Source organism: Salvia miltiorrhiza, chromosome 2 (assembly GCF_028751815.1).
Source record: "Salvia miltiorrhiza cultivar Shanhuang (shh) chromosome 2, IMPLAD_Smil_shh, whole genome shotgun sequence".
NCBI lineage: Eukaryota > Viridiplantae > Streptophyta > Magnoliopsida > Lamiales > Lamiaceae > Salvia > Salvia miltiorrhiza.
The window spans coordinates 15,198,999-15,271,087 of NC_080388.1; the positions used below are offsets into that span (position 1 = coordinate 15,198,999).

Below are 72,089 nucleotides of genomic sequence, written 5' to 3' on the forward strand. Positions count from 1 at the left end.
AGTTGGTGCATACTAAGGTGGTGATTCAATTGGCTGATGGGTCATATGTTCATCCTGAGGGTCTTCTAGAGAATGTTCTTGTAAAGGTGCATGATTTTGTTTATCCTGCTGACTTTTATGTGGTGAAGATGAGTGGTATGCAATCGAAAGAGTCAGCTGGTGTTCTGTTAGGCCGTCCTTTCTTAAGGACCACTAGGGCACTCATTGATGTTTATAGTTGTACTATTTGTTTGGATTATCATGGAGAGAAGTTCACTTTCAATATTGATGATACCATGAAAAATCCTCTTGCTGTTAAAACTGTTTGTGCCACTAACATTACTGACCCTTCTGTCCAAGAACATCTTGAGACTAAATCTGTGCAGGACAAGTTGGAACCGACCTTGATCAAAAGAGCAACTGGTCTTGATGCTCGTGGGATGAACAATGAAGAAGTCAAAGAATCTACCAAGTCTCTCCATGCTCACTCGAAATTGGCAGATTCTGGAAATACGTTCTGTTTGCCCAAACAGATCAAATTTCTTCATGCTGACTCAAAACTCACAGGTTCTGGACATACGGTTCGTTTGCCCAGACGGAAGCCATGCTATAGAACTCTGCATTTTAATGTGGAACCACCCGACTTAAAAGATAAGTGTGAGGAGAAGCTCCGCTTGGAAGCCTATAATACCAACATGGGGTATGCAGATCTAATAGCGATAGCTTATCACAAGCATCGATTCTGGAGAACATTTGAAGTCGGTGAAAAGGTACGATTCATGCTTGGAAGGCAATGAATAGGTCCTTTTGAGATACAGTCTGTTTGGCCAGGCGAACCAGTGGAGATTAAGAGTTTGGCTACGGCAAAGACGTTTGTAGTCAACTATCACAAGTTGGAGCCATATTGCGATGCATCTCATATGACAACAGTGGAAGAAATTCCATTGTCACGTCAGACGAGATTCTGATTGCATCAATAGTCTAGCCAAAGACTTTAAATAATGGCGCTTATCGGGAGGCAACCCGATTTTCTTTCCCTTTTATTTTCCCGTTTTGCTTTATCTTCCTTTATTTTTGTTTCGTTAAGTTTTTCTTTCAGTTTCTTAGTTTCCCTTCCTTAATTTAAATTTTTGTTATGTTTCAGTTTTTTTTTTAAAAAAAAAGATCGATGGGAACGTGGCAGCCCTACAGGAGAGCATTGCGAACTTGAGCGCCACCATTCAGCACGAGCTACGGCGGCAGCGCACACGGTGACTTCCTTCCTTGTCTTGCTTTGTTTCGTGTGTTTGTGTTGTTTTTACCTTTGTTCTCTTTTCGTTGTGTGTCTTGTTTGTTCCTTTGCTTATATTTTGTTTTGTTTGCTTGAGGGCAAGCAAAATCTAAGTGTGAGGGGGGCGTCTTTGAGTTTGTGTTCTGTTGAGCCTGTTTTGTGTGTCTTGAGAATCGAGTGTGAGTTGCATGGTTCGATTTGGCAGTAGGTCATGTTACTAGTGTTTTTATGATTACTTGGCTGTTGTTTTTAGTTGTTTAGTGTCTTCTTTCTGTTTAGTTTTCGTGTGCTTGTTAGTTTGTTCTTTTATTTTGGAGTCTTTTGTGTCGTGTTGAGGGAGGAAGTTGTCTCTAGTGGCTAGTTTTCACCATTAAATTCTTTTTTCACGACATACTTGAGGACAAGTATGATCTAAGTGTGAGGGGATTTGATGTGTGTATTTTAGTTACCTAGTTTAGTATGTGTTTGCTATGGTTTTATATGCTTTTACATGATTTGTGGTATTTTGGATGTAGGAATTAAGCGGAAATTGGAGATGGATCTTGTGGATGGAAGAAGTCGAAGAAATCGAATTTTGCATGGATTTGGTGAAGGTGGTGGACTATTTTGAAGATGTTTGGAGATTGGGCTTGGAATTAATTATTTTATATTTAATTAAGCCCAAACTCTTATTTTAATTATTTTGATAGCTTATTTTTCAAAAGGGCCAGAAGCCCGTGTCCAAGGGGGAGGCGGTCACCTTAGGGATTTTAATCCCATATATATATATGCGCTTAAGTTAGGATAGGGCCGCATAGTTAGTATTATTATTAGGTCATCTTCTTATTTTTATTATCATTGATTTAGCCGCACTTTTAGACTCTTAGGAATTATGTTTGACTTTGATTAGAATTAGGAGATATATACCTTTGCTTTTATTTTATTAGTACAGACGTGATTTTTTCCTTTAAGAATTCCATGCATGCAGTTTAGTTTTATTGTTTATTCCTAGTTTTTGAAGTGTGGAGAAGATTGCGGCTGGATTACTCGACCAGTAGCACGGTTTCTTTCAATTTCGATTGGTGATCAGTTTTAATTCTAGCTATTTATATTTTCGTTCCAATTTTATTTCTTGCAATTTCGATTTGTTTATTTTTGTGTTCGATGTTTGTTATGTTTTCTTTTATTTCTTTAGTTATTGTTAATTTAATTATGAGTAGCTAAGCTTTTAATTCGGCGAGAATAATGAAACTCTAATTTAATAATCTGTGAGACCTAATTGGTTTTAAAATTGATTCCTATTAATTTTGATTAATTCCTAGGTTTAAAGATAATTCCAATTTTATTTAAGCTTGATCAACTTAGGTTTAATTGGATTATAGTCAATTAGCACCTTCAATCCGTAATTGTTGGAATAGGGCTGATTAGTGGCAAAACTACCATGTTTGTAGTAGGAATTAATTGGTATATTAATTATTACTAGCATATCTAGGATAATTGGTATAAATTGGGTTCCTTTACCTTAATGCTATTAGAATATTAAATTTAAGACTGGCGTATCCAGCTAGGTTATATTTTAATAAGGGAATAGACAAGACTAGCGTATCTAGCTGTCTATCGACACAGTAAGTAGGAATTGGGGTATGTCAGTGCGTATCACGGTATCCTCTAACTAATTGGTTAATAGGGATTAATTAATTATTGCGTCAAGGATCAGAGATTAAATTAGTGTGGATTTATTTGAGCTGAATTACCTTTTAATTGATTTAATTCAAGAATTATTTATTTGATTTAATTGCTTTTCTTAGTTTATTAATATTTTCTCCAAAGTTAAGGCGTGGTGGCATCACCGTTTTTATAGATTTAGGGATTTGAATGATTTTAACTGCTCTCTGTGGGATCGACCCTGCTTGCCATTGTATTAATTTATTTTGGTAATTCCGCAGGAATTATTTTGGTGGTTGGCGACGTCCACCAGGCTGCAAAGAAATAAAGTCAAAACCCAAATCTACAATTTACAAAATTCCAAATTCAGAATGAAGAACTCCTAAATACGAGTATAAACTATTTATAAATTCAAAGAAATTCAAGAACTCCTAAATACGAGTATAAACTATTTATAAATTCAAAGAAATTCAAGAACTCCTAAATACGAGTATAAATTATTTATAAATTCAAAGAAATTCAAGAACTCCTAAATACAAGTATAAACTATTTATAAATTCAAAGAAATTCAAGAACGCCTAAATGCGAGTATAAACTATTTATAAAATTCAAAGAAATTCAAGAACTCCTAAATACGAGTATAAACTATTTATAAATTCAAAGAAATTCAAGAACTCCTAAATACGAGTATAAACTATTTATAAATTCAAAAAAATTCAAGAACACCTAAATGCGAGTATAAACTATTTATAAAATACAAATCAAGAACTCCTCGATAAGAGTTTAAACTATCAAAATAAATTTCGAGACTCGTCTATTACCAAAGGCATTTCGTCCACAAACAAGTCTCGATGGGGCAATTTGTAGACAATTAAATTTGTCGTCGAATTAAATCATGCCACGTGTAAATTCATGAATTAAATATTCAATTATATTTTCTATTTTATTAAAAGGGATTTTATTCCTAAATTAAATAGATATATAATTAATATTTAGTATAAATGAATTGATGGGCTCATGGACACTTAAAGCCCTAAGGTCCATGCATGGAGGCCCAAATAAAAAAGCCCATGAGGCCCATCTCTAAAGTCTATAAATAGAAGAGTTGGGTGCTCATAAATGACATCTTGGAGGAGTGAAAGGTTGAAGAGCACAAGAATTCTCTCTAGTGTCACAAGTGGAAGAGGTGGACGATTCAAGTATTCATCAAGCATTCAAGCATTCTTCAAATCTTCAAGAATTCAAGAATTCAAGATCTTCAAAACTTTAAGAGTTCAAGAATTTAAGATCTTCAAAGCTTCAAGTAATCAAGCCTTCAAATCTTCAAGTGATCAAGATCTTCAAATTTTCAAGTGATCAAACCTTCAAATCTTTAAAAAATTAAGCATTCAAATCTTCAAAATCGAAAGCTTCAAGGTGTTCTTACAAATTCTAAGGACGTTCTTCTCCAAATCAAATCAATTCCGACGTTCAAATCTAAAATCATGGGTTGAAGCCCTTTGGATTTATCGTCATCAAATCAAATATTTCAAGAACCTTCGAGATTGTTCGAGAATCAAATGGAAGAGAAGAATCAGAGGAACAGCTAGAGATTGCAACCCGCAAAACTCTATCAAATTCTATCAAATTATCTTTGTTACGCGCTTTTGTATTTTCTTAAATTGAAATACAAAATTTGTTGTTACAAATTTTGGCACGCCCAGTGGGACCTCTCTACCTCTCATCTCTACTCTTCACCAAAATCTTGAACGATGCCTACTCAATCAAATACAGCTGCTCCAGCTTCATCCAAAGCTTCTTCGGCGAGCGTCGGTATGATTACGCGGAGCAAAGCGAAATCGATGCAAGGAGTGTCCAAGCCGATCTTCCATCTTCCATCTATCCATGAAGAAGATGACAACTCTGAAAGAAGCTTCACATTCCCCATCGAAAATTATCAACTCCATGCAAGTGTCATGATGACAAACACTTCCACCATGGAGGAACAACTCTTGAACTTGACAAAGATGGTTGAATCTCGAACCAAGCACATCCAAGAGCAAGACGCCCAGATTGCAAAGCTCAAGGGAGAAAAGGGATAAAAAGGAGATTCAAGCCATGCCAACAACGATAGAGAAGGCGAAGAAAGCGAAGAAGATGAAGAAGTCTCTAAAGACAAGCCAAAGAGTGATGGAAAAAAGCCTTCAGGAAATGATACTCCCTTCTCGTCTAGTGGCCTCATTCCTATCGACCAACTCAAAGAGTTCATCGAAGCAACAATGAAGAATAACTCCGGTGGAAGCTTGACGAAGCCGTCGTTTGAGCTTCGCGCAAATAAAATATCCTGTGCCCACAACTAGACTAGCTAGTGGTAAGTCCAGAGTCGAATCCACAGGGAACTGAGCAGTAACTCCTCCTGCAAGGGTGTCACTAAAAAGGGTTTGTATTCTGACGGGTTCTGACCACAACGTGCTTATGGGCAGAACAGGGTTTCCAACTAAAACTGAAATGACAAAGGTAAACGAATCAAATAACAAAATAATCCTGACTTGGGTTCGAATCACTAAACATGAACTAGGCACTCGATCATTGGTGCAAAGATAAATTACTATACTTGCATACCAGTGGTTATAGGCATAAGAATTGTTGCGCCCCTATTGTCACTCGTCTCGCACGCAAAAACCCCTCGCCCAATCTATCCTTTCAGTTTATGATCCCTTAGAAGGTTTAGTTAATGGAAATCAACTACCCCGGGCAACATCCACGCTCTCTGCGATGGCCTATCGCTAGTTGTGCTTTGCCCAGAATGCTTTAAGATTTAGATAGACCCACTTGACTCTTACGTAGATATTTCACCGCAGTCACGGCTCCAACACTCGTTGTACTATTTTAGAGGTCGATGGTGTCTCGCCTTTTGCCCAAAGTTTACTTGTGGCTAAAACTCCCTAGTTAACTAGTGATCAATTAATTAACCAAGTTGTTACAACCTTATTGGAATCAAACCTAGTGTATCAGGAATATGCTCATACAGTTGTTATGCCCAAATTAGACCTCTCGAGTTAAGTGTTCATGCTTAGATCATCTCGCCCAAATCAGAATATAAAACTTAGCCAAACATAAAATAAATAACAAAGGCAAAAGACATAAAGGAAAACATAAAGTAAAAACTGAAATAGAAACTTACTTAAGGCAAAAGGATACTTACGGCCAAAAGTGCCGCAGAAAACATGAACAGAAAACTAAACTACTATGCCCATAAGGGGCGACTACTCCTACCTAACTATGGAAAGTAAAATTGCAGCAATGGTCTCTCAAAATTCGTGCCTCCCCCCCACACTCTTCCTGAATAGTTCACAGCTATGTGGTATTTATAGGCATGAGTTAGGGCTACGCAAGCTGGGCCCAAAAGGAGTGGGCTGGAATTAGGGCTCCTTCTGCCAGAGATTGCCTCCAGATCTGGAAGCTGATTCTTTCCTTATCCAAACCTCAAGGGATAAGGTTTTTGGATTTCTTTCCTTATCTACATCCTCTGCACTCTTCTTGTCTGCCCCGTCTGTACCTTCTGCCCACGATCATCTTCTGGCGCAACTGGGTCCCATGCGGTGCTTATGGGCAAAACGCTATTTTGACTTGAGCAACTCCAAACTTCATCTAAAGCTTTTGTAACCTGCCGCTTCAAGCTCCGATTGGCTTTGTATCTGTGCTCATACTTCTTCCCCAAACCGAAGTCGCATTATGCCCAGAACCTTCTTCCGATGCAACTGAATCCCGCGCGGTACTTATGGGCAAAGGGTTGGTTTGCCCAACATCATGCTTCTCGGACTTTTGGTCTTCAAAACAAGCTTTTGAGTGTCCCAAACTCCTCTGCTTCAAACTCATGCATCTTTCGCGGAATGCAGCAACATTATGCCTTAAAAGCACCTTCTGCCCAAAGAATGGGCCTGCCCTGGAACTACGCCCTCCTAGGCGACTGACTCTAGCAAAACAAAGGAAAAAGACTCTATCTAGACCTAAAACAGACACGAAAAATGAGCACAAACATGGGCTCATCAAAGCTCCAAGTCATCATTGACTTACTCCAAGCCATATACTCGGCGAATTGACAGCATGAAGATGCCTCTTGGCTATCAACCACCAAAATTTCAACAATTTAACGGCAAGGGAAATCCAAGACAACATGTGGCTCACTTCATTGAGACATGCAACAACGCTGGTACTTATGGAGATCACCTAGCCAAGCAGTTTGTTCGCTCATTGAAAGGTAATGCTTTTGACTGGTACACCGACTTGGAGCCAAACTCAATTGACAGTTGGGAGCAACTGGAGCATGAATTCCTCAACCGTTTCTACAGCACTAGAAGAACTGTCAGCATGGTGGAGCTCACAAGTTTGCGCCAATTAAAGAAGAGCCAGTTATTGACTACATTAACCGATGGAGAAACCTCTGCCTCAACTGCAAGGATCGGTTGGCTGAATCATCTGCCATTGAAATGTGTATCCAGGGAATGCATTGGGGATTGCAATATATTTTGCGAGGAATCCAGCCAAAAACATTCGAGGAACTGGCCACTAGAGCTCATGATATGGAGTTGAGCATGATGGCAAGCGGGATCGAAGGACCACCAATCCAGGAGTCTCGCAAGTTCAAGCCAAAATTCAAGAAAGGAGGAAAGCCAGCTGACAAAGGACCAATGAAGGAGTCTATGGCAGTGAAAGCAACTTCCGTGAAATTTCTAAAGAAATAAGCTAGTCAAGAAGGCAACCAGAACACTCCACGGGACAATCAGAACTCTTCCCGAGACGTGGGGCAAAGAAGACCTACCTTGAAAGAAATGCAACAAAAGCAATACCCTTTCTTAGACTCTGATGTCTCCAGGATATTTGATGATTTGCTCAAAGAGAGACTTATCGAGCTACCTGAAATGAAGCAACCAAATGAAGCAGAGAGGATAGACGATCGAAATTACTACAAATATCATCGTCTGGTTGGGCACCCCATACATGATTGCTTCATCTTCAAAGATAGGGTCATGCGGTTAGCTCGAGAAGGGAAAATATCTCTTGAAGAAGGCGCTGCTGCTGTAAATATGGTCTCCACCGACTTGAATGACATAACAGAAGGTATTGAAGCTCTGTATGATACATCCAACCAAGTAGATGAAGAACCTGAGCTAAATATGGATGAAGACGATGATGCATTGGCAATCACATTCCCCAATGAAGATTTGCAGCTTGGATTTGAACCTCATAACAGGCTATTGTTCGTGAGTTGTTATACACAGGAGCAGAAGGTCAATCGAATTCTCATCGATGGAGGCTCGGCGGTCAACATTTTGCCACTAAGGACTTTGAAGCAATTGGGAATCCAAGTAGATAAGTTGTCAAACAGTCGATTGATGATCCAAGGTTTCAACTATGAAGGGCAAAGAGCTCTTGGAACTATAAGGCTGCGATTGCTGATGCAGGACATGGATTCAACGACGTTGCTTCATGTTATCGATGCTAAGACGTCCTACAATATTAGAAGTCTACTGCAAATAAAGAGTTTCTACTATTCTAAACGAGAAAATGTGAATACGCTAAGCAATTTGTTTTAGGAGCATACCATACACAAAGTTAAAAGAAGGCATGCCATGCGTAATTTAAAAGAAAAAGGTTGAAAGGGAATTTTACCTCGAACGTGCTCAACCCCTCTGCTACCCAAAGCTCGACCTCTCCCCTTCGCCGGAACTACTGGACAGCACACCTCGCCGTCGACACTCGGTAAAATCAGCAGGGATTCAACAGCTACATCAGTAAGACAAATGGTACATCAAATAATAGAACACCATGAGTATCCAATGGCACGAGCTCAAGGAAAAAAAAATAGAAATGGCATAAAGAAACGAACCTTGACGAAGCACAGCCTCTCCATTGTCGATATGGCTCTTTCATCGTTGGAAAAATGTGTGGATGCCGACAACCTTTTCTCGTCCTCACTCCTCACAGCAGCAGCTATCGGAAGCTAAACGCAGTATACCCACTGCACTAGGCAAAATGGCCTTCAACCATTCAGTGATAAAAAAAGGGGCAAAGAAAGAAGTAAAACATGGAGTCAAAAGCTTAAAAGTGAGTGTAGCAAGTATGCTCAAATATACCATATTTTTGCTGTTGAAACTCATTCCCCTTTGTCGAACTCCTCACCGCGCCTCCGGCGGTTTTTGGTTCTCGCCGTCGACGTGAGAATGGTTTCTTCCGTTACAAGGACGAAACGACTTTGCTTCTGGAACTTCGTCGAATATCTTGATCAACTCTACGACGTCATTTTCTTGTCTTGAGAGAGAAAGTAAAGTGACATAATTATATCTCTAAATATATGGAGAAGATGCCCTACTGCAAAGCTATAGCTATTGAAAGAAAGCTCCTAGAGGAGGTTGCTGTTGAAGACGAAAAGAGAAAGTCATTCTAACTATGAAGGCAGCCGAAGAAGGAACACTACGTTTGTTTTGAGATACATATGCCTAAGAATTGTCTCTATTTATAGATGAGAAAGGGGGGAGCACTAGAAACCCTAGGACACTAAACCCTAGCCGCTAGGGTGCGTGAAAGAAAAACAAAAAAAGATACAATAAAACAAACTCGCTAGCTGTCTGCTGTAACCCCAAACATGCTGCTCCAGATACGATGCAAACCTTGAAATTCCTAAAAGAGCAAAGGTTGTTGCAAAAAGTAATTGATGGTATAAGAAATGGCTCGAAATGGAAAGCAGAGCATTAAATGAAAGGTGTCAAGTAGGCAAATGGCTTCCATTTAATAAACTCCATGGTACATGCAGAAAAAGAGACTCAAAATGTCAGATATTATGGGGCTCAAATTGCATTTATCAAATTAAGAAGGCATATGATTACTAGAATGAATATGGCTTGATCCTTCTTGTGGTGTCGCCACGTGTAAAAAGGATTTGATTAGTTTTGTGAATGGTGTCAGCAAGCTTGGAAAGAAATTTAAGTGGGCATGCATGGCAAGTGTTTGAGAATTATTGTTGTGCTCACGTAGATGCAAGGTTGGAAGAAAAGAAATTGGGTTACACAAAGTAAATAACTTGAGTTAAGCAAAGCTGGCGAATTGGACTTATGGCCAAAGATGGTCGCTTTACTTACATATGCTCAAATCTATATTATATATAAAAAGGGAGTTCAACCGTAATAATTTATCGCCACAATTTAAAGTTTAGTTATTAAAGAGAGATTTCAGCTATAATTTAGGAGATTAGTTATTAAAGAGAGATTTCAGATATTTACGTTCATTTGTAGTTTTCTAATTTATTTTCTTCATTTTTTTTCCTCTTTCTTTCTATATATATAGTTTTTTTTCAAACATCTTATAATTTGGCTAATAATAAAATATACAATATATATGTATATATCAAATTAAAGATCGTGACAAAAACTTTAATTTGATATATCATAGGATAAAAATAGATTTAAGATGAGAAAGTTGTTAGAGTCAATGTTGACTCCGATAATGTTGGGACCAATGTTGATAACATACGTGTTTTCAATGTTGGGTGGAATGTTGATAACATTCATGGTGTCAACATTTCTGGGATTCAACCAACATTCCGGAGTCTGCCTTGACTCCATACTTTGACTCTCCATTGGTAATTGTATATATTTAATCTTTACCTTCCTTTCACGTTTTCTTATTCTTTGGTTGTGAAATAATTGTCTTATGTTTGTTGACCACGTTTCTAATAAGTGGATTGGCGGTTATGCATGGTTCAAAGTAGTGGGAAGGTTGTTGCTATTTTTCAGGAACCATGATCTCGTAGCCAACATCCCAAGGCTGGTCGACTAGCAGTTATTGAAGACGGATTGCAGCAGTTATAGGAAGGTTCTGGAAGTGGGAAGTGGATGAAACCAACCACGACATGAAGGCCTATAAATGCAGCAAGAAGCTTCAATCATCCTCACGTTTTGGAAGTGCATTATCTGCGACTTAACATTCACTCACAGCCAATTCGTCATTTTCCTGTTGCAAACGTGTCACCGGTTCTTCAAGGATTGCTTTGACGAAGTAGACTTAGGCAGCCAATCTGTAAAGTCTATCTTTGTATCGACGGGACGTCGAGGGCAAGAGTTGAAGTGCAAGGCCATTGGAGCGTAGCAGGTTGTTTGCTTTGTCCGATTAACTTTTGTTATTCGGCTGTTTTGGGTTCTGTGTTGTATCAACATTGTAGTACTGAAAGTAGATAGGTTGGTTTATCTTAGGCAGCCATTCTGTAAAGATAGATCTCCAAGAAGATCCAAATCTGTACTTTGTATTGTTGATTCAACATAGTGAATTTAGCCTTGAGGCACTCACGGATTATTTATAATCCGTGAAAAAAGTATTCCTGTGTGTTATTACTTTCCGCTGCATGTTGGTTATAATGTTATTAACATTCTGTTGATAACATTGCATCCAACATTACTCTTTTATTTACACAGTTTTACTTTGTTGGTAGTTTGGGGCACTAAACTCTTTCAAAAGTTATCAAAGTAAATTGAAAAATTTTAAATTTACATACCATTACACTTGGTATAAATTAAAAATTTACATTTTTAAATTCAAGATTTTATTGAGTAATTGATGTGAATTATTATATTTTATTTTAAAACATATTTTGTATTTGTTTATGTTTTAATATTTTTTATTTAAATTTATCGTTTAACTTCAATGTATGTCGTGCATCGCACGAATGGGCGTATACTAGTCACCAAAAAAAAAAAGGAAATCACGTGGTTCTAAGTTATATACATTTGGGCCATCTTTTCTTTAAACATATATAGGATGGGCTGCAAAGAAATAAAGTCAAAACCCAAATCTACAATTTACAAAATTCCAAATTCAAAATGAAGAACTCCTAAATACGAGTATAAACTATTTATAAATTCAAAGAAATTCAAGAACTCCTAAATACGAGTATAAACTATTTATAAATTCAAAGAAATTCAAGAACTCCTAAATACGAGTATAAACTATTTATAAATTCAAAAAAATTCAAGAACGCCTAAATGCGAGTATAAACTATTTATAAAATACAAATCAAGAACTCCTCCATAAGAGTTTAAACTATCAAAATAAATTTCGAGACTCGTCTATTACCAAAGGCATTTCGTCCACAAACAAGTCTCGATGGGGCAATTTGTAGACAATTAAATTTGTCGTCGAATTAAATCATGCCACGTGTAAATTCATGAATTAAGTATTCAATTATATTTTCTATTTTATTAAAAGGGATTTTATTCCTAAATTAAATAGATATATAATTAATATTTAGTATAAATGAATTGATGGGCTCATGGACACTTAAAGCCCTAAGGTCCATGCATGGAGGCCCAAAGCCCATAAAAGCCCATGAGGCCCATCTCTAAAGTTTATAAATAGAAGAGTTGGGTGCTCATAAATGACATCTTGGAGGAGTGAAAGGTTGAAGAGCACAAGAATTCTCTCTAGTGTCACAAGTGGAAGAGGTGGAGGATTCAAAAATTTGTTGTTACAGGCAGGCGTCCGATATTACCGGGTTTCGCCGGAGAACGTGGCTGATGAAGCACGGCCACCCCGAGCTCGCTGGGAAATTTACTCTTTAGAGAAAGAGGCCCAGATCTGGGATTCCTTTTCCCTTCTTGGAGAGGGTCAGGCGGAGGGGAACGGTGGCAGAAATATCTGATTTCGCCGGATTTCTGAGCCGTGGCGGCGGATCGTTTCTGCTGTGCTGCGTTGAGCACCAATGGGAGGTCTGAAAACTAGATCGGAAAACCATTTTGTGAATAGATTTCTTTTCGGTTTTGGAGTGGCTTGACGATGAGCAGCACGCGGCCGGCGTTGCCGGATTCTCGCCGGAGAATTTTGTGAGAAGAGAGAGATTAGCTCAAGATGGTCGATGGTGAATCTGGTTTTTCTACTGATTTTTATTTTTTCCTTTTGAATTGATTGGGGATTTTTTGGAGAGGGGAGAGAAATGTGGCGTTCGAAAATTGCAGGTGGTAGGTACTCTAGAGATGGTGACGATTTTCGCCGGAAATTCTCTGCCGAAACTGATACTATGACACAGAGGGTCACTTTTCTGAATTTCTTCGAAAGATGGGTCCCCGATTCAACAATGGGGATCCCGCTTGTGAGTTCGTCTGAGATTTTTATTATCTCGAAGAACATAGATCCAAAATAGCATTTTTCGAAGATGGACAAAATTTTTGCGAAAGAAAATTGAAATTGAGAAGAATTCGGCCTCCTCGCCGGAAACTAGAAACACCAAGAACATGAATGACTTTTTTTTCGAAAAATTGGAGAAAAACCTAAAATCGAAACTCACGCCTTAGCTCCAATTTCCCACAGACGGCGTCAGTTGATATAACATCTTATCAACACCTAATCTAAAACAATAAAACAACACAATATTGGTCATCAAGACCTACGTCCACGGGAGTTCTTCGATTTTCACTATACTTCGAGAGAGTTACATGTTACAAGTGTAGCGCTAGAATGAATAGAATCCCCTAACTCTAATGATAGACCTTCTATTTATAGACATGAGAGTGAGCCCTATTGCCCCAAGCCCATTTATTAAGATAGTTGGGCCTAAAGCGCCTTAATGCCTTAGTAAATTTATCTTTAACTTTGAACTTGAGCCTTCAGCGCCGGGAGCTTTGTTATATTGTGACTGCGCAAGTGCTTCGAGTTCTTTTTATTATCCCCAGTCTTTAGTTAAACCTGCACTGGTTAGTTTATTTAATAATAATAATAACAATAATTAGGTAAAATGTCCCTGTATTGCTAACTACAGCGCTGATGAGTATTACAGTCCTCATCAAATGGCAATTTTGAAAATATTTTTAATATGAAGGTTAGGAATTAATGATGCATTATAAAAAGGTTTATTTTCTTTTTCTTTAACTTTTTATTTATTTATTTTATTTCTTTCTAAAACTATGGAATTCTCTTAATTATAATATATTTTATATGCATATCAAATTAAAGATCACGATACGAGCTTTAATCTGATATAATTTATGAAAATATTTTATTTGAAATATAAAAGTTATACACCAAATGGGATCATCTGTCTCACAATTTAATGTGTACCATCGTGTACCACTCTTAATTTCTTATAATTTTAAATTATGTTTTCTTTAATTTTAATTTATTGTGCTTTAATATAATAAAAAAATTAATTAACAAGGGTTCACTCATACAATTTAATTAATTGAGGTTTAATATAAAAAGAAAAAAGGAAAAAAAAACCCTTGAAAGCACAACAAACGCAGACTAGGGGCCCGAGGTGTAACACCCAGCATTTTCAATGCAGTATATATATTATTAATATTGTTTTCTATGATTTTAAAGAAGAAAGAGAAGTCTCAATTTTTGCAAAACCTGAACTTAGTTATTTAACGAGCAGATTATATCGAGATTTTTAAAATCATAGAAGCCCGAGTATTTCATGATTTTAAGGTTGATAGGATTTTATGCAAAAAGCCCAACAATTATGGATAAATGGGCCAAAAGTTGTGTAAGAGTAGAAAGCCCAACAATTATTTTGGGCTGGAATAATCGAGCCCAAGTTATTATATATGAATTCAGTTTTAGATTAGCCCAATAACTGTTATTGGCCCAAAGTGTAATAAGAAGCCCAATTTCATTAACCCCACTGTTATCCTATTCTTGAATGGATTGATCAGATCAAATTGGCTGCATTTATCCTGTGAAGAAACAAGATTTTTTGTGAAAGAACACGTAGAGCATGATACTACACGTATCTTCCAACTTTACACTCAGCTCTCAATTTTACACCCAGCTAAATCCATCAAACCGACTCAAACGAGTATAAATACGATGAGTTATCGTAAATCTCATTTTTTTTTCCCATTCTGCAAACTCCAAACAGCAAAGCAAATATCCATCCAAAACATAAATCATCCCCAACAGTTATCACAGCACGCAAGCAGGTAGTATTCTTCCTATAACTTGGTAATCACTCATTAGATAGAAATCAAGAATAGTAGAGATAACATCAATTTTCTTTAACACTTTGAGAATACATTTAGTTACAACAGTTAATTCAATAATAAAAGGCTGAGTCTTTAAACGGGAGTCTTGGGCTGTAGATGAACTGCCGATGAAACCATCTCAAACCATCTTGAATCACCGATTCCTCCTGGAACAGAAAATAGTTTGAGATCTATTATTTTGTGATGTTAAAACTGAAATAGAAATTAGATTGGAAGTTTGCTGGAATGAGATTTTGAATTGGGAATTAGTAGTGGCAGCAGCCGCCGCGAGCCACCGCAGCGGAGGCATGGCTGGCGGCGGTGGCCGCTGGCGCCACGGCGGCCGTGGTGGCTACTGACAGCAGAGAGAGAGGTTGAGAAAGAGAGATAGAGAGGGAGATTAAACCAGGGAGATAGAGAGTGAAATAGAAAGAGACGGATAGAACGAGATGGAGAGAGAGAGGGGAGTGCAGGGCGGCGGCGACCACCGGCGCTGCATGCGCCGTCGCGGCTCGCAGCGGCCGCCGCGGCCCGACCAGAAAAGAGAGAGAGATCGAGATAGAGGAGCAGAGAAAGGAAGAAAGAAAAGGAGAAAGAGAGATGGGGATGCTTACCTGAATCAGAGGGGGTGGCGGCGCGACGAGCACGGCGGCGGCAGTGGCGGAGTTCATCGGAGGAACAAACTTCAGGAAATTTAGAAACCCTAGATCTATTCTAAATTCAGGAGAAATGAGAAGAAATGGAAGGAAAGAAAGGGGGAAGAGAAGAGGCCGACCTCGCCGCGCCGGAGGCGGCAAAGGCCGGCGACGCTCGCCGGGAAAGAGAGGGACAGAGAGGGGCGGTGGAGAGCAGAGAGAGAGAGAAAAGAGTTCTGTTCAATAAAAGAGAATTGAATGAGTTAAGAAAGAAGAATTAAAATGTTTTCTAAAATTCTAAATTGCTTATTAAATCAGAAAATAGTTAATTTATTTAATTGGGCTCAGGTTAATTTTGAGGAGCCTATTAATTCTCTAATGGGCTAAATTAAGTGACTATCTGTTGGGCTTTTGATTAACTAGGTAATAGGATTGTTTTAATTGGACCTTTGATTTATTCAATGGGCTGCATTATTATCATTTGAGCCCAATAATTTATGTAAATAAGATTAGCTATTCACACTACAAGAAAAATGCACATACATAACACATCATATATAACAGTTTTTTTTAAAAACCGTTATCTATGAGCGCCTTTTTGACATAGATAACGGTTTTGATAAATTTCCGTTATGTATGTAGTGTTATGTATATACATTTATAACGGTATAAAGCAATGCGTTATGTATGAGCGTTATCTATTAGTCATATACATAACGGTAATCCTAAACCGTTACCAAAACTGTTATGTAAGAGCATGGATACATAACGGTAATTCTAAACCGTTATGAGATACGTTATCTATGAACGTCTTTTGTAACAGTTATTTTAATCGTTACGATCACTGTTATGTATGAACATCATATTTTTTTCAGTTTTTTTATTTATTTATTTTTAAAATCATAATATATCTATTTTTTTTAACAAAAACCTATTTATCTAAAAATTTAAAAGTGAAAAGTTTATTTTTAAATTCTTATTTAAATAAATTAGAGTTAATTTAATTATTAAATTCCTTTTTTCAATTTTTTTATCAATTTATTTTTTTAAAACCATATTATATTTTTTAACAAAAACTATTTATTTAAAAATAAAAAAATAAAAAAGTTTATTTATAAATTCATATTTAAATAAATTAGAGTTAATTTAATTATTAAAAATGATCTGAAAATGAAATAATTTTAAATTATCATTTCAAATTATTTTAAGTAAACATTATTAGTATAATTTTTCATTTAAAAAAACTGCAAATCTGAAAAAAAGAAAAAAAAAACCATAAATTGAAATCACTCCCTAACCCCCAAATTACTACCCCCCCTCTCTTCTTTCCTAACTGCAGTCAAGCCTGCCTCCATCTCGCAGCCTGCCCCCATCTCGCCACCGCGACCCGCACCGCCTGTGACGCTGCGCCACCCCATCTCGCCGCCCCTGTCTACATCACTAACCCTAGGCTCCGCGCTTCCCCTTCTCGCAGCCCCTGTCCTCGTCGCTAACCCTAGGCGTCGCGGTTTCCATCTCGCCTGTCGTCTGCTAACCCTAGACGCGTTGCCTAGTCCCCGCTGCGCCACCTGCTCTCCGTCGCACCGCCTCCTTCAGCCTCGGCGTCTCCGTCCACAGACTCTATAGCAGCAGTAGTTTCGAAGACCCAATTTCCGCTGCAATTAGAACCCAATTTCCAAATATTTCCATTTATTTTGCGAAATTAATTAAGGTTAGGGTTTCCGCTTTTGCTGCTCAACCAGTTCTAATTTGTTTTTGTGCTGTGTAAAATGTCACTGGTTTCGATTGAGTTTCGGTTATTGTCCTACAATTTTAATTGATTTTGATCCGTGAAATTTTTTGGAACATGATGGGTGCGGTTAGTGTATTTTAATTTAATTTGATACGTGAAACTAGCTGATAACATATATGTTTGTGTTTATCTATTCTGTAGATGATAGGAAATGGGCAGTTTACTTCATCTTCGAAGGCGATTCTTCTGTAAACTTGATCAATGGTTTTTAGGATAAGCTGAAGGTGTTGATAAGGCCTGGAGCTGGTGAAAAGACACCGACGGAGGGTGATTAGGTTGACAGTGTTGTGATAGTAGCTCGTGAAACTTCATCTTTGGAGAAATGAAAGCGATTTAATTCATATTGATGCTTTCTGCAGGTTATATATCATTGTACAATATAGACACTAGATGGGGTTGTTGTTGAGTCGACTCGAGCTGATTTTGGAGGTGAGTTAAGCATTTGGTATCATAGGTGTGGAAAGAGTTTACCTATATAGAATTGTAGTCATAAAAGGTGGCAAGATAAGGGGAGAGGCAGCTCTGTTTGTTACAGTAGGATTGATTTTGTCATTGATACTTGTTCATGTCCTAGTTGAATTAGTTCTTATAGAATATTCACAATTACAATGTAAAGATATATAAGTAGAATTAGATGGCCATGGGTCGGAGTGTGTTCACTTGATTATACTTAGGGCCTCACAATTCATGCTATAGCTATTCTTTGCTTCTTTTGTTTAGCATTTGTTTGGATAGTTCTTTCCCTGTTGCTCAGGGTTACTTTTGCAGTGGCTCTTTGATCACATGTTAAAGCTAAACTTAGTATTTGCTTAGCTTTCATGTTTATGTTCACATGGCAAGAGACTATCTTACTTGCCACCTCTCTTAACTACAGGCATTGGTATTCCAAAACGACAGGTATTGGGCAAAAGCAAGATCATAGTGGGATTGCTAGAAGGCATTCCTACAATGTTGAAAGGTGAAGTTGCAATGGTAAGTTTTTTTAGAACTTGTTCTGGCTGATTTCATTTATAACTTAATGTGTATTGCTTTAATCTCTTTATATGCTCATTTTCTTCAACTCCTATGATTGATTAATTGTTTCTTTTTCCTAGTGCAGATTACCAAATTCTTATGGCATACTTAGGATAAATTGATTTGAGTTTACATATGATTATGCAGATTACCAAATTCATTCACTTATATATTTTCTTTATCTCAATCTATAACTATATTCATTCCCTATATTTTCTTGCTGATTGGTGAAATTGTTTTGGTAGGCAGACCATAGTTCAGATTCAGATCAATTCCATCATGTGTGGTATGTTCCCTATTGCTTGATTCTTACTACACTAAGTAATTGTTGATGTTACGAAGAGGTTTAATTTTATATTTTCTATTTCTCAGCATGTCTTAACTGATGCTTCTCTTCATATGTTCATGTATTAACTGAAGCAGTTCGAGTTTCTCAGAAGGTAATTTTTTTTATGTTATGGCATGCATAATAAGCTTTTACTCCGGCATTTGAAGGAGCTAATAAGTGATCCAAGTTTTACATCATTGGCTACACTTCACTTTCACAGGGCTTATTTTTCAAGTTCAGAGCTTATTTTTGCAAAGTAGAATTCCAACTTATGCAAGGTATGTTATTTCTACATATAAATAGTTCTCCATCACATTTATAAGGTGATTTGATCATAATAATTTCATTTTTTGCAGAAGAGGTGTTCAAGAATTGAAAAGGCAAGTGAATAATTGTGAGGATTAATTGCTTTACTCATTTTTTGGGGATTAATTTCTTAATAAAATAAAATTTCATTGTGAGGATTAATATTTCAGTGTGTTCTTGCTTTTCTTCTCTATAAAATAATTTGTTATTGACGAATTGTTCGCTCCTGATATCTATGACTAATGTGATTTTTGCAGAAGAGGTGTTCAAGAACTGAAAAGGCAAGTGAATTGTCGGAAGGACTCATTAGAGAGCAGAAAGCATACTAAGTCGATGTTCATAATTTTATTTTAGCTATAAGATATTTGGTACTTTCAATTTTCAAAATAATTGTAATGATGATATGTACTTGATACTTGGTATATTCGGGTCATAATGTATTAATGTTTTGGATGATATATATATGTTATTGATGGTTTTATTATCTTGTTATTTATTCATTTTTTGAGATAAATTAACAAAAAAATGACAAAAATTATTACCTATAATAAATCACACAATGAATATAATAATATTTATAACAGTAAAAAACTGTTATTTATTATGATAAGATAACGGTTAAAATCGTTATGTAAAGTACAAAATATTGTTATGTATTATACTATAGATAACGGTAACTAAGTGTTATGTATGAGAGCAACATACTGTTATCTATTACACTATAGATAACGGTATTTTAGCGTTACGTATGAGCGCATCGTAATGTTATCTATTCAACTATAGGTAACGGTATTTTACCGTTACGTATGAGTGTATCGTACTGTTATCTAATATAATAGATAACGGTTTTTTTACCGTTACGTATGAGCGCATCATAGACGACACTACTATATATAACGGGTTTTTTTGGGTATAGATAACGGAGAAACTCCGTTATGTATGTGCATTTTTCTTGTAGTGTCATTAATAGTTAGAAGTGATTAATTAAAGTATTCGAGCATATAGAATTCTTTTAAGAAGCTATTAATAAATTAGATACTAGAATCATATTCTAAAAAGAGGCGTAAAAGGGTGTATTAATTAAAGTGGCTACCGCATTTGAATCTATATTGGTATTTGTTGATAAGGTTGTCAATAACAGTTAGTCTTCAGTCCATATTTCAATAGGAATATCACCCTAAGACCCACATAAGTATTCTTTAAGTTAAATCCATATTATTTTCTTATTTACTTAGTTAGTTAATCTATATTGAAGGTCATATACAAAAGAAGGTGAATCCATAGTTCAGAATCACCTGGATCGTCAGACCACGATCAGGTGGGCTTTCTAAACTCAAATGTGAAGTGCACACTATTTAATGATGTTTACATGAGTAAGGTTATATTAAAGTTATTGACTTGCCAAAACTTTTATGAGCTTGTATGATACCTATCTAGCACAAGTAGTTAATCGAATTCGGATCCTGTTCTATCCAGATGTTAGACAGGATTAGTGTACACAAGGGACCGTGAGCCGATCTAGCATATCGGCCGGCCTAGGACCGTGAGCCGGTTTAGTGTATCGGCCGGTCTAGGTTCGTGAGCTGGTTTAGCTATCGGCCGGTCTAGGACCGTGAGCCGGTTTAGCGCATCGGCCGGTCAGTGACCGTAGAAGGTGGCCACCTTCTCGGCACACAGATATCATTGCAGATATGGTATAGTACAATGAAGTATGTCTGCAGACGTATATGATGATATATATAGAAGTTTTATAGTTTTGGCGTGCACAGGTTATTTAAATAAAACTCCTGTGTGATGCTTGAGATGGCAAGTTCAATATATAGCTCTAAGAGCAAGCTTTCAAGTTATTTCGGCATGTGACCATTGAGTACCTTTTTAGTACTCAGCCCTGCATATGTTTTCTAAATGTGCAGGTTAAGCTGTGATGCAGATGGATGTCAGCAGAGCAAAGCTTTTGATATATAAGTACTAAATTAGGCTCAGGATTCCATGTCTTCATACATGTAATCCACTTAAGCTATTCCGCTGCAACGCTCAGTGCGTTTTACTTTATTGATGTGTTGCAAAGATTTCAAACTAATATCTTACAGAATTATGTCACTTGATACTTAGACAACTTGTCGTTATGTTATTGTGAGTTGTCTGCTTTTGAGTTTAGAAAAGATTGCTTATGATTACCAAACATTTTGGTAAATTATTGTTTAAGCAGGCTAGAGTTTTTTATTGAGATCTATTTTCTTTTTCATTTTCTTATTTTGTTTTCAGTCACACTTTTTCCCGACTTAACTATTCACTAGCTTAGGTCGGGCTGTGACACGAGGCTCATAAAGAAGCTCGATCGTCAAACAAAAATGCAATAGAAAAACGCAGTACAGCATAATGCTTCAGTGCGCTAAAACCTAACAATAAGGAAAATCCATGTTACTGTAAAAATCATCCATCTCCATTTCCTCCGACCAATGGCCTTTGGCAATATTATTCATAACACGCAAACTAGCGCTTCTGCTATGATCAACAACAAAGTCCCTCGGCTTCTCACCTATTTCCTCCGCATTTCTGAAGCGACTTTTTATGCTATCTTCCGGAGGCTATGGAACACGCGGACGCTTCATACCCTTTGGAGGACATCCTCATCGCTTAGGCGGTGCTTGATCAACATGCATTTGCATTCCTTGGCTAACCTGCTTCTCTAACCGACTGATACGACTAGCAATATCTTCTGGAGCAGGGGTGGGCGCACTACAAAAAAAACACTAATAGACAACGGCCAAAAACCATTGTCTATTACAAAATCAACTGTTGTAAATGAAAGCATGTCTATTGAAGGGTGGTCATAGACAACAAATGGAAAACCGTTGTCTATTATCTGATAGACAATGGTCTAGAAACCGTTACTAGACCGTTGTCTATTCTATATTACAATTTTTATTTTGTATTTATATTTAAAATTTCCTGCTTTTTGAATTTATATTTCAGTAAATCTAAAAACATAATATGAAAAGCTAAAAATACATAAATTAATAATAAAATTCATACATCATAATCAAACATCATCATCATCATCATCATCATTCTGCATTACAATAGAATCCAAACATATCATCATCCTACATTACATTGAAACATAACTGATAAACACCGGAAACAAGCAAGTTACACCAGCTGCAATATTAAAATATTTAAAGTATCAATTCATAAAATTTATTAACATCCACTGTTTGAGCCTGCTGACCAACCAACTCGTTAGCTTGCTCAAGTTTTTGAGCTTGTTTAGCATTCACAAGAGCCAAGCTCTTAGCCTGGGAGTTATTGCCTGCAGACTCCAAATCAGCAGCAGCTAGTCGTAACAATCTCAGCCGGATTCCCAGCTGGCGTCTCCATCTCAATATCCTCGTCCACCTCCTTATCATTAACAGCCGGCTTATCATGCTTAGCGCCTGCCGCCGCGCTCTTCTCCACTCCCAAACCCGACACCTCGCCTGCCAAAGTCGATTCCCTCTCACCCTCATAACCATCACATGCATCCACACCATGATCATCATTCAAAACAACAAAAGAATTCTCCACAGTAGTGACAAGAGCATCCACCACCGCACCATCCACAGGAACATGCAGAGTTTCCAAAACCCTTTTTCGTCCTTAAACAATGTGCCAGTGATTTCCAGTCGAGGTTTTTGTCTTACTAGCAGGAGGATGAGGAGCTTTCATACCCTCCTTGATAACCACACCATCATCAGGGTTTACCGCCTGTATGCCCGCCTTGTTACGTCGACATGTATCTTGAGCGTGCCCCGTTATCCGGCAACGGTTACAATATAGCGGCAGATTTTCGAACACAAACTCAACGTAAAAAGAGAATTATCCACCATCAATTAAAAGCGAAGAAGGTAAAGTTTGAGACATATCTATTTCAGTGAGGGTTCGAGCAAACTGACCAAAATCACGCCCCGCCGAGGCGCCATCAATGCGTAAAGGGTGTCCCAGATATCGACCAATGCCTGAAATAACTTGTGGATTTCAATATTTAATAGGAAGATAATGTATACACACCCAAACATTCGCCAGAGGTGATAAAATTAGGGTTTAAAATTATTTTTTAAACTATTTATTTAAATTAATAATTGATTATTTGGGTTAATTAATTTAAAGTTAGAGTATATATATTTTTTAATTTTTAATTTTTAATGATAAATATTAATTAGAGTTCATAATATAATAATATTTTTTATTTTTATAACAAACAATTATAAAATAAACAAATTAAGAGTGGTACATGTACGGTGGTACACACTAAATTATGGGACAGAGGATCCCATCTGCACCACACACAGTTAATAAAAAAAATTTAAATGAGAAAAGAATAGCCGTTTAACAAAGAAAGGAAAAACTCATGAGAAAAAGAAAAAAAAAAACCTGTGAGGGGTAAACGAACTCAACATAAAAAAAAACCGTCCTGTTGTTACAGTACCGGCCCCTAACGTCTAAAACCTAAACCTCTCAACATTTAAAAAAAAATAAAAAAAAATAACTGTTCTGTTGTTACAGTGCCGGCCCCTAATGTCTAAAACCTAAACCTCTTGATGTGTTTTCTTGGGCATCGATCTTCATGTCTTGCTGGGCGTCGATCTGGTTGTATATGGGAGGAGAAATGTTGGTGTTGATGCTTGCGGGGAAAAAAGCTTCATTGCTCCTCCAAGTAGAAGAAGAAGCTATATTTGGCTGCGCCGGCGGCTGCTGAAATCCCGATGCCGATGGCTCATCATTTACATATGAAGAAGAAGCTTCATTACTCCTCCAAGTAGAAGAAGAAGCTATATTTGGCTGCGGCGGCAGCAGCTGCTGAAATCCCGATGCCGATGGCTCATCATTTACATATGAAGAAGAAGCTTCATTACTCCTCCAAGTAGAAGAGGAAGCTATATTTGGCTGCGGCGGCAGCAGCTGCTGAAATCCCAACGCCAATGCCAATGGTTCATCATTTACATATGAAGAAGAAGCTATATTTAGCTGCTGCTGAAATCCCAATCCCAATGGCTCATCATTTAGATATGAATTAATATTGATCCCCTGCTCCTCAACTGGTGGGGCCACTATTCCATCCAACTGAAAATAGACATCACTAAATGATGGATTGGCTTCTTGATAGCCAGCAAATGTGGATTGCTTCAGTATATCTTGAAGATAAGCTGGGTTTTGCTCGTGATAATAATAATTAAAAGGATATGGATTTTCTGGGAATATTCCTGGAAGATTTTCGACCGCTGCAGCTATTTCACAATCATCATCATTTTCGAGCGGAGCAGTTTCCCAATCATCATCGGTTTGCTCCTTTGCATTTGGATTCTTCCTTTTGTTTGTTAGCCTCGTAGATTTCTCATACATGCGGCATAGAACCCAATCATCCAACTGCGAAAAAAAAGTATACAAACATTGACCGAAAAAGATTCAAATCAGAATCTTGTAGAAACATTGAGCATAAAAAATCATGTTGAAGCCCAATCGTCAAATTAATTAACTGCAAAAAAACCGTGTAGAAAAAATATGACATGATTTAAAATCAAAACGGATCGAAATTGGACACGCCATGTTGGGACAGATTAATACAGGATCCAAATTAAATATTAATACATATATTGTCCTAATTTGTCATTTCGATTCATCAACAAAAGTTGTCCTAATCAATTTTTGGTATTGATCCGTCTACAAAACATGTGCGCCTCATTCCCCGGCCACTCACTAACTTAATCAATTTTTTCTACGTACTTTTCTTTGTTTGTAAGCCCAATTTTTGTTAAAACCCGTGTCTCCCTTCTTGAGGACAACATTTCGTGGATGGAGGGAGTATTATGAATTGGACTTGAAGAAAATAAATAAATAAGAAATAACCATGAAAAAGATTTAAAGAAAATTATTTTTCTCTTTGAAACGTGTGAAATTAGTGAAAATTTTCACCATGTTTTAAAATTGAAGCATAAATGGAGAGGAAAGTATTTACCCTCATGTCATCTTTACTCCTCTTCTTGCGTGCAGCAGCATTAACCCTATATTCATGCATTATCCAGTTAGTCTTGACACCTTTCTGAGGCTTTCCTTGATAAAATACCAATGCCTTTTTGAATCCAACGGTTACATCTCCAACTATCACCGGTTTATCAGCGCCGGTAGCCTTCCAGTACCCGGACTCCGATCCTCGATCCGGCCGCTCTCCGTTTGGATACTTCCGATCCCTCGGTGTGAAGAAATACCATTCGTCGTCTCCAAGTTTCGGAAACTTCGCTGCATATACATGTATCATCAAATTTCACGTATCATAGATATACAAAACAATATGAACTATATGAAATCAACAAAACAAATTGAACATTCAAACCCTAACAAATTAACATTGTGAATTCAGGGCAGGGGAGATTTCTCTAATTTTCTCAGCGCCAGGAAATTATAAATAAAAAGAGTATTACTTTGGAAAATAAAGTAACTTGAACCTGTTGATCGAGTAGAACAAGCTAGTTTCTTTAACGGTGACAAACGAATATGGACTACATATATGCACACACAAAAAATTACAAAATACAAACATTATAAACAATTTCGTGGATACCCTAATTAAGGAAAGATTCTCTATTTTTCTTTAGATTGAAACAACAGAAATTATACTATACAAATTCATGTACGGTAGATATACTAACCAATATTGACTACATATATCTTTCCAAAAAAAAACACTAATTTTTAAACGTGAAAACAATTTCACTGCTGAGAAAACCCTAATTAACTGACATTGCTAATTTAAAAAAGGGAAGAAGATTCTCCATATTTCTTGAGTTCGAACAGCATAAAATTTTAAAATAAAGACAGTATAATTTGAAACTGAAAGAAACTTGAAGCCGTTAAGTAGAACAAGTTTGTTTCACGGTGAGTTATAAAAAGCAGAAAATCACATAGTAAAATTTTGAAAACGAAGAATCTTGAACCTTGCAAGTCCCAGGGGTTAACTTGTTTGAGATTAGTGTCTTTAATTCCATCACAGAGGATAGGCTCATTGTTGATTTTCTTCTGCAAGTAATACAGAATGAGCTCGGTGTCAGTGGGCACGAAACGAAACCCCGGCAGGTAATTCTTCCACTCCGGCACGGCCATTGGAGCTGCCGGTGCCGGAATTTGTTCATCTTCGGAGTGGCGCTGCTCTGTTTCTTGATCATCCATGGTGGTGATGGTGGGAAGTCTTGGGAGAGAGTGTGAAACGTGAAATACAAGATACGGTGGATTATGGATAAACGAATTACTATAATATATTAGAGTTTGGTGCGTATCCTATCCTTTTACTGATAGGTTTCACAGTTTTTTATTAATTTAATTTGGAGACATAGATACTAAATCTAATCACGAGTTTATCATCTCTTTAGTTTAGAAGATCTTTCTTGATTATTTTTAAATTTTCAGGCAAAAGTTGTCCTCATTAATTATATTTTTCTTAATTTTTTTTTTGTCTTTTCTGCATGTGTGAAAATTAATACTCCCATCGCAACAACTTGTAGAGTAGCACAAATTTTAATAAAATAGTTAGGTGTGTAACTTTTAGTATTTATTTGAGTGTGACACTAATTTTAATAAAGTTGTTACGTTTGTGAATGTTAAAATAATTAAAATAGAGTAAGAATCTCACTTATTTTTATTAAAAATAAAAATAGATACTAAAATATGTAAAATATGTGACAGAGTGACACTAATTTTAATAAAGTAGTTACGTTTTATACGAATGTTAAAAAAATTAAAATGAAGTAAAAACTTCAACTACTTTTATTAAAAATAAAATTAAATACTAAAATATCTCACAGTGAAAAAATAAAAGATGAATACTACTACTGGGACCGAAGGGAGTAATATGCACTTTACGTGAATAGATATGTAAATTTTGGTTTAAACCACAAATCACGACCACATTCAATGTCATTGTCACTATTAAAGATACTTTTAACGTGCTTATCAGTGATAAGTTATCACTTTTGTGGCACAAACCATAAACGTGTACATTCCCCATATTTTAATTGTATTTATTTTTAAAATCAACATTAAAATATAAAGAATTATAAATAAAATTATTAAAAGAAATTAAGTTTAAATTTTGTTATATACTCTGATGAATTTATTTATCCTATTAATTAATTATTAACTAAAAACATTGAAATTAAAGGCTAAAATTGATTATATACACTAATTGGGTATAACTAGGGTTGCCCATGCTGAATCAGCCGGTGGGCTGACCCTTGAACCAGCCCACAATCAACTGATATGAAACCATTGATCGAAGTTTCGGGCTGAATCGGATTTGGAATCGGGGGATAGAATGAGCCGATTCAGGTTCAGACAATACTCGGCCTATAAAGTGGTGGTTAATCGTCAGCAGGGGCGGATCCAGGAATTTTGTTTGGAAGGGACTAAACCCGTACGGAGTTTGGTGGCGGTAGCCCCCATAATTTTTTTTTTGGATATAATATATAATAATTAATTAATAAATATTTTTTTGTTATTAGTTCAACCATAATAATAAAAACGTACAATAGTTTCATTCATTAAATATATGTCTATTACATTACAAATAATCTATCAATAGATACTTGGCGAAACCGAGCTAGTCGTTTTTGTTTGAGAAAGCAATGATAGTTGATTTCGACGTGTACTCAATTGACTGAAAACGTTGCAAAATCTTTTCGTTGTCAATTGTTGAGAAAATTTCCTTCTCAATATACACGACCAAACTGTCATTCATCCACTCATCTTTCATACGGTTTCGCAAATCAGTCTTAACAATCTTCATTGCTAAAAAATGTTATTTCAACAGAAGCAGTAGCTAAGGGTGGTAAAACCAATATCAACTCAATCATTTGAAAAACCAATTAAAAAACTAAATGATTACCACTTTTAACCGTTTCCTGAGCAATACTTCCCAAGTTGCTAATTGCTAAAAATCGAGAATCATGTCGAACAAATGATATGAAATTACGGAGTTGTTGTGGAAGACATAGACAATCACCTATAAAAAATGCACAAAATGCACATTAATAATGAAATCACAAAGTTATTGTGGAAATAATAAATAATCACCTAGCCCAAAGTCTTTGGGATATAAAGTAGTCAAACACATGAAATGATCAATGTAAATTGAGAGAAATTATTTCTCGGATCAAGACACGCCATGCATCTAAGCAAATTAGTGCTAGCTTCGGAAAACCGAGTGTTTAGCTCTCGTATTGTTAGATCAACAACCTAAAATATTAAAATTTACTGAGAAATAAAAATTTAAAATAAATGAAATGAATCAAATATTTAAAAGTTAAAATAATACCTCATTAAAAATCTCCACTCGATAATAATGATCATTAGCGATGCTTTGCCTCTTGTAATCAGATCGGGTTATAGTGTCTTCCATATGAATCAAAGGAATAGCATTCACCTCACAAAATTTGTTGACTTCCTCCAAAATTATCTCTCATCCAATCATTCTGAAGTCGTGTAATTGAACTTTCACAGTATCAATCATTGGCATGGCTTGCACGATATTTTGATCTTTCATTTGTAAAGAAAACGACAGTTCATTTATGATTCCTAACACATAGTTTATCAAGTGCATCGCAAACACAAACTTATATCTATTCGCAAACCTCTTGCAATACTTCTAAGGGAAAATTGCACCTAAATACATAAACTTTGCCAAAAACCCATATTTGACGCGAAGTTAGGATTTTACATTTTAATACACCAACTTTCGTTGTTGTCCAAATTTGACACGACTTAATTCTTAAAAATTCAAAAAACAATCCTTTTGTAAATAATTATACAAAGACCCACTTATGTTATAATTTGGGACATTTAAACCAAAACAAGATATTTCTTTATGATGTTTTCTTTTAAACCATTTTAGGCGCGGATCAAAGATTAAAAGAAAACATCATAAGGAAATATCTTGTTTTGGGTTAAATGTCCCAAATAATAACATAAGTGGGTCTTTGTATAATTATTTACAAAAAGGGATTGTTTTTTGAATTTTTAAGAATTAAGTCGTGTCAAATTTGGACAACAACGAAAGTTGGTGTATTAAAATGTAAAATCCTAACTTCGCGTCAAATATGGATTTTTGGCAAAGTTTGTGTATTTTCACGCAATTATCCCTACTTCTAATATCAGAACTTGTGGTATCATCACGTACATGTTTTAAAACTTTCTCAACTGAAGGCCACATAGAACATAAAAAAGCAAGGAAAAATAATGTAAGCCCCATTGAGTGTCCCCGGTCTTGCCAAACTAGTTTCTTGATTTTGGCCTCTTCCACTCATCCTTACTTCATCATTGAGTTCTTTCACTAATCTCTCACGTTCTAACATCAGTAGTTGATCTTTTCTTTTGCAAGATGCACCAGTGGTGTTCACTATCTTGGAGACATAACAAAAAAAGTCTTTCACAACCATGATACTCTTAGAAACAACCACAACTACCAACTGAAGTTGATGAGAAAAACAGTGAACATATATGTGAAGGATTTTCGCCCCAATAGGATCATTTCTCGGATATCTTAATTCACCATACAACGATTAATTCCTAACATGCTCCTATGAATTTAAGTGCTGCACATTGGAGTTAAAAACACTTACTTGTGAATTGTATGCAGAGGCTGTCAATGGCTGAATTGAAAGACTTCAGTTCTGACCTTCGGAACTGTATCCCGCTCAACTCCCAACGTTGGATGGACAACGAGTTATGAGAATTCCCAAGGAGAAAATCGGCCTTCTCAAAGTTGGCGCCCATTTGCTGCTCTCTAAAACCCTAATATTGTGTATGTCTTATTCTAAGAGTAGACAACTGTATTTATAGACAAAATACAGTCCTAGGGATCCCATAACTATGAGGGACAATTTTTACTCCTACTGGGCTCAGGAGACTTTGGGCCAGTCCAGGGATCAGATACAAGAAATAAAGATGGGCCTCTAATGAATTAATTTCTATGATCAGCCCAGATCATAATTAATTCATAAGTATTAATTCATTCCACTAGAGAATCAATACTGACTTACCCCTTTATTGTCGATGATGAGTCGGGGCTTGTATTTAGACTTATTAAATCTCCGTATTTAAAATATGCAACATCCATTAATTAATTAGAGCTCTGACAGCTTAAATTAATTAATTTCTTTGTAATCCTTAAGCAGTACCACTCAAACATTATTATTACGCCTGAACTTCATCAACCTGCAGGGTTTAACGCAATAAACCTTATTGAGCTCCTTAAGGGGATGTTATTATCCTATACCGGATACGGGTACTAATACAGATAACCAAATATCATATATTGACCGTTATCACCCAAGATATAGAGTACTCAAGTTAATATATAACTCTCACCCACAGTAAATCAAAGTGATACACGAACCAACATATATATCTGAAATCTTATTAGTATTAAGATTCTATTAAGTCACCGAGATCTTGATTCTTCACTTATGTCAGATAGAAGAATACATCTCACTATGATCCTATCAATACGTTATGACGTACCAGTATAGACAAATAGTCAAGACAAACTATTTCCATCTATACTGCAGCCTAGACCAACAACTAGTCCTAGAGTCATATCGGCTGTGATCTATTTATATCTCTTAAGTTTATTCCGATTATATGACCTTCTGTGATCTGCTAATCACCATATAATCAACTTATATAGAGATAAAGGACATACATATGCAATCATGAACACAATCAGATAGGAGATTAAATAGTGAACACATGAAACATTGTATACAAGCATAAAACGTTCTTGCTTTCAGTTTACAAATCCAACAATCTCCCACTTATACTAAAGCAAACTTTTAGTATACAATGTGTTTAAATACTAGCTATTACAACACTATCACTTCTCCCACTTATACTGAAAGTTTTCTAAGTGGGTGGCATCAACCGCAATCCCATCCCTCGAGCATACTTCTCGTAGGCCTTCTGCGGTAAACTCTTTGTGAAAGGGTCAACTAAGTTCTCCAAGGTATTGATCTTCTCAACAAGCACATCTCCTCTGTGTCCGATTTCTCGTATGATGTGGTACTTTCTCTCTATGTGTTTGGTCGCCTTGTGGGTCCTGGGTTCCTTAGAATTTGCCTCTGCACCCGAGTTATCACAATAAATTATGATACTCTTAGGCAAATTAGGTACCACTCCTAGATCCAAGAGGTAGTTCCGGAACCATACAGCCTCTTTAGCAGCTTAGGAAGCAGCTACATACTCGGCTTCCATGGTGGAGTATGCAATGCACTCCGCCATGATACGGCTCCACCTCCCAAGGTAAACACATAACCAGAGGTAGATCTCTTCTGATCCCGGTCAGCCTGGAAATCTGAATCGGTATAACCCAAAGGAGTTAGACTGTCTGACTGGTAAACTAGCCTATAGTCTCGAGTCCTTTTCAGGTACTTGAGAATATGCTTTACCGCAGTCCAGTGTCCTAGTCCAGGGTTTGACTGATATCTCGCAACCATGCCAACGACATAGCAAATATCAGGTCTCGTGCAAAGCATCGCATACATGAGGCTACCTACAGCGGAAGCATATGGTACCTTTCTCATTTCCTCAACTTCACTAGGCGTCTTAGGACACATGTCCTTAGACAGAGGAATGCCATGTCTGAAAGGTAACAACCCTTTCTTGGCAGTTTGCATGCTACAACGAGCAATCACAGTATTAATGTAGGATGCTTGAGATAAGCTCAACATCCTTTTCTGGCGATCACAAACAACCTTGATCCCCAGGATGTACGCTGCATCTCCTAAGTCCTTCATTTGAAACTGTTCGGATAACCACTTTTTTTTGTCCAATAATAGCGCCACATTGTTACCAATGAGGAGGATATCATCTACATAAAGTGCAAGGAAAACCGCGTCACCATTGGCATCTAAACGGGACACGCAACTTTCGTTCTCACAACGAGTAAATCCATAGGATTTAATGACCTCGTCAAAACATTTGTTCCATGAATTCGAAGCTTGCTTAAGTCCATAAATGGACTTCTTTAGCTTCCATACAAGATGCTCTTCGCCCTTCTTCACAAACCCCTTCGGGTTGCTGCATATAGATGTCCCTTCCTTCTTCAAGGAAACCGTTTAAGAAAGCGGTCTTGACATCCATTTGCCAAACCTCAAGGTTCATGTGGGCTGCTATGCCAAGGAGTATTAGGATGGACTTAAGCATGGCAACCGGCGAAAAGGTCTCATCATAATCTATACCCTATACCTTTCTCCACCAGTCTAGCTTTAAAAGCTATGACTTCGCCATTCAAATCTCTCTTTCTCTTGTATACCCACCTACTACCTATGGTCAAAAAGCCATCTGGTAATTCAGTTTTCTCATATACATCCATAGCAGTCATGGATTCTATTTCAGAAACCATGGCGTCGTACCAAGAATCTGTATCTAAATCTTCCATCGCTTGTCTAAAGTTATCAGGGTCGATATCCTTTTGTTCATTAACAGGAAGAAGATCCGAAGATTCTCCCAAGAACATAAATCGATCGGGTTGGACGATAACCCTTCCACTACGACGAAGCAATGGTGGTACAACTGTGACAATGGTTTGTGCAGTGTCTTGTGGTGCATTCACTTGCACACTTGGCTGGGGTGATGGAATCGCCTGTCTATTGCCTTCGATTTCTTAAAGGACAATCTCGAACTTAGACTTGTGTTTATCTGTATAATCCTGTTCCAAAAATCGTGCGTTGGTGCTAATAACCACTTTCTGATCTTTAGGATTATAGAAATAACCACCTTTCGTTCCCTTAATTTGGATATCCTGCAAACAACATTACTTCGCATCTAGGCTCCAGTTTCCTCGCTTCCTTGTCTAGCACGTATGCAGGACAACCCCATACCTTTATATGGTTCAAACTGGGCTGACGCCCAAAACATAGCTCGACAGCGGTTTTAGGAATCGATTTGGACGGCACTAGATTCAACAAGTAAACCGCTGTTTCCAAGGCATATCCCCAAATGAAATAGGCAACGATGCATAACTCATCATTGATCGTATCATTTCCAAAAGAGTTCCATTTCTTCTCTCCACTACACCATTCTGTTGGGGAGTACCCGGTGCAGTCAATTGGGATGTAATCCCAGAATCTGACAAGTATTGCTTGAAGTCATTTTCGAGGTATTCGCCACCGCGATCAGACCGCAATGACTTGATAGATTTACCCAATCTCTTCTCCACTTCCGCCTTGAATTCTTTGAATTTCTCAAAGCATTCAGGCTTGTGGTGAAGTAAGTAAATATACTCGTATCTTGAGTAATCGTCAATGAAAGTGACGAAATACTCATACCCTCCACGTGCTTTTGTGGACATCGGTCCACACAAGTCAGAGTGAATCAATTCTAACACATGCAAGGCTCTATTACCCTTTGCCTTAAAAGGCCTTGCCGTCATCTTTCCTTCTATACAGGATTCGCAAGTTCTAAATGGGACAACTTGAAAATCTTTCAAAATTCCATTCGACACGAGCCTTTGGATCCTGCTTAGATTGATGTGGCCTAACCTTAGGTGCCAAGCATGTGTATATTGTTCACGAGAGAATAATTTCCTTTTATTTGGATTTGGAGAGATTTGTGATGTAGATGCAACATGGACATAATTATTAATCGGACATGTAATAGTATAAAGAGAGTTGTTCAAAATTCTGGAACAAATAATCACGTTATTTTTCATGACAGAAACACCTCTATCAAAAGTAACTGAATATCCATCCAAAAACAATTTTGAAATAGAAATTATGTTCCGCCAAAACTCCGGCACATATAAAATATCTCTCAAAACTAAAATGTCATCACCAAAACATAAAGATAAATCTCCAATTGCAAAAGCTGCGACCTTCGACGCATTGCCCATGGAGATGGTGATTTCATCACTTCCCAGCTCCTTTGTCGGCTTGAAGCCCTGCAAGGTGTAACAAACATGGCAAGTTGCCCCCGTATCCACTACCCAAGAATGAGTAGAAAATGAAGCTAAATATGTCTCAGTTACTAAAACTTGTGACGTACCTTGTCACTTTGCCTTTAGCACCGAACAATCTTTCTTCCAGTGCCCAATCTTGCCGCACTTGAAGCACTTTCCCTTTGTCGTTGGCTTCTTCACGCCGCCAGCAGGGCCGCCCACTTTGCCACTCCCACTAGCTTCCTTGCCTCCCTTGCCTTTCGGACCTTTTCACTTCTTTTTCCCGTCTTTCGACGAAGAAGCAGATCCCTTGGCAGCGACAAGTACCTCTTTCCCTTTGCCCAAGACTCCCTCTGCCATAACTAGAGTATTCAATAACTCGTTAAGAGTATAACTGATCTTGCTCATAATGGCATTGAGACGGAAGTTCTCAAAAGTCTTGGGGAGAGTATTCAGGATGATATCGACTTTGACATCCCCTTCGATACCTCCTCCGAGTAACTCGAGCCTATAAAAAAGATTTATCATATGCATGACATGCTCGTGTACAGAACTGCCCTCGCTCATCTTACATGCTAAGATTTCTCTCATTATGTTAAAGTGAGCAGATCTCTCGGACTCCCCAAAAACCTCAGTGAGGTTCAACATGATGTCAGCCGCATTATTCATGACCTGATGTTGGAGTTGCAAGGTTTGTGACAGTCGTCATAATATAGCACTTGACCATATTATTTGACTTGTGCCACCTCTTATGCGCCTCTCGTTCCACATCAGTTGACTCATCAGTAAGGGCCGCGGGACGTGGAGTAGTAAACACAAAACTGTGCTCCTCAGCGTCAAGAATATACATAAGATGACGTTTCTATTCAACATTGTTCGGACCGGTGAGAGGATTGTTTGTAAGAATAGAGATGATAGGAGACATAGACATATCTGAAGGTAAACAAATTAAACATGTAAGAACATGAAGAACATAATTCGTAACAATAATATTTTAACCTTTTGATAAAACAATATTGATTGAAACCTCCAACCGCCCAAGGAATCTTATATGCAAGCCACGCGTGTGGACGTTTACACACGAACTCCTCAACCAGACTATTCACCTAGTCATTTAATTTCCATCCATGTCAACTTAACCTTTTGACAAAGGAAATTAATAGTTGGACCTTAACTAGACCATATCATAATCAAGAAGGGACTCCGCGGGGAGTTGTACATTGTACTTGATATGATATCTAAGCAATAACCACAATTTAACCTTGATAATTAAATTCTCAAAATTGACATACTCACTCGGACCATGCCGCTTTCAATTTAATTTCTTGGTTATCTTATTTAATTCCATTCTCCAAAGTACTCGTGAAAATCATACAAGTAAGCCACGCGTGTGGACGTTTACTGCATAACTCCCACTACTTTAATGGATTTAAATATTTTTTATAACAACCTCATCTGACAAACTTGTGAAAGAACAAATATGAAGTAAGCCACGCGTGTGGACATTTACTCACATCGCCAATCACTTTGTCTAGAGACCGCTTGTGGAGGTCTAAAATAATTTTTAAGCACTTTAAAAATTATTAAAACCACTTAGTCTTTTTTTTTCAAAAGGTTTGATCATGCTCAACACATAATCCTAAACATGCTCTTCTAGAACGCAACACATAAAACATGCTTGCAGAATTTTAAAACATGCTTAAGAAAATGATAAACCTAGCATGCTCGTCTAACCGCAGTTAATAAACACATATTAACAAGCAAAGACAAAATAGCATGCAGAGAGCAAAAATGATTAACACCACGACATGCAAAGAACAGAATAAAAGAACTAAAGTTCTTCGTGACCCATTCATGGAATTCCAATTCTAATCTATTACATTTAAAATAGAAAAGAAAAACTATAAAATGTAAACACTGCCTGAAACAGCTCCATCAGGCCCGTCTTGGAAAACTAGGGTTTGGGAACCCCTAGGGTTAGCTTCGAGATACGTGCGCCACTTCCTCGGCAGCCTTGGCAAAACAGAGCAGCGACAGCTTCTTGCCAGAGCAGAGACAGCTCAAATACAAAGCCGAGATAGCTCCAAAGCCAGAGCACATAATGCCCAGAGCCAGAGCTGAGACAGATCCAGAGCCAGAGCACAAACTGCCCAGAGCCAGAGTTGAGACATCTCCAGAACTAGAGCACAGAATGCCCAAAGCCAGAGCTGAGACAGCTCCAGAGCCAGAACACAGACTGTTCAGAGCCAGAGCCGAAACCCAGACTGCTCAGAGCCAGAGCCAGAGCCGAAGCCCAGAGTGCTCAAAACCAGAGCCGAAGCCCAGACTGCTCAGAGCCAGAGCCGAAGCCCAGACTGCTCAGAACCAGGGCCAAGACGGCTCCAGAGGGAGAGTGCAGTAGCTCGGAAGCCAGAGTGCAGCAGTTAGCGGACCAGAGTGCAGCACAGCCTGAAACCTGTTCATCCACTCCAAAAATATGTTCTTCGTTCTCCGTCTGATCGTCGTCGTCTCCGTCTCGTTTTACCATAATTACATATTACAGCCGAAAAAGAAAAACAACAACTGAAGTCCTAATCTAACCACAGATTTTTTTGTGGTGGAAAAACGATTACAACGTCAAAATGAAGTATCCCACGAAACAACAGACCACGAAGAACAGCAGCAGCAGCAAACCAAAAATTATCGTCTCTTGGATTATCTTAATTCACCATACATCGATTAAACCTAGCATGCTCCTATTAATTTAAGTGCTGCACCTTGGAGTTAGAAACACTTACTTGTGAATTGAACGCAGAGGCTGTTGACGATTAAATCAAAAGACTCCAGTTTTGACCCAATTCGTTACTGAACAGGTTAGCCAACTTCAACGCTCCATTTGACCCCTCAAATGATCTCCAATCGCATATTTTACAGAAATACGACTTGTTCGTCTTCGAAAGAGCTTTTCGTGGCCACCTGTTTGACCTCAATCGGAGTTCTGCAGAGGAAGTTATAGCTGTTTTTCGGAGACTGCCAGAACTTACTTTCCTACAAAAATCTGACTCCAGCTCAGATCTTCTGAACTGTATCCCACTCAGTTCCCAACGTTGGATGGACAACGAACTATGAGAACTCCCAGAGAATTCGACCCCTACAGTTGGCGCCTCCTTATTGCTCTGCTCTCTGAAACCCTAATTTTTTGTGTTGTCTTATTCTAAGAGCATATATCTGTATTTAAAGACAAAACACAGACCTAGGTCCTTAATAACTGTAGTAGGCGACTTCTACTGGGCTCAGGAGACTTTGGGCCAGTCCAGGGATCAGATACAAGGAATAAAGATGAGCCTCAAATGAATTAATTCTTATGATCAGCGCAGATCACAATTAATTCATAAATATTAATTCATTCCACTAGAGAATCAATATTGACTTACCCATTTATTACCGATGATGAGTCGGGCTTGTATTTAGACTTATTAGACCTCCGTATTTAAAATATCTGACATCTATTAATTAATTAAAGCTCTGACACCTTATATTAATTAATCTCTTTGTAATCCTTAAGTAGTACCACTCAACCCTTATTATTGCATCTGAACTTAATCAACCTGCAGGGTTTAACGCAATAAATATTTTGAGCTCCTTAAGGGGATGTCATTATCCTATACCGGATACGGGTACTAATACAGATAACCAAATATCATATATTGACCGTTATCACCCAAGATACATAGTACTCAAGTTAATATATAACTCTCACCCATAGTAAATCAAAGTGATACACGAATCAACATATATATTTGAAACCTTATTAGTATTAGGGTTAATTGCCTATAAATGTCGCAGCCCGAAAACCCGACACTAGTAATAGCGGGGTACGAGTATCGATACGACTATTTTTAAAGAATAAAAGATAAGAAGAACTAGGTGAACGTCATGCGGAAGCTCACGTCAAAGCATGCTAAGGAAAAACTTCATAAAATTAGGCCAAGGGTAAAATCGTCAACATTGTCATAACTTTTTAATTATTAGGAATTTCACGAACAAAAACAAAACGGGTATGGTTCATTTTTCATAAGGAAGCATAGTTTGCAGAGTATCGCAGCAAAAGGCGAACCGATTATATGTATGAAGACACATAACCGTGAGTGTATCGCTTGATCTCAAAAAGGAAACTAAGTATTTCAAACATCAAGACTCTATTATCATAAGGGCAAAATAGTAATTTAAATTACATCAATTGAAACTCTCCCCCATCAGCACCAGACCAATCTCGCTCCCTGCTTAGCCTGCACATTTAGAAATATATGCAGGGCGTGAGTACATAATACTCAGTGGGCAAAAGCCGAAAAACAAGAAAGATGCTCTTAGAGCTATAGGTTTGAAACTTGCCACATCTCAGCAATACACAGGAATAAGTTAGCATCAATGAATCTGTGCATGCAGTTATCATAATCAACATCATAAATAAGTAACTGCGCAGTTTAAACATTCATCATGTATGTACCACATCCACTACTCATCATCAAAGGTACTGAGAAGTAGGCCTCCCTCTCAAGTACCGTGACCGGCCGACCCGAAGACGGCTCACAGTCACCTCTGTGCACAAAATCCCGCTTGTGGCAGGACTGAAATCGTCTCATCAGTAGAGGGTAACACACAAGCTCAACATCAAAAATTGGCAAGTCAAACAGTTCTCAAATATCATTTATCTCAAAACATTTGTTAATCTCATAACATCATAAAATCATTTTAGAAAGCTCATATGATAAACATATACTCAAAATATTGCCCACCTGAAGTCCTTCGCTTATTCTGGAAAGAAATCAGGCAACTTACTTCTTCGTCTCGCTCGGGCCTTCATATGTCATCATCACATCGTCATCGTCATCGAAGGTTCATGTGATAAAACAAACCTTAGTCAGAACTCAATTCTAAATCCAATCTCATCTTAACTATAACTTCTCACTCAACGTCTATTTACCCGTTAAAACTCGATCCCTAGGTATACTCGGCTTCTAAGTATTCACACATCCTATTATCGACTTAACTCTCAACTCGGCTCAAAATCATAGCAATCAAGCATATAAACAAGTATAAACACTTAAGCATATTAAAAACACACATAAACAAGTCAAAAACAAACTTTACTCTGCACTGACTCAACTTTAAAACCTCACCAGACTCTGTACAGAACTCTCCTGGGGTCGTAACTTATACCAAAAGAAATCTCTTAGAGTCTAGTTTCGTTTAAAAAAAAGTAAGATAAAAAACTCCAAGTATTTTAGGAGATATGACTGTTTTACTACAGTCTACCATATTCGGCAGTTTTTAGCAACCGAAACGTTTGATTTTTGAAAAATAGTAAACGTTGTCAAAACGGTCTGAAATTTTGTGGGTACTTAGCTAAGACACTAAGGGTCTCAACCATAAAAATTTGGGTTCCAGAATGCTAAGGAAAGCTACTGGAAACGATGACTCTATTGGCTACTCACCGAACAATTCGGCAGAACGTAGCAGTTTTAGTTTTACATTTTATAAAAATAGCAAACGAAGTCCAAATTACTTGAAATTTTATCGGTGTGCTCAAGACTCTCAAATATACTTACCATAAAATTTTCAGGGTGTTTGGGTATCAAAAACCCCTCAAAAACAGTAGGTCCGTGCGTCATGAAAAACGACTCCGAATCATACACACAAGCAAACATGCTCAACTCATCATTTAAACAAAGCAAACTCATCAAAGCTCATTTTAAGCACTTATAGCACTTAAAAACATTCAAATACAACAAAATACTCGTAATACTCAATCTCGACTCTTTTCTTTCATCATCCACTCAAATCTCATAGAAAACACTTCAATGAACGTATCTAACAAATTCTCTTTTCAATATCATGCTCGAAATTTCTCAAATACTCAAATATGATCATTTACATCATATAACTCATTATTCACATATTCATTCACTTTTTATCATATAAACTATATTTTAATGAAAATCCATGTATCAACATAAAACTCTTAGCAAAACATGGATAAAATTCTCATAATGATCATAGAGCAAATTGACCTCATTTTATCAAGCATCAAACTCACATCATACAAAACTCAAAACTCATACAAACTAAACTAAGCCAAAATTTTATTTAGCCTACAATAGACTTAATCAAAAATACTAAGACACTACTATCATGCTTAAAAACATATCTCTTAAGCAAAATCACTTAAATAACACATAGACCAAAAAGTCCTAATTTTTACTAAACTAACTCTTCGAAATTTTTACAAACACATATGAATCTTTAATCTATTCATATATTTATCATTTTTAACCAATTAATCTCACTTAAAAACCATCAATTTACATATAAGGGCATATATACACATATCCCTAATTTTAGTAAACTAACTCACATAAAAAACTCCAATGGACATCATATACTCAAATTACTCCATCAATCATCATCATATACATCTCATAGACTCATTTACATCATCAATTTATCTATTAACTCATTGACTCAAGATTTCCCATTTTTGGGTAAACTCACTCCCATCGAAGTTTTCACATATCAAGGCACATATTTCACAACATACCTCAATCATCAATACACATCACATAACTCTCATTTTTCACCCCAAATCAAGAAAAGAAAAAGGAAATTTTTGAAGGGGTGGAGACCCATTTTTTTGAAAATTTAGAGAAATAGGGAGGGGGTGATTTCTTGCTTCATCTTTCAAGAATACACTCATACAACATCCTTCAATCAAGAATTATAGAAAAACATGGCCACTTACCCAATTTCTCACCAAAATTCTCACTTTCTCACTCTACTTTGGAGCTTCTTCTTCAAGGATTCTCTTGATCAAAAGTGGCTAGAATATGTTTATGGAAGATATTAGAGTGGTTTGAGGTGTTTGATAATATTTTTGGAAGCTTCGAAGGTTTTCATCAATGGAGGAAAATGGTGGAATTGAGAGATGAAGGAGATGAGTGTGTGTTGGGCGAAAATTGTGTGTGAGGGAGAGAGGTGAGTTTCGAAAATTTCAAGTGAGGGAGAGAGAGGAATTAGCTTTGCAAGATTGTGTTTGATCTTGTGTATCTTTAAAGAGATTTTCAAATCTTAGGGAATATTTGCAATTAAGACATGATCTCTCTCTCTCTAATCTCTCTCTCACTCTAATCTCTACACTTCTCTCTCTCTAATCTCTACACTTTCAATCCTTACTCTCTCAATAATATACTTTCAATCTCTACTCTCCCAATCTCTACACTTAGTAATTTGAGGTATATAACATATGGTAGAGAAATTAAAATAAAGTGTGAAAAGGGTGATCACAATAACTATGGAAACGTCACTCATTAATAAAATACCATAGTATAATTATTCATGTGACCAAAATAATAATTATAGCACTATTATTAGTGCACTCACTCAGTTATAATATTCCTCTTCGTAGGAAAAATAATTTAAAAATATTATGCTTGGAAAAAATTTCATAAACCGGCATCATTCGTTTTCTCGATAAAAATAAACCATACTTGCTTTGGAAACTTAAACAAAATTCCAAATGCTAAAGTCTCGAATAAAAATCATAATAACTCGGTCACAGTGACACACATCACGAAAATCACATAATCAATCAGTCACGTAATTTTACATAATGTCACATCAAAGCAGTCGACAAACACCTACAAACTAGACGTCTCTCGGACCGACTCTTTTCATCAGGGTTCTCACTCTTTCTTCCTCGACTCTATGTCAGACTCATTATTCCTATTTTCTTTAATAGGTCAGTCAATCTCTGATAACTCGGTATCTGGTAAATCTATTCCCGGTAATCGGAAATAAAATAAAATCTCAGCTCAATTCAATCAGCATCTCTATCTCAGCTCATTTCTCGAATCTCATCATTTTAACTCTATCATCGGTTTAGTCACTCGTATCTCTATTTAAAAGACAACTGTCTTATTTGGTCATAAATAAATAAAAAAAAAAAAGTCTCGCATCTCGACATCTCAGTTCTCTCAATAGTGTTAAGACACTATCTCACAACATAAGGAAAAAGTACGGGGTGTTACAATAAAATACTGAACTTTCATCTAATTCTGGTTTTGCATACAAACTTTAAACTGTGGCGTGATAATTACTGAACTTTTAATTTTATCTGATTTTGCTACTAATCCAAATTCCGGCCAAATTCCGGGCTGACATGGCGTGCGGATATCTGACATGGCATATGTATTCTTACGTGGTAATTAGTTGCCCATAAAATACTGAACTTTCATCAGTTTCTGATTTTGCATACAAATTTTATTAAATTTTCTATTTAGTCAATTATCATTAATTTAAATATTTTTTCACAAAATAAATAGCTAATATTATTTTTTCACAAATTAATTCATTCCAAAACATATAATATGGAATCTCCTAATAATGTGCAAATTTCATAAACTTCAAAAGATGCAATAATGTGCATATAAATATATCAATTCTTGTTCACATCCAACTCAAGATTGTACCGAAAAAGGGTAAGGCTCTACACAAAATAAATATTTCATACTTTTAAGATGCCAAAAAGAGTTTTACTGCCCATGAAAAACAAAAAATCACAGAATAGTCAAGCTAACAAATATTATGAATCATCATTTGTGCTTTCTTGTGTTGTAAAGACTTGATTCATTACAACACTCTCTTGGCCTTGTGAAGATGATGCACCAACAATATCTTCAGCCCTCGAGCATGAAGCCCCAACACGACTTGTTGAAGACGAGGAAACAACATGAGGCCTTATAAATGATCCCCTCCCACGACCTCTTGTAAATGATGCCCCAAGCCTACCAAAAGTAAATCTATTGGTTGAAGTTTCCTGTTAAACAAACAACATAATTATTTAGTACACTTTATAGAAGTAGTCAATTCAAATACTAGTTCAATGACTCACTTGATTCACTCTCCCTCTATTCCCTGACCCATCTATGGTGGAAACTCCAACAGTAGCTTTAGCAGGTCTTCCCCTCTTTCTCTACAAAATAAGAAGATAAAAACATTAGTCAAATGATAAAAGAGAATTAATATGAGACATGATGCATACCTTTTCCGTATTTTGCTTATCTACTTGCTCATTCTTACAACCTCTAGCATTGTGTCCTTTTTGATGACACTTACTGCACGTCATTACACTTCCATGCCTGCTAAAGGTCTTCCATGTTCTTTTTCTTTTGGGGCACTAATCCTCTTTTTCTTTGGTCTTCCGGGCATTTTTCTAACTAAATTGTTTCACAACCACACCATCCACCTCGGGCCACATTTTGTTGCCCCTAATGGGCTCAATTCCAAACTCATAACCTGCCAGATACTTGCTCATAGAATAGTAATCATTCACATAATCAGAGGCATCTTGTTGTAAGAAAGTAAGGGCAGATATGGCATGCTTACAAGGGATACCTACCAGATCCCACACCCTACATGAACAAGTTCTTCGCTCTATGTTCACCACAAATTTATTCGCCTCATCGTGCACTTCAAACTTATTCCCCAAAGCAGGATGTGCAATGCAACTAACACTCTCAATTTTCAATCTCTCTAGAATAAGCCTAATATTAGGACATAATCTCTCTGTCACAGAAGACATCTGCTTGAATTTTTGCACTTGCCTAACCATTAGACTTGTCCTAATTTCTTCACACATGTGAATCACATGTTTTCCTCTTGCATTCAATATGTAACCATTAAATGTTTCATTTATATTATTGTCTACCATATCACTACATGCAAAAGTTGAAAGGAAAGCCTTACAAAACTTATTGACATCTCTAGCTATGAAATCTTCACATGCAGCTGCATTTTCTACCTTCATGGCTTGAATTGCCATTTTGAAATCCTCAATATATGTGCACTTAACTGCCCTCCAAAACATGTTCTTCAGTGTGATACATTTGTGTTGTTTCTTCCAACTCATATACACATGTCGAGCACAATTTCTGTGCTCTGCTCGTGGAGCCAAGTTCGCAACAGCATTTTGGAGACCCTGAAATGGAAGAAAATGCAACATTAAATCAGAATTTTTAGAAAAATCCAAAGTAAATAATTGAATATATTTACCTTTTGTTGGTCAGAGATGAAAGTCCAGCCATTTCCATCTACAATCTGTAGATCTTCCAGAAGACATTTCAAAAACCATGTCCAACAATCTTCGTTTTCTATCTCTACTATAGCCCAAGAAATTGGAAACATCCCATTGTTGCCATCTTTCCCAATGGCGCACAATAATATTCCCCCCAAATATGTTTTCAGGAAACATCCATCAAGGCCAATTAAAGGCCTACAACTAGCTTTGAACCCTTTCCTCAGTGCACTCAACCCCATATAAAAGCCCTTAAACACTGCCCTATCACCCAATAATAGTTCATACCTACCCTCCCTGTCAACCCTCCTCAACTCAGCAATATAACTCCTGATTGAGGCATAATGAGCATCCACTGAACCTCTCACCAATTCCTGTGCAAGTTTTCTTGCTTTGTATATTCTATCCTTGGGTACATAGCTTTTGAATCTCTGAAGAATATCTTCTTTCAAGTCCTTGGCACTTAAATTATATCTTACTCTGAATACATTCAAATATCTTTTGGCCTATCCATTTAGAGCTTATAAGCTTGTTAGTCATTGCCCTAGGACAATTATGGTAACCCCAATATGATCTTATCATAAATGTTTCACTAGACTTGACCATACTACCATACACCTTCCAAGGACAAGGTGGCTTACACACAGCCACCAATTTAGTCTTGCTGACACACCTAAATTGAACAAATTTTCCATTTTCAATACCCCATGTCCTTAAAGCTTCTCTGCACTGAAGTCCATCTTTAAATTGCATTCCAAGGACAATATTCAGATTTTCATGGTTGCATTTAGGATCATAAACTATGCAGTTTTTCATGCAGGCCCTTCCTTCATTTTCACCTTCACTCTTAGATGGCACATCATCATCTGATATTTCACATTCGGAAACAGTTTCATGTCCTAAGTCTATATCTTCAAAACCATCATCCATGGAAATAACATCAAAAACAGAGTTAACTTTGTTCATATTTCTCCTAGCATTTGTGTAAGTCTCATCAGAAATATAATCAAGTTCATCTAGACTCACATCATCCAACTCAGATTCACTAGGGGCATGCTCTGTATCATCACTATCGGTCTCATTATCTTTACCCAGTACATCACCATCTTCTCTATCAACCATTACATCATCAACCATTACATCATCAGTTGTATCATCCAAAGTGACACTACCCTCAACAAACACATTGATGACTCGATTTTTCTTATCAATTAATGTCAACATCTCCATTATTTCTTTGTCATCTGTAATCACTTTATATATATCAGTTTTAGGGATTCTGTACCATAACTTAGACCATGATACAAGCCCTAAGCTCTCAACTTCAGCACTAAGATCTAGAAAGCCAAATCTATCTTTATCTAACCCCAATTTATTCTTGAAATCACCTCGTATATATTCCATACGATCATCTTTTCTAAAGAATTTGCCACAATAACCAAAACAGATAGCAAAATTGTCACTGCACAAAAATAACATAAACAACCCTATTAATAATGCAATCAACATATTGCGGACAAACCATAAATTGCAAGCAATTTTAGCACTTTAAATTTTAGAAATACCATAAACCCTAAAAGTTCTACACTCTGACAATGAAAACCTAAAATATTAAAAAAAATCAAAGTAAATAAAGTAGGACCTACTTGATTTCCATTTTTTCTGCAATTTGCGATGCCAAAGGGGACCAGCAGGACCACCTTCACGTTGCTCGACGCTCTCTGTCGAGAAATTGCTGCACTTAACAACAATAGGACAAAAATTATGCCTTCGTTGGAATCTCCCACAAAGATCGAAGATTTCACTGCCAATATTCGAAGAAAAATTTGAAAAAGTAAATGTAATTTGCTAAACTAAGAAATTTCTTTGAAATTGTGTGATGAATCCTCTTACCCTTATATTCGGCACTGCCCAGGAAGTCAAAAGGGTGGGCTGATTTGAATTGTGTTTTTCATTTGTATTAGTTGGCAAATAACACAAATCAAATACTGTACATTAAGCGAATTTTATATATCCATGATAAACAATTCACTTAATTGCCAATTAAGTGAGTATTGCAAATATTGCAAATTAAGTGAATATTTCAAGTATCTTTATACTTGAATTAATTTATGAAAAAATAATATTAGCTATTTATTTTGTGAAAAATTATTTAAATTAATGATAATTGACTAAATAGAAAATTTAATAAAATTTGTATGCAAAATCAGAAACTAATGAAAGTTCAGTATTTTATGGGCAACTAATTGCCACGTAAGAATACATATGCCATGTCAGATTTCCGCACACCATGTCAGCCCGAAATTTGGCTGGAATTTGAATTAGTAGCAAAATCAGATAAAATTAAAAGTTTAGTAATTATCACGCCACAGTTTAAAGTTTGTATGCAAAACCAGAATTAGATGAAAGTTCAGTATTTTATAGGCAATTAACCCTTAGTATTAAGATCTTATTAAGTCACCGAGATCTTGATCCTTCACATATGTCAGATAGAAGAATACATCTCACTGTGATCATATCAATACGTTACGACGTACCAGTATAGACAAGTAGTCAAGACAAACTCATTCCATCGATACCGCAGCCTAAACCAACGACTCGTCCTAGAGTCATTTCGGCTGTGATCAGTTTATATCTCTTGAGGTTATTCCAATTATATGGTCTTCTGTGATCTACAACACACCATATAATCTACTTATATAGAGACAAAGGACATACATATGCAATCATGAACACAATCAGATAGGATATTAAATAGTTAACTTAGGAAACATTGTATACAAGCATAAAACGTTCTTGCTTTCAGTATACAAATCCAACAGCATGCATGTGAGATAATGACAAATTCTACCCTCAAGAAAGTTAGGAAACATGTTTGGGCACAGAGGGGTTCCTCACCAATCCGCTCATCACTCTGTGTATAGAGGTTCAGTGTATCGCTCATTTTCTCTGCCCTAAGCGTTCACCATAGGCTTGCTTGTCTTCTCAAACCTACGCCTCTCAAAAATATCGATAATAGGTTCTCATCCTTAGGTCTTTATTGGGTTGTAATGTGGCTTTAGGCATTGGTATGAAGTATTTGGCTCTGGGCTCAGTCAAATGAATTCAGTTTAGGGCACGTCTACCCTCCCCCTTTGTGCATCCTACTATGCCCATTTCTCACGGGCCTAAGCACATACAACTTTTGGACTTTCTATTTTTTTATTTTTCTTTTTATTTTTCAGTCCATTATTTATTTTCTTTTCTTTTCACTTTAAGAGGCACATGAAATCTATGACCATAGGCACAACCCCTCCCACATCATATTTCTACTACTTCATTTGACAATTCATATGGGCAAATTTAAAGTGATATTTCAAATAACCGATCAGGCTCAATGGGGCTAACTAGGGATAGTTTGTAGATTTTATATTCTGGGCACGGGGATAAGTGAAAGAAATGCCTAATTCATCTAAGACCCTAAAATCGACTCAATGAGGCCTTGGCGAGAAGACAAGCAAGTTGTAGTTCCACTTAAGTACAGAGAACCAAAATCACACAGAAATAAAGAGCATGCTTAGATTAACACATATAACATGAAAGCTCAAATCTTCATAGGGTATGTGCCCAACACAATTAATCTGTCATACTTGCTGTCACTAGGCATATTCACGTCAATTCTCACATATACATCACATCATCATCACGCCCAAATCACAAGTACAAATCATGCTTGGTCCGACTCGAAAAACAAACAAACTAAAAATGGGATAGCGTAGAGGCCCCCCATACTCACACAATTTGGGCAAAGCCAAGTGCCTGAGTATGGGGGTCCCAAACCGTGGACATCCCAATTTACAGAAGGGTGCCTTCCCACTCACACACTTTGCTTTGGGCAAAGGGTGTGAAGAGAAAGGCACAGACACAACACAAACAAAACAAAAACAGAAAGACAACAAAAGACAATTCCACTTTCCACTCACACACTTTGCCTTAAGCAAAGTGGCGAGCCAAAGAAGGAATGGGGAACAACCGACACACAAAACAAAAACAAAAACATAAAAACTAAAAAAACAAAAACAAAAATGGAGGGCATAGATTTAGGGTGCGCCTTGGAACCTGGCACGCATCATGTCCCTCATCTCCCACAGCACCTCCAACACAAGCTCTCGGAACCTCGCATTGTCTGAATCGCGAGGTTCTGGTATGACACTCCTGTGGCTGCTTTCTCCACCCTGCATCAGTGTCCTCTGTTGAGTAGGGGGTATAGGTGGCTTTGTCTCAGGGGGGTCCTGCATGCGCAGCCTCTCTTCTTTATCTGCCTGGAGGCTGAACATCTTCATATATGTGGGCACATCAAAGAACTCCTCTGGCATCTTAGGCATGGTGAGCCCACTTTCAGCCATCTTCATCTTGTCCACGAACTTGGTCACAAAGTGCCCCACAGACAGGCGCTGCTTGTTCTTGCCTAAAACGTTCTTCATGTCGGTGAACATAATGGAGGCGAAGTTGAGGCGCCTCCTATTCTCCATTGCCCATACGATGAAGAGTTCAATCTGTCCCAGGGCGTTGCTGCTGTCCTTCTTCCCGAAGATGTTGAAGGCCCAGATCCTGTCTTTCGTTTCTTTGGGCTACTGGCCATCTACAGGGAGTTTCAAATTTAATACATAAGAAATCCCGGAGCCCCCCATTAATAGTTATAGAGCTATGCGCGAAGTTTCCTGCCAAATGTGTCCGAAGAAGAAGAGCTGGGCCCGTGACCTGAGTTGTGTTCCCTTGTAGTTCTGGGCCATAAACTTCTGTCATGTGCCTAGTTGTGCCCATGCTACTTTATCATTGTATTCCGTGGGCACAACCTTCAGCGCGGACCTGTACTCCGATATCATGAACACGATCGAGATCGAGGACGGCGAGAGCATAGCCATGGCCCAGAGTTTGGAGTTTGTCAAGGTTGAAGAGAATACTATTTTGACTGAGTTTCAAGAGACGACCGCAGTGGAAGGAATGGAATTGAGAAGTATCAAGAGCCTTGCAAGTGGCTAAGAATCAACGGCTAAGATGGTGTTGGGAGACGCGTGGAATTTGTTTGAGGCCAGCGTGTCCTTAGTTATTTTAATTGTTTTTCTGTTTTACTTATGTTAGTTTTTCTGCAATATGCTTTTGGTCCCCACTTAGACCTTAGTATATATTGTATGAGTTGTTGGAAGAAACCCTAAGTAATATGAATTATCATTCTCGCCTCTTTTTCTCTCTATTCTTACCTACCTCTCTTCTTTCCTAATTTCTCCTAATCTGGTTTCAAGTTCACATTTTTATATTAGTTTTTCCAAACTAAAACTACAAGATTACTTTTGTTCTAGGAATCTGTTACATTGGTATATCAGAGCCTGGTTTTTGCTGATATAAAGCAAGGATCTGTGCTGGAAATGGCAGACGGCACGCGTGTCAAGGAGCTGCAAGATGCACACAAAAAACTGGATCAACAATTGCAGGCTGAAGCATTAAAGAGGGGTGTTACAGAAAACCAATTGAAAGAGCAGATAAAAGGGATCGATCAAAAGTTAGAAGCTAAATATGATCAGATGGCAAAATCCTTGGAAGAAATCAAACAACATCTACTGGGTTTAAGCAAGGGTAAAGAGAGTGGGAGTGCATCTATTCTTGGCCCATCACCTTTTACAGTAAGGAAGGAAGGTAACACTACTAAATCCAGTAATTTCTCCTCTGGATTTAAGTCAGATTATACCTCTCAATCTAGCACCAATTCTGGACACTCTTTCCATAGGGTTGATTTTCCTAAATTTGATGGTACTAACCCTAGAGCTTGGATCATCAAATGTAATACCTATTTCAAGTTATCAGCAACTATGAATGATGAAAATATGGTGCAATTGGCTGTCCATAATTTCGAAGGAAAGGCTCTACAGTGGCTACAAAACTTTGGGTGTGATCAACTATTTGCTATTACGTGGGAACAGTTCTTAGAAATTGTGGCTATTAAGTTTGATGACTTGAATGAAGGGAAGATAGTGATGGAATTCAAAAATCTCAAGCAAACAGGGAGCTATGACGACTATGTTGAGAAATTTGAGGAATTAAGGGCTTGTTTGTTACTGAGCAGTAGCATGAACTATGCTGAGGAGTATTTTGTTGCTAGTTTTATCAGTGGACTATCTGATGAAATGCAGGGGTTTATGCTTTTATTCAAGCCTAAGACTCTAATGGAGGCCATTGAGATTGGTAAACAACAGTTATTTACCTTGGAAGCTCTATCAAAAAGGGTTAAACCAATACACAAGCCTTTTCAGTTCCAAGGGAATAACTATAAGAGACCTGAGGCAGCCATTGTGCAGAAACCGAATACCCCCAACAACACAAAAACTTCAATCAAACTGCTAACTAGTGCAGAAATGGCTGCAAGAAGAGAGAAAGGGTTGTGTTACAATTGTGATGAGAAATATGTTTTTGGACATAAGTGTAAACACAAGGTATTTTATATGACTATAGATGAAGAGCAGGAGTTAGCTCATCTACAGCATGAGGATGAAGAAGTGGACTTAGTGTATGGGGAAGTTCAGCAGACTGATGAGGTGTATATGACAATGGAGTCCCTATTGGGAAATCCTAACTCCACTACCATGAGGGTTATTGGTGAGACTGGTGGAAAACAGCTGAAAATACTTTTGGACACAGGAAGCACACTCAGTTTCTTAAGAGAAGGCATGGCTAAAGAGTTGAATCTACATCTTGATAATGATAAACCCATCATTGTCAAGTCAGCCACTGGGCACAAATTAATCAGCAAAAAGAGGCGAGAATGATAATTCATATTACTTAGGGTTTCTTCCAACAACTCATACAATATATACTAAGGTCTAAGTGGGGACCAAAAGCATATTGCAGAAAAACTAACATAAGTAAAACAGAAAAACAATTAAAATAACTAAGGACACGCTGGCCTCAAACAAATTCCACGCGTCTCCCAACACCATCTTAGCCGTTGATTCTTAGCCACTTGCAAGGCTCTTGATACTTCTCAATTCCATTCCTTCCACTGCGGTCGTCTCTTGAAACTCAGTCAAAATAGTATTCTCCTCAACCTTGACAAACTCCAAACTCTCGGCCATGGCTTCTGAGTGGGTAGATCTAAAAACCCTTCGACGGAAATTCGCAATTTCTGATCCTTGCGGACAAGGATCTGAAAATCCGGGGGGTATTATCATGAACACGATCGAGATCGAGGACGGCGAGAGCATAGCCATGGCCGAGAGTTTGGAGTTTGTCAAGGTTGAGGAGAATACTATTTTGACTGAGTTTCAAGAGACGACCGCAGTGGAAGGAATGGAATTGAGAAGTATCAAGAGCCTTGCAAGTGGCTAAGAATCAACGGCTAAGATGGTGTTGGGAGACGCGTGGAATTTGTTTGAGGCCAGCGTGTCCTTAGTTATTTTAATTGTTTTTCTGTTTTACTTATGTTAGTTTTTCTGCAATATGCTTTTGGTCCCCACTTAGACCTTAGTATATATTGTATGAGTTGTTGGAATAAACCCTAAGTAATATGAATTATCATTCTCGCCTCTTTTTCTCTCTATTCTTACCTACCTTTCTTCTTTCCTAATTTCTCCTAATCTGGTTTCAAGTTCACATTTTTATATTAGTTTTTCCAAACTAAAACTACAAGATTACTGTTGTTCTAGGAATCTGTTACATCCGAGGACATTAGCATTCTCTTATCCACCATACCTATGAGGCGATTGATATCTCCCATCATTGCCGTGAAAGGCTCCCCCAGAACGGTGAACTCCACGTTCACCGGCCCTTCATGGTTGTTCGCCTCTATCTTCAAGGTGGAGTAGAACTCCTTCAACAAATCCTCGTACACAACGCCCTTCCACTCCAAGAAGGGCCCTCATCTGATTGCTCACACTTTGCTACCACCTCCTTCTTAAGCTCGAGTGCCTCCAATGCTCCCATGTCCACCGTCTTGGGCATGACCACGACTCTTCTCTGAATCTCATCCCTTGCGTGCTTCATTGTATGCACCATGGGAGACTTCTTTTTTTGGTTCCGGGTAAGGGGGCGTCGAGAGCCTGGAGTGCTCCTGATCACTGTTACTTCTTCATCCTCCTCCCCGTCGCCGAAATCCTGCGGGTCCTCCTGTGACTGGGCAGTGGAAAGGATCACCGCCGCTTTCTCTCTTTTTGACAAGGATGAAGACCCCGCGTCAGAGGGTTCGCGCTTGTTCTTATTCATAGGAGATGGCTCCACAGAGGTAGTGGTCCTCTTTTGCCCCGCCATTTGCGTCAGGGTCTCGGCTGTTATAGCCACCGTCTCCACTTGCTCCTCTGCGTTCGTTGCATGGACGACCGGCAGAGGGTTTGCAATCTTCCCTAAGAGATTGGGGGCTTCGACATCCGACCCCAATTGCTCGAGGGGGCTGGTATCCACCGGAGAAGAGCTCCGGTCAGAAGCAAACATGGTTTTCGTTTCATAGGTTTTTGGATTCTTAGTTTTCATAGGTTTAGGTTTGGTGGTGGTGGTGGTGGTGGCTTGAGTGTTTGAGGTTGAGGCTTTTTTGATTTTGGCCATTTTTTCGAGGGGAATGAGGGTTTTGTTCGGAGGGATGGAGGTTGTAATGATTGTGGCCGGCGATTGGAATTTCAGGGTGATGTGATAGTGGGGAAAGTGGAAAGGGGATGTTTTTTTTTTCATTTAGGAGGTAAAAATAGAGGCGAAGGTGTAAGTAGGCTAGGGTTAGGCTGACGTGGGGCAAAAAATGTGTCAGAGATTTGAATTCTAGACCTTTCCCTCCCCCTGCTGTTACTTGTGCCCTTTTGAATTTCCTGAGCCCTTCCACCTCTTGTGCCCGTAGAGGTATCTCACAACCTGCACACAACCAAAACAAGAAAAACACACCCCTCCACAAGCCACGGAGGGGCGGTCAAATCGAGCAAAAGAAAAGAAAACAAACATAAAAAAATGGAAAGAAGATAAAAATTAAAAATGAACCAGATACCGAGTTGCCTCCCGACTAGCGCCTTGGTTAACATCGTGGGCATGACGTAGTCCTTCCTCAGTTTGATGACTTCCTCAGTTTGAATCATCATCAAGGTCCTTTAGGCTAGGACCTGGGATCTTCAAGCTTTGTCTGTGGAATGCCTTCAACCTGTGCCCATTGACCTTGAAAGTGCTTCTGGTCTTTAGGTCTTTTATCTCCACAGCTCCACTTGGGTATTAGGCACAGACTTCATATGGCCCAACCCACTTGGTTTTGAGTTTTCCAGCAGCCATCTTAAATCGAGTTTGGTACATGAGTACCATTTGCCCTGTATCGAAGCTCTTTGCCTTAATGAGTTTGTCATGGGCAAGCTTCAATTTTTCCTTATAAAATGAGGTACTCTCATATGCCTCGAGTTGAATCTCCTCAAGCTCTTGAATGTTGAGCTTTCAGTTCTTTCCAACCTCGTCCCAATCCAAATTCAATTGCTCACAGCCAGAAGGCTTTGTGGTCCAGTTCAACGGGTAGATGACACATCTTGCCAAATACCATCCGATATGGGGACATACCAAATGGGGTCTTGAATGTTGTTCGATATGCCCACAGGGCATCATCCAGCCTGGTACTCCATCATTTTCCATTTGGCCCCACAGTCTTCCTCAGAATGGTGTTGATGATTTTGTTGGACAACTCGGCAAAACCATTAGCCTATGGGTGGTAGGTTGTGTTGAACTCTATACTTCTTGAGTAGGCTCCCTACTGTGGCATTGCAGAAGTGTGTACCCTGGTCACTGATGATTGCTCCAGGCACACCAAAGCGGCTGAATATGTGGGATCTCAAGAAGCTGGATACCACCCTTGAATCATTGGTCTTTGTTGTCTTTGCCTCTACCCATTTGGACACAAGTTAAGTCTATCGCTAGAAGTATGTATTGATTTCCCTTCGAATTGGGCAAAGGACCCATGAAGTCCATGCCCCATAAGTCGAACACCTCAACTGGCAGGATAGGGATCATAGGCATCTCGTTTCTTAGGGTAATATTACCATCTCTTTGACATTCCTCACACCTTCGTCACATCTCAAAAGAATCTTTGAAGATTGTGGGCCAATAAAACCCACAGTCCAGTATCTTCCTTACTGTCTGTCTATGCCCGAAGTGGCCACCACACTCCTTGGCATGGCAATGTTGCATGATACTTATTGCTCGAATTCGCCCACACACCTTCGGATGACTTTATCTGAGCACATAATTCCATAAGTATGGGTCATCACATATGAAGGACTTGTTGTCGGCTCTGATTCGATTATTCTTGTATGTTGTTGTGCCCATAGGTAGTGATCTTGTGACTATATAGTTGACTATGTCCGCGTACCATGGCTCTTCGGTCACATCCTTCCCCATGTGGCATAGCTCTTCATCTGGGAAAACATCGTTTATAGGCATACCATCTTCTTCCAACAGGATGTGGGATAGATGATTCACCACTTAGTTTTAGGACACCACTCTTATCCTTTATCTCGATGTCAAATTCCTGCAATAAAAGAATTCATCGAATCAATCTTGGCTTTGTCTCTTTCTTCTATAGGAACCATATTATGACATATGATTCACGTGCCCGTGATCCATTCCGGTTATCAAACGAATACATACAAAAATCAATGTGCCTATTACAAGAGAATGAATCTTACTTGCAAATCCGGCAGTGAGCGACTCCAGAGTGAATCTTTCGACTTGTTTCCCATGGCAAGACTTGACGTTGGATGGCAACAAGCTTCAAGTTCTTTCCACCTCTAGGATTGGCGTCTCCCACTCTCCTTCTGCTCTCACAGAACTCTCTCTTTTCTGATTACTCGTTAATGCTCAAGTAATTAGGTTTAGGGCTTTCTTATTATTTATACTAGGTATTAACCATACCTAAATAATAAGCCCATAAACTTAATTAAATCAAAAGGAGGCCAAGAGAGAATAATTGAGAAAATGGACGCCCCCATGGAATTACGCCTTTATTGGGCCAATCAGGGATCTACTAGCTCGAATAAAGTTTGGCCTCCCAGTGCTCGATTTTCTTATTCAGCCCATAATAAAATCGATACACAAGTATTAATTTATTCCACTAGAAAATTAATACTGAATTACCTTTTTATTCTTTAGGTGAGTCGGGGCTAGCATTAGACTTAATTATTTCCCATGTTTAAGATATCCAATATCCGTTAATTAATTAATTCCTCTGACGATCAATTAATTACTTAATTAGTCATTCAATTATAAATGACATCTCGAGTGCTACCACTTAAACTTATTATCGTATTGGAACTAATTCAACCTGCAGGGTTTAATACGATAAACTTATTAAGTTCATCGAGAGGATATTATCATCCTGTTATTAGCAGGACACGGATCCTTAATGCAATATAATCGCATGTCAAATAATAATTGCTATCACCCAAAATATCGAGTATATTGAGCTTCAAATGAACTCTCACCCATGATAAATCAAAGCAATAGTCAATTAATTATTCACACCGAATAATTCAATTAAGGTTAAGACTGTTTAAGTCACCGAGATCTCGATTCTTAATTAGTTAGAATATAAGAATTCATCTCACTATGTTCCTGTTTAATACATGAAGGTACTAGCATAAATAAATAGCCAAGACAAACTATTTATCCATTTATGCTACAATCTAAACCAGCAACCCGTCCATAGTTACCTTGATTGTGAACTCAATTTATATCTCAACTTTTTCCAATTGTATGATCTTCTGTGATCTACAACACACTATATAATCTATAATATGAGATAAATTGGACTATAATAGGATTATGCAATAACAATATTTCAGATAGAAGAATGGTAGTGAACTAAGGAATCAATGTATACAAGCATAAAGTCTTGCTTTCAGTATACAACCCTTCATCGTTGCCATTAAGTACTTCAAGGCCGAGTGGTCTGTGTACACCACAGTCTTGCTCCCGAACAGATATGATCAAAATTTTTCAAAGGCAAAAACTATGGCCAGAAGCTCCTTCTTGGTTGTGGTGCAGTTGCTTTGAGCAGCATTAAGAGTCTTTGAGGCACAATATATCACATAGCTTTCATTTTCAATCTTCTGCCCCAATACAGCTCCGACGGTATATCCACTTGCATCACACATGAGCTCAAAGGGCATCTCCCATTCTGGTGGTCGGATGATGGGTGTTGTGGTCAGATGCCACTTCAAGGTCTGGAAGGCCTCATGACACTCTAGACTGAAGTCCCAAGGCACATCATTCTGCAATAGCCTGGTCATAGGCTGGGTGATCTTGGCAAAGTCTTTGACGAATCTTTGATAGAATTCTGCATGGCCTAGGAATCCTATCAACTGTTTCACTGATGTTGGTGGTGGTAACTTTGCAATGATGTCGACCTTTGCCTTGTCCACCTCGATTTTGCGCTCTGATATGACATGTCCCAAGACTATGCCCTCCTTCACCATGAAATAACATTTCTCATAGTTGAGCACAAGGCTCTTCTCCACACAACGCTTCAACACCAATTCAAAGTTGCCAATGCATGAGTCGAAATCCTTGCCATAGACTGTGAAGTCGTTCATGAACACCTCTATGCAACTCTCCAAAACATCAGAGAAGATACTCATCATGCAATGCTGGAATGTGTCCGGGGCATTGCATAGTCCAAAGGGCATCCTCCTGTAGGCAAAGGTGCCAAAGGGGCACGTGAAGGTGGTCTTGTCCTGGTCTTCCAATGCGATCCATATTTGTATATAGCCCGAATATCCATCAAGGAAACAAAAGAACTTGTTCCCGGCCAATCTCTCCGACATGTGATCAATGAAAGGCAAAGGAAAGTGGTCCTTGCGGGTTACCTTGTTGAGCTTGCGATAGTCAATACACACCCGACATCTGGTTTGCAGCCTGGTTGCAACCAACTCCTGCCTTTCATTCTCTATGACTTGGATCGCGGACTTCTTTGGTACCACATGTATTGGGCTCAGCCAACGGCTGTCTGATATGGGGTAGATAATCCCCAACTCTAGTAGCTTAAGTATCTCCTTCTTGACCACATCCTTCATCACCGGATTGAGCTTCCTATGTGGGTCTCCGACTGGCATGGCATCGTCCTCCAGTAGGATGTGATGTTGACAAACATTAGGGCTTATGCCCTTATCAGCCAAAGTCCAGCCGATAGCCTCTTTGTATCTCCATATGACCTGCTGGACTATGTCCTCCTGCTCTGGGCTCAGCTCTGAACTTATGATCATAGACAAAGTCTGATTCTCCCCCAGGAAGATGTACTTCAAGTGATTGGGGAGCGGCTTCAACTCGAGCTTGGGTGCTCTGACCAGGGATGGTAGCAGCCTGTCCTCCTCCCCTAAAGGTGTGACCTCCAAGGGTTGATGGACTTGAAGTTGCATACGTTCTACCTCTCTCTGCTCCAAGTCTCCGATCATAGCTTCCATTATCTCCATCTCATTCTCCAGGTCATATTCTCAATTTCTGTGCATAGAGGGCATAGCATGGTCCACCACTCGATCTATGATATCAATGAACTCCAGACTTTCAATATCAGTCGGATGCTTAGTTGCCTTGAACAAGTTGAAAGTCACAGTTTCTCTATCGAATCGGCACGTTAGCTTCCCAGTTGCGCAGTCAATTTGGGTTTGAGCCGTCTTGAGGAATGGTCTGCCTAGAAGCATCACCGCTGGCTTTGCCTTGGAACCTGCCATGTTCAGCACATAGAAGTTGGCTGGGAAGATAAGGTCTTGGACCTTAACAAGAACGTTATCTACTATGCCCTCAGGGTACACACTTGACATGTCCGCCAATTGAATCACCACTCGTGTGGGTTTGAGTGATCCTATCTTCAGCTCCTGGTATATGGTCAAAGGCATAACGTTGATTGATGCGCCCAGGTCCAGCATGGCTTGCTTGATCCTTGTATCTCCAATGATGCATAGTATGTAGAACATCCCCGGATCTTCGTATTTTGTGGGCATATCCCTCTTGAGTACAGCCGACACCTGTTCTCCCATATGGAACTTAACATCGCTCGTGTACACGACCTTCTTGGTATAGATCTCCTTGAGGAATTTGACACATTTGGGCATAGTGCGCAATGTTGTGAGTAAGGGATATTGACTTCCACCTTTTGGAACATCTTGACCAAGCTGCTCATCTCCTCTGCCTCACGGTTCTTAGCCAGTCGGCCTGGGAAGGGAGGCTTGATGACCACCTTGGATTTCTCTTCGGCTTTGGGCACATCCTTCTTTTTCAATTCTGGGGTAGGTTGGGGTGGTTTCTCCATCTTTATCTCCTCATCCACCTTCTCTTCATTGTTTGTGGGCTCAGATCCATCTTCAGCCACATGCACTACTTCAGGCAAAGTCTTGCCACTCCTCAGGTTAACTGCATTCACTTGTGCCTTGTTGTTAGGTACCATGATCTGTGGGGGCAACTCTATGTTGTTCTTGTTGGCGTTCATCTGGGCAAAGTTCTTCTGCATGTGGGTGGGTCATTTGAGTGTTCAGATTATGTATAGCTCATCTAGTCTCAAGCTTGAACTTCTCATTATCTTGTAGGATCTTGGCCACGCTCTTTTGGGTTTCTTGCATGCATTCGAACATGGCCTCCATCATTGGAGCTTTGCCCTGATTCTTCTATTGATTTTGTTGTTGATTTGGAGGTTGATTAGGGGCAAGTTGGTGATTACCCCCGTACCTTAGGTTCTCGTGGTTTTTCGATGGTTGGTGGTATCCTTGACCATTTTGGTCATAGCGCTGCTTCTGCCCATAGTTCCCTCCATTGTTGTTGTTGTTATGCCCAAAGGCATTAACTTGCTCTTCTTCGAATAGGGTAGGGCACTGGTCCGTCATGTGGCTGGGGTCAATGCATAACTGACAAGCTTTGACGGACTTCTTGATTGTGGGCTTCATCATCTGCACCATTTATTTTACTGCATCACACAACTCATCCACCTTTAAGTTGTTGTTCTGGTTCTGGGGCACAGTTGTGTTTCCTCTGGGCATAACCTCTCCATCTTCTTGGAATTCCTCCACCATTTCTGCCAAAAGCTTGAAAGCTTCACTAGGCAACTTGTTGAGTATCGATCCTCCACACGCTGCATTGACCAATAGCCTCTCATTTGGTCTCATCCCATGCACGAAGTATTGGATGAGGTCTTGGTCAGATATCTGGTGCTGTGGTCATAGAGTATCTCCCCTATGCCCATCTGTATGGTGCTTATCCTCTTCCTAGCATTCTGGATCCTTGAAGCGGGAAAGTACTTCTCCAAAAACTTCTGCTGCATCATTTGCCATGAAGTAACGCTCCATGTGGGCAAAGTGTACAACCACTCCCTCGCACCATCCTGTAGAGAGAATGGGAACGAGATAAGGCGGATGTACTCTGCCTTGTTTCCAGTAGCTCTGACTGTGCAACACACCATCTCAAAGTTTTGCAAATGCCTCTGAGAGTCCTCTCCGGGCATATCGCTGAACTTGGGCAGAATCTGTATGAAGGAGTGTCGTAACTCCTAATTTTCAGTGATTGTGGGCAAAGTTATGCCCAACGACCTCAGGTTCATGTTGTTAGGGAACATCATTTCCCTAAGGGTATGCTCCGGTGCATCTCCACCTCCATTTGCTTCTGCCATCTCAACTTGTCTTGGTTTAAACAGGGCACGGGCTGCTACTCTTTGTCCCCTGCCTCTACCTCGACCACGTAATTCACGTAGTTTGCGCCTTGCGTTCACCTCGATCTCAGGATCAAACCACAAATCTCTGTTCTCACCTGCAGGGTTAGGTACGAACATACAAGGGCAAAATCAAAACATAAAATAGTACTAAAATATTAGATTGTCGATTCCCCGGCAACGACGGCAATTTGCGAAGCCCGTCGTTGAGACTTCGGGCAAATGATATTGTTAGGTCCTGAGGGTCTCGAATAGGTGTATGGGGGGGGGGAATACACCTATAGGCTATTTTGACTTAATCTACTGGCCTCAATCAGAGGGATCTCAGTCAGAGATCAAAACGAAACTTTGCACGCAAACAAGGACTCCTGTTTTACTGAAATCAGTTTTGACCAACAGGGTTGACGACTGATACTGAAAGCTCTTCAGTAATGAGTTATCAGTTAAGTTACTGGAACTTAACTGATCCAAGTAAGGGCTTCAGTCGTGTTTGCAAAGATAGAGATGATATCACTCTTCCTTACTATCAGAGGATAGTTCAGTCAAATTGATATCATACGCAGCGGAAATTAAACTTAGTTTCGTAATAGCCTCGGTGGAGCAAGTTGTTGGATTAAGGTTTCTCTTTGCTGTTATTCAGTGTTCAGTTTTATCAATAGAAATAGCACAAGTAAGAATGTAAAACTGAAAGCTGTAAATAACACAGAGACTTTTACGTGGTTCAGAAAAACCCTTTCCTACATCCACGGCTAGTTGATCAGACCAACAATCCACTCCGCAAGTGCTTCACTGGTGCACTGCAAACCGTACCCGTGTGCTTGCCTGGTGCACACAATCGTAAACTGAAGAAAACCCTTCTTCAGCACCCACACACCTCGCGTAGGATTTCCCTGCTAAGCACACCTCGTGCTCAGACTTTTCACTCAGAGTTCAGAGTACCTTCCTGAACTCCGAACCACTCAAACACTCTTATGGGGGGGAGGTTTGAACGAGTGCCAACTATACTTACAAAGAAAAAGTTCTTTGAAGCAAGTTTGACCTTTGGCTTCTGGGTAAACAGATATATGCCTAGGGTCTAAGAGAATGTATGTAATCAGCAGTGACTGATTTTGGCTTTGGAATTCTCTTCTTCGATTCAAGCTTTGGGGTGGTTAAGCTTTAGGTTGAGTAGCAATTTCGGCAGAGCTTCAGCTTATGTCGTTGAATCGGTGAAGGTTGAAGTGATCCTCGAGCGCTATTTGTAGGAGAACTCTTGAATAGATCCGTTGGCGTAAATCGTCCTCAAGATTTCTTCCGTTGGAGAGCAATTCGAATTTGGGCTGAGGCTTCAATCTTCGAGGTTCCTTGTCTGTGTGGAAACGGCTCTCTTTGATGGACAGAAGATGTGACATCTCTGAAAAGTAACCACCAGATAGGAATGACCTCTGCAGAGATAAGATATTCTGAGATCTCTGCATTTAATGCGGCTGTACTTGTGCGTACGTGGCTTCCTCTGAACGTTGGAAGATCAGTCCTAGAAGGAATGTTCAACTGATACTTGACTTTAGTATCAGTCCTTTGCGCGCATTAAATAATCAGTCTTCAACTGATTCTTCAACTGATACTTCAGTTGGTATCTGCAGTCTTCAGTCTTCAGTCTTGGTTCTTCAGTTTTCATTCTTCAATCTTCGACACCGCAACTAAACTAGAAACGAACTCTAACACTTGAGTTCAAAACGATTCTAGTCTATTACATATAAGTCCTATGAATTTTGGTATCATCAAAACAAGGGTTAGGATATTCCACAAGGTTCCCAACAATTTCCCCCTTTTTGATGATGCCAAAACCACATAGCAGTTCTAGACAGCAAAAAGACTGAACTCACAGTACAAGTTCTAATCATGGGGTGAAAACAGTTCCCCCTTAACAATAGAACCTAAAAACTTGTACTTAGAGTAAGAACGAAAACAGTTCTAAAACAGAACAAAAAGAAGACAGAAAAACCATAATCAGAGCCTGGACAAAGAGTCATTGTCTTCAGGTTGAGATCAATAAGAAGTTCATTTCATTAAAGAAGACTGATAAGCCATCAGTCGAGGTACAGGGCAAGACTTACATTGGAGTAAAACGAAAAATAAAAACAACATGGGAAACCCATGGACTCCAGCAGTCTGCTTGGCTGCGCCTTGAACTTCTTGATCTTCATCTTCTGTCTTCGTGTCTTCATGTTCCTAAGCTTGTTCCACTCTCACTTGTGTTCCGTTGAGTTGAGGTCTTTTCTGGAACGTCATCCTTACAACTTCTGGTGATCCTTTGTTGTTCCATCATCAGTCAAGAGTTAGAGGACAGGAGCAACCTCAAGAAAAGGTTTCTCTCTCACTTCTGACTTTTCCCCTTTTTGGCAACATCAAAAAGAGAGCTGACGATGGAGGCTATGATCAGACGGTACCCAACTCCTAGTCTCAGAAGCTCGTGAGAAGATTTGAGAACAGAGTGAGTCCGGATATACAGAAGAGGATAACGCCAGTGGGGAGGTGAGGAGATGAGGAGACGGAGAAGTGGAGGAGGACAAGAAAACGTAGAAGGCGGAAGATAAAAGAAGGCTGCCTTGGAAGAAGGAGAGGGCTGCCTTATGAGGTGAAGATCAGGTTAGTGAATTGGAAAGAATGAAAGGAGAGAAGAATGGACGTGAGAAGGAAGAATCGAAGCGGTGGCAGCTGAGAAGACTAACACCGTCGATTCGCCGACCCTGGGTCTGTGAAGAATAGACCAGGTGCGGCTGAAGATGCTGGCCAACAACGAGAGAGGTCTCATTGTGTGTTGCAAGCCAGGGAGGAGCGCAACATATGCGATAAGGAATATCTCCTCCAGAAGCGGTAAAGCTTCTTGGCGCCATGCATGAGAATGGAAGACACTCGCTTCGCTGGATACAAGTGAGGGTAGAGCAAACTTTGACGCCGGAGAGACGTTGAGATCCAGTGGAAGGGTCCGGTGAAGACCAGGTATGTGAGCGTTATTCTTCCACTCCATGACTTTGCAGTCATAGATTTCTCTTTTAGTCGGAACAATTTTTCTCTGCAACTTTTGGAAAGATTGAAAATTTTTCTCACAGTCAAGGCTGTGGAGAGTTGTTAGTTGATGCAGAAAAATCGTGAAGACAACATGGTATAAATAGACAAGATGTGAACCATGTAAGAAGATGAAAGGTTTTTCGAAAACTGTGCCTAAAATGCAATTGAAGAGAAAATTCGCGTCCGCCGTCATTGCGAGGGACTGCGTCTTCAAAAGGTTGAAAGGCATCATTACATACTGTCATGTCAATGAGCTTTTCAAGAAATTTTATTGCAGAGGCAAAAAGGTTGGAAAGATTTTTGGCAATAAGATCAGGACAAGTTTAATCAAAACAGATTTTCACTTTTATAAAAAATCTTGTCCTTCTCGGATATTCCATTTTCCAACAATTTCCAACAATCAGTTAAAGTTTTTGAAAGAAACTGATCAGTTAGAGAAAAGATTTTGAACTAAAAACTTAAAGCTCTTAACTGAAATAACTGATTTTGAAATGTAAGCATTTAAAATACTTACTGATCAACTGAACATAGTAGTCAATTGATACCACGTGATCCTGGTTGATTCATCAGGAAGGCTTTTTCTTCAGATGAGCATTCGGACTTCATTGCTTTCCACGTCGGCGATCGCTGAATCATCAGTTGGTTGACCACCAGTCAGCATGACTGTTTGAGAAGATCTTCAAACACAGCATCACTCTTCAGGGTTTATGAGGCCGATCTTTGCACATAGATCATTGAACCTCTCTTGCAAACAACCTGCTCTGATACCAATTGTTAGGTCCTGAGGGTCTCGAATAGGTGTATAGGGGGGGAAATACACCTATAGGCTATTTTTGACTTCATCTACTGACCTCAATCAGAGGGATCTCAGTCAGAGATCAAAATGAAACTTTGCACGCAAACAAGGACTCATGTTTTACTGAAATCAATTTTGACCAACAGGGTTGATGACTGATACTGAAAGCTCTTCAGTAATGAGTTATCAGTTAAGTTACTGGAACTTAACTGATCCAAGTAAGGGCTTCAGTCGTGTTTGCAAAGATAGAGATGATATCACTCTTCCTTACTATCAGAGGATAGTTCAGTCAGATTGATATCATACGCAGCGGAAATTAAACTTAGTTTCGTAATACCCTCGGTGGAGCAGGTTGTTGGATTAAGGTTTCTCTTTGCTCTTATTCAGTGTTCAGTTTTATCAATAGAAATAGCACAAGTAAGAATGTAAAACTTAAAGCTGTAAATAACACAGAGACTTTTACGTGGTTCGGAAAAACCCTTTTCTACATCCACGGCTGGTCGATCAGACCAACAATCCACTCCGCAAGTGCTTCACTGGTGCACTGCAAATCGTACCCGTGTGCTTGCCTGGTGCACACAACCGTAAACTGAAGAAAACCCTTCTTCAGCACCCACACACCTCGCGTAGGATTTCCCTGCTAAGCACACCTCGTGCTCAAACTTTTCACTCATAGTTCAGAGTACCTTCCTGAACTCCGAACCACTCAAACACTCTTATGGGGGGAAGGTTTCAATGAGTGCCAACTATACTTACAAAGAACAAGTTGTTTGAAGCAAGTTTGACCTTTGGCTTCTGGGTAAACAGATATATGCCTAGGGTCTAAGAGAATGTATGTAATCAGCAGTGACTGATTTTGGCTTTGGAATTCTCTTCTTCGATTCAAGCTTTGGGGCGGTTAAGCTTTAGGCTGAGTAGCAATTTCGGCAGAGCTTCAGCTTATGTCGTTGAATCGGTGAAGGTTGAAGTGATCCTCGAGCGCTATTTGTAGGAGAACTCTTGAATAGATCCGTTGGCGTAAATCGTCCTCAAGATTTCTTCCGTTGGAGAGCAATTCGAATTTGGGTTGAGGCTTCAATCTTCGAGGTTCCTTGTCTGTGTGGAAACGGCTCTCTTTGATGGACAGGAGATGTGACATCTCTGAAAAGTAACCACCAGATAGGAATGACCTCTGCAGAGATAAGATATTCTGAGATCTCTGTATTTAATGCGGCTGCACTTGTGCGTACGTGGCTTCCTCTGAACGTTGGAAGATCAGTCCTAGGAGGAATGTTCAACTAATACTTTACTTTAGTATCAGTCCTTTGCGCGCATTAAATAATCAGTCTTCAACTGATTCTTCAACTGATACTTCAGTTGGTATCTGCAGTCTTCAGTCTTCAGTCTTCGTTCTTCAGTCTTCAGTCTTCGACACCGCAACTAAACTAGAAACGAACTCTAACACTTGAGTTCAAAACGATTCTAGTCTATTACATATAAGTCCTATGAATTTTGGTATCATCAAAACAAGGGTTAGGATATTCCACAAGGTTCCCAACAGATATTTATATTTTCATATGCCCTGCAATTAAGGTTAATATTAATGGCAAGTAATAAGGTTGAACCCACAGGAAATCGGTGTATCACAATACTCGTGTCACAAGCTTTACATGGGATTGTCCGTCTCTGGGCAAAGGTGTCACTCGCCAGTCTGTGGCCAAAATAGAATTGAAATCTATCTATGGGTAGAATGTAAATGCTGAAAGATAAAACACAAGTAAAAGATCAGTAATAAAAAGGATCCGGTCTGGACATAGTCTTGGTGTGATATGGGATAATTCTTTCGGTCACTGGGTTCAAGGATTTTCATTGTACAGTCACATCTTTAGTTATGGGCAGTAGTCAATAGGATGAGCCCCTTTTAGTTGTCACGTACGCATCCTACCCCGTCCTCATCCGTGCCCTTCATGTGGCTGGCGGACCCAAATGACCCATAAGCATGTCCGAAGACATACGATCACATTTCCCACATTTGCCGCACTATGTGGAGCGCGATTTCTCCTGACTTTGATCCACTTATTACTTGTAACTTGGTCATGCCCAGAACAGTACCGGCCGGATAAAGCATCGAGTTTGCCCAAGTTGTATTGACATCAGGCCAAATTCTTCGCGAATGTGATTGCACAAATCTTGTACCCATTTTGACCTCACGAATTTTTATTATCATATCAACCTTAACTAGCTCATACTGGACAAAGGAACTTAGCTACTCATAAACGTAAAAATAAAGGCAAAGTAAGTAAAGGAAAACATACTTGAATTGAAAATTGTCAAAGCGGAAATAAAACAAAGTACTTGCCGGCACCAACTTCGAGCATAGACAAACAAAACATAAAATAGAAAAGTAAAGTGGCATGTGGCCGTGTATCTGCGTTACAGTCACTCAATGCATGAACATGAAACTAAGGAAGCTATTAAATAAAAGTGGCCGCGTAGGGGGTGGAACTGGATCAGTGTACTCGCCGGACTTCAACTCTCAAGGGTGTCGAAGACTGTGAAGCTGTTAGGCGTGTAGTGCATCCATATTTATAGAGAAGGCGTGGGCTACGGTTTGGCCCAGAACAGGCGGCGGCTGGGCTAGGGTTTGCATGGTTGGTTCTTTTCTTCCATGGCGTGCCCTATGATCTGCATGGCCTCCGATCATGGCAATGAATCTCAGTTGTAAAGGTAAGTGGATTTCCTTCCTTTTCTGGAATCGAAGGGCAGATTCTTCCGCCTGTGCCTATTCACTCTAGTTGTGCCCAACTGCAACTTCTCTCTTCGCCTTATTTCCTTTGCCTTCAATCCCTCGTCTTCTGCTCATGTGGCTTCCATCTGGGTCTCTTGCCCGAACATGACCCGATCCCGCGCGGTACTCGATATGGGCACAGTCTGGGTTGTGCCTCTATCTAAAGTTGGGTACTTACCTCTTTCGCAGAATGGAGCCTGTCTCCTCCTTATGCCTCATGCACACTTCATGTGCCCAAAACATGCCCTCCCAGGCATAAGCACACACAAAAACATGCAAAAAGACTCGATCCAAACCTAAAAATAGACACAAAAAGAGCACGAAAAATGGACTCATCAATAAGCTAGACGAACCACAACTTGAGGATTGCAGCCTGATTGAGACTGTAGCAGATTTTCCTGCAGTTGTAGAGGATCCGTTGGAGGAGTGCATCACGCAGTCTTTATATCCTTATTCCGATCTTGATGATGCATGTGATGAGATTCTGGATTATATTGCTGAGCTGGAGGCTGTAGAGAGCTATCCCATCGAACCTGCTCCATTCTTGGATATTCACAAGCCTGTTGATGGGGGAAGCAAGCCGGTGGAGAAGGAAGTTGACATATCTGCGCCAGTTGCAGCTGCAGCTGCACCCAAACTTGAGCTGAAGCCACTTCCTGAGCACTTGAGGTGCCAATTTTTGGGTGAGAATGAGACTTTTCCTGTTATTGTGTCTGCTTATTTGTCTGTGTTGGAGTTGGAAAAGTTGATGCGGGTTTTGAGAAAATACAAGTCTGCTATAGGATGGTGTATCTCTGACATATCGAGGGAATTAGTCCTTCTATTTGCATGCATTGTATTTTGTTGGAGCGGGAATACAAGCCTAAGGTGCAGCCACAGAGACGTTTAAATCCAGCTATCCAAGAAGTTGTGAGGAAAGAAGTGCTTAAGTGGTTGGATGCAGACATTATTTATGCCATCTCTGATAGTGAGTGGGTGAGCCCGACTCAAGTTGTCTCCAAGAAGGGAGGCATGACTATGGTGAAGGATGATGGAGATGAGTTGATTGCTGCGAGACTTGTCACAGGATGGCGCGTGTACATTGATTATCGAGATTTAAATGCAGCTACACGTAAGGATCACTTTTTGTTGCTGTTTATTGATCAGATGCTTGACCGTTTGGCAGGATATGAGTACTACTGTTTTCTGGATGGGTACTCATGCTACAATCAAATCATGATAGCCCCGGAGGATCAGCATAAGACCACGTTCACTTGTCCCTATGACATTTTTGCTTTTAGGAGTATTTTTTTTTTGTTTATGCAATGCTCCTGCTATTTTCCAGCACTGCATGATGGTGATTTTCCATGGTTTGATCGAGAATATTATGGAGATATTTATAGACGATCTTTAGATCCTTTTTCGATAATTGCTTGGAAAATTTGTCTCAAGTTTTGCAGTGATGTGAGGAGACGTCTCTTGTGCTCAATTGGGAAAAATGCCACATTATGGTTTGTGAGGGCATTGTTTTGGGGCACAAGATTTCTGCCCAAGATTTAGAGGTGGATCGTGCTAAGACCGTCGCTATTGAGAAGATACCTCCTCCTACATCTGTGAATTATGTGCGGAGTTTTCTTGGCCATCCAGGATTCTATAAGAGATTTATCAAGGACTTCTCAAAGATTTCCAAGCCACTTTGTGCTTTGCTAGAGAAGGATGTCAAATTTGTCTTCAGCGATGAGAGCCTTGTCTCCTTTGAGAAGTTGAAAGCGGCTTTGATTTCTACGCCTATGTTGATCTCTCCAGATTGGAGTGCCCCGTTCGAGTTGATGTGTGACTCAACCTAAACACTACTCTAGATTGACTCGCAATAGTACGAGATCTATTGTAACGTGTAAGTTAACCCAAGTCGATCTCACAAGAAAAGTCTTAAAGGGCTTCTAGTAGTATCGTAGGAAAAACAATAAAAAGAAGATTTAAACTAAAACTTGAATTTAAACTTAAACTTAAATCAAACTTAACTTGAACTTAAACTTAAACTTAACCAAGGCAAGAATTTAAATAACTTAAATTAAACCTACTTATGAAATTAAATACTTGTAAATTTAAAGACTCCTAATCTAGGCGTAAACTAAAGTGCATAATTTAAATTGCATAATTAAAAAGAAAGCATAAACATAAAGGCAAAACGTAGACATAATTAAACAAATAATTAAACAAAAATAAATTGAATTGAAATACGAAATATCGTAAACATCTTGAACGTGTAATTGTGTCACTCAATCACAATCCAAGCATAAACTAAAACAAGGCTGAATCGAAAACTAACTAAAACAATGAAAATCGACAACTATGAAAGCATTAAGAAAGCAAGGAAAATCCTAAGTTTTCGGCTGCCAAGGGAAAGATGATCTCAAGGAAGGACGAAAATTAGGGCAAGGAAGATTAGGTTTCAATGAAAAACTAAGCCCTATTTATAGACTGCAAATCCTTCTTGATCACCATGAAAGTTGCCTTGTGACTCAACTAGAAACACCTCTAAGTTGACTTGCAATAGAACAAGGACATCCTAGCAATGGTAAGTTGACCCAGTGTCATCTCTCAAGGAAAGTCTTTAAGGGCTTTTAGTAATATCGTAAGAAAAAGCAATAAAAGAAAGCAGTGAAGGTTTTGATTTAAAAACGTATCTTAAACTTAAACGTAAATTGAACTTAAACTTAACCTAGGCAATAATTTAAACAACTCGAATTAAACCTAACTTAAGAAATTAAATACTTGTAAATTTAAAGACTTCTAATCTAGGCATGAAACTAAAGTGCATAATTTAAATTGCATAATTGAAAAGAAAGCATAAACAATAACGAAAAGCATAAACATGATTAAACGAAAATAACTTGAATTGAAATACGAAATACCGTAATTGTCTTGAACGTGTAATTGTGTCACTCAATCACAATCCAAGAAACTAAACTAAAAACGAAATTGAAATCTAACTTAGAATACTAAAAACTCGAAACTATGAACAACTATGAAAGCAAGTAAATCCTAAGCTTCGGATGCCAACAGATCTCAAAGATGGCGTCTAAAACTAGGGCAAAAGATTGATTTACAATGAAAAGTATGGCCCTATTTATAGACTTCAATTCCCTATGGATCACCATGGAAATTGCCATGCAAAGAAGAATTCTAAAGGCAATAGAATCGTGCAAAATAAGGCAACTTCCAGCTGCAATGCGCGCTCTGGGAACACTCCTACTCCGGCCGAATTCGGGGCTCTCGCCAGCGGAATGGATTCCGCTCTGGCATTCGCCAGAGGAACGGTGAGTTCTCTGCTATCGAGCGCTGGACTTAACTTCTCTGATGCTGGCTCTTCTCGGCAGAGGAATAGGTGATTCTTCTGCTCTGGCTTCTCGATTCCTCTGACTTTTGACTCCTCTGGCTAGCGACTTCTCTGACTAGTGACTCCTCTGGCTGGTGACTCCTCTGGCATTTCGATTCCTCTGGCCTGACTTCCGCGCGGGGTTTTAGCTCTGGCGCGGCCTTCTCGGTTCTGGCATGGGGCTTTGCCTCTCTTCCATGCTAGAGTGTGCACAAACACACGATTCTTAGCCCAAATTCTCCAAGATTTGCACTCTTCATCTCGAAAACCTAAATCTTCTGCAAAGCATAAAATAGACCATAAAACGCACCAATTTCCAGAAGATTTAACTTAAAATAAGCACATGCAAACCCCTAAAATTAGAACAATTAGGCATAAATCAACCCCCCCACACTTAGCCTTTTGCTTGTCCTCAAGCAAAATCCATATGAATCATAGGAAGAGATTGATTTCAACAATGCTAATTTCCATCTAAACATTCACAAAGTCAATTCAAAATTTTACAATCAACACACATCTCTCGATCATGCAAGTAACTCAAAGTTTGAGAAGCAACAAAAGAGTAATGCAAGTAATTCGATCAGACCCAATTCTCCGCTAGAAGTGAATTCCCTAATGTGATCGCCTTTATAATCAATATCACCATTTTTTTCACACTTTTTGTGCTTAAGATTTTCGACAGTTGAGCCATAATTCATGAAATAAAACCATTTGGATGTAATCCAAAGTCTTTCCACGTGGTTTCCCATGCTCATAGTTAGACTAGAGGAGCAGAGACTCAGAGCTGTCACGTTTCAGAACAGGCCAGATGTTTCAGAGCTGGCAATTTTAGAGCTGATTTTCAGCATTTTTTTTCACAGATAAGATACGATCGTAGGCAATCACACTGACAACACTCCTTCTAGCATCTACCGGACAAATCACGTTTTACTAACTTACAATCATGTTGCAACAAAACTCAAATTCTTTGCATAAACAAGAAACATATATCAAGAGTAAAACAAGAATAACCACCATTCATTCACAAACCCAAAATTCGCATCGAAAACCATCTACTCTTCCACAAATTCATAAAAATTAGCAAGATTCGAGACCAAAAACTAAGCATAGAAAGACTAATCTCGCCTAATTGAAAGCATAAGCACAATAAAACAACCCCCCCCCCACACTTAAAGCATGCCATGTCCTCAGGGCATAAAAGAAATAAGAAGAGTTGAGAAAACTTCCCTGATTATCGGCATGGAGAAACTGAAGCATCGTGCGAGGTGGTGAAGAGGGGAATTCGCTGTCTATGGCAGAGTGAAGAGTGGCTACGCTGAAGCAGGTCAGCACTGGCAGAGCAGCGCAGAGAAGGGCAGTGATGGTGAAGTGCAGTGCGGAAAAGTGCCGCGGTGGTGGCAGCAGCGCTGGCGGCTGTATGAGAATTTCAGCGCTGAAAATAAGGCATACTCACCAAGCATCATAGTATCCGCAAGCAACCAAAACTTAGGAAAGACACGAAACACCCAACTAAAAACAAAGAAAAAAACAAAAACTAAAAACAAACCAACGGTGGGTTGCCTCCCACCAAGCGCTAGAGTTAGAGTCTCCAGCCCGACTTCAGATCTGAACTTCAGCAAGGGTTGTGCAGAGCTTGAGACTCCACTTCCATAGTCTGACTCTGGTGCTCGTAGTATGGTTTCACGCGATGGCCATTCACTCTGAAACTCTCCTTCGTATTTTCATTGAGTAGCTCAACAGCACCATGCTCAAACACCTCCTTAAGTAAAAACGGACCACTCCACCTAGATTTCAGCTTTCCCAGGAATAACTTAAGTCGAGAATTGAACAAGAGCACCTTCATTCCAGGGCAAAGCTTCTTGTGGCAAATGCGGCGGTCATGTAGTCGTTTTACTTTGTCCTTGTAAATCCTCGCATTCTCATACGCCTCATTGCGTAGCTCATCTAACTCCTCCATTTGCAGTGTGCGCTGCTTCACGGCAGAGTCCAAGTCATAGTTGGCAGCTTTGATCGCCCAATAAGCTTTGTGCTCTATCTCCACCGGCAGATGGCAAGCCTTGCCGTATACTAGACGGTATGGACTCACCCCAAGCACGCCCTTGAAGGCAGTTCGGTACGCCCAGAGAGCATCATTCAACTTTGCGGACCAGTCCTTGCGCGAGGGCTGCACCATTTTCTCCAAAATTCCCTTGATCTGCCGATTGCTCGTCTTGGCTTGTCCAGAGGTTTTTGGATGGTATGGTGTTGCAACCTTGTGCGTGATCCCATTTTTCTTCATGAGCTTTGCAAACAACTTATTGCAGAAGTGCTTGCCTCCATCGCTAATGATAGCTCTAGGAAATCCGAATCTAGAAAGAATGTTCTCTTGCACAAACTTAAGCACCACATTAGCATCACATGTCCGCGTGGGGATAGCCTCAACCCA

At 38.9% G+C, this 72,089-nt stretch overlaps 4 protein-coding genes and 1 long non-coding RNA gene across 7 annotated transcripts; 1 reads left to right on the plus strand and 4 right to left on the minus strand.

Moving 5' to 3' along the window:
- Positions 1-14,889: 14,889 nt before the first annotated feature.
- LOC131011332 (uncharacterized) lies at positions 14,890-15,794 on the minus strand. Its single transcript, XR_009096865.1, has 2 exons — positions 15,495-15,794; positions 14,890-15,047 (listed from the first exon to the last, which is right to left on the minus strand). It is a non-coding gene; the product is annotated as an uncharacterized LOC131011332 (long non-coding RNA).
- Positions 15,795-23,288: 7,494 nt separating this feature from the next.
- Positions 23,289-26,196, minus strand: LOC131011333 (NAC domain-containing protein JA2-like). Its single transcript, XM_057939113.1, has 3 exons — positions 25,927-26,196; positions 24,951-25,231; positions 23,289-24,361 (listed from the first exon to the last, which is right to left on the minus strand). Exons 1-3 carry the CDS (start codon positions 26,156-26,158, stop codon positions 23,510-23,512), a joined length of 1,365 nt encoding a protein of 454 aa, XP_057795096.1. The 5' UTR covers positions 26,159-26,196; the 3' UTR covers positions 23,289-23,509.
- A 15,801-nt stretch (positions 26,197-41,997) lies between these two features.
- On the minus strand, positions 41,998-45,866 carry LOC131011334 (uncharacterized). Of its 3 annotated transcripts, none has more exons than XM_057939114.1 (4): positions 45,669-45,866; positions 44,001-45,484; positions 42,991-43,926; positions 41,998-42,921 (listed from the first exon to the last, which is right to left on the minus strand). In XM_057939114.1, exons 2-3 carry the CDS (start codon positions 44,262-44,264, stop codon positions 43,162-43,164), a joined length of 1,029 nt encoding a protein of 342 aa, XP_057795097.1. In that variant the 5' UTR covers positions 44,265-45,484; positions 45,669-45,866; the 3' UTR covers positions 41,998-42,921; positions 42,991-43,161. The 3 variants fall into 2 exon arrangements, with proteins under 3 accessions (XP_057795097.1, XP_057795099.1, XP_057795098.1); XM_057939115.1 differs by having other exon boundaries at positions 41,998-43,926.
- An 11,625-nt stretch (positions 45,867-57,491) lies between these two features.
- LOC131008043 (uncharacterized) lies at positions 57,492-58,504 on the minus strand. Its single transcript, XM_057934945.1, has 2 exons — positions 58,148-58,504; positions 57,492-58,082 (listed from the first exon to the last, which is right to left on the minus strand). Exons 1-2 carry the CDS (start codon positions 58,502-58,504, stop codon positions 57,492-57,494), a joined length of 948 nt encoding a protein of 315 aa, XP_057790928.1.
- Positions 58,505-67,793: 9,289 nt separating this feature from the next.
- Positions 67,794-68,132, plus strand: LOC131008044 (uncharacterized mitochondrial protein AtMg00860-like). Its single transcript, XM_057934946.1, has one exon. It carries the CDS (start codon positions 67,794-67,796, stop codon positions 68,130-68,132), a length of 339 nt encoding a protein of 112 aa, XP_057790929.1.
- The last annotated feature ends 3,957 nt before the right edge of the window (positions 68,133-72,089 follow it).

Coding starts and splice junctions, on each gene's coding strand:
- LOC131011333 (XM_057939113.1), bottom strand. CDS start 26,158: ATGGATGATCAAGAAACAGAGCAGCGCCACTCCGAAGATGAACAAATT. Junction 25,232..25,926: donor TAACCCCTGGGACTTGCAAG/GTTCAAGATTCT, acceptor ATGTATATGCAG/CGAAGTTTCCGAAACTTGGA. Junction 24,362..24,950: donor GGAGTAAAGATGACATGAGG/GTAAATACTTTC, acceptor TTTTTTTCGCAG/TTGGATGATTGGGTTCTATG.
- LOC131008043 (XM_057934945.1), bottom strand. CDS start 58,504: ATGCAGAAGAACTTTGCCCAGATGAACGCCAACAAGAACAACATAGAG. Junction 58,083..58,147: donor TGGTCAAGATGTTCCAAAAG/GTGGAAGTCAAT, acceptor AAATTCCTCAAG/GAGATCTATACCAAGAAGGT.
- LOC131008044 (XM_057934946.1), top strand. CDS start 67,794: ATGGTTTGTGAGGGCATTGTTTTGGGGCACAAGATTTCTGCCCAAGAT.
- LOC131011334 (XM_057939114.1), bottom strand. CDS start 44,264: ATGGGGTTGAGTGCACTGAGGAAAGGGTTCAAAGCTAGTTGTAGGCCT. Junction 43,927..44,000: donor TCATCTCTGACCAACAAAAG/GTAAATATATTC, acceptor CTTCCATTTCAG/GGTCTCCAAAATGCTGTTGC.